The sequence below is a fragment of the Rattus norvegicus genome, chromosome 1 (assembly GCF_021556685.1).
Source record: "Rattus norvegicus strain SHRSP/BbbUtx chromosome 1, alternate assembly SHRSP_T2T, whole genome shotgun sequence".
Classification (NCBI taxonomy): domain Eukaryota; kingdom Metazoa; phylum Chordata; class Mammalia; order Rodentia; family Muridae; genus Rattus; species Rattus norvegicus.
The window spans coordinates 220,915,633-220,967,369 of NC_141534.1; the positions used below are offsets into that span (position 1 = coordinate 220,915,633).

At 39.2% G+C, this 51,737-nt stretch overlaps 1 protein-coding gene, 1 long non-coding RNA gene and 1 pseudogene across 5 annotated transcripts; 2 read left to right on the forward strand and 1 right to left on the reverse strand.

Annotated features, from left to right (window-relative positions):
• Window positions 1-224: 224 nt before the first annotated feature.
• Window positions 225-15,854, forward strand: LOC147997058 (uncharacterized). Of its 2 annotated transcripts, XR_015652995.1 has the most exons (3): window positions 294-433; window positions 6,984-7,156; window positions 14,111-15,854. It is a non-coding gene; the product is annotated as an uncharacterized LOC147997058 (long non-coding RNA). The 2 variants fall into 2 exon arrangements; XR_015652994.1 differs by lacking the exon at window positions 6,984-7,156 and having other exon boundaries at window positions 225-601.
• A 708-nt stretch (window positions 15,855-16,562) lies between these two features.
• Ms4a4a (membrane spanning 4-domains A4A) lies at window positions 16,563-39,016 on the forward strand. Of its 3 annotated transcripts, none has more exon segments than NR_197280.1 (7): window positions 16,563-16,677; window positions 24,177-24,335; window positions 26,514-26,690; window positions 32,063-32,119; window positions 33,895-34,053; window positions 35,784-35,885; window positions 38,164-39,016. NR_197280.1 is itself a non-coding variant. In NM_001432333.1 (7 exons), exons 2-7 carry the CDS (start codon window positions 24,192-24,194, stop codon window positions 38,281-38,283), a joined length of 711 nt encoding a protein of 236 aa, NP_001419262.1. In that variant the 5' UTR covers window positions 16,563-16,677; window positions 24,177-24,191; the 3' UTR covers window positions 38,284-39,016.
• A 3,433-nt stretch (window positions 39,017-42,449) lies between these two features.
• On the reverse strand, window positions 42,450-42,742 carry Hmgn1-ps2 (high mobility group nucleosome binding domain 1, pseudogene 2; annotated as a pseudogene).
• Between the last annotated feature and the right edge of the window lie 8,995 nt (window positions 42,743-51,737).

Below are 51,737 nucleotides of genomic sequence, written 5' to 3' on the forward strand. Positions count from 1 at the left end.
TTTCCTGCAGATTTTCAAGTTTTGTTGAATATAGGCTTTTATAGTAAGATCTGATGATTTTTTGAATTTCCTCTGAATCTGTAGTTATGTCTCACTTTTCATTTCTGATTTTATTAATTTGGACACACTCTCTGTGTCCTCTCGTTAGTCTGGCTAAGGGTTTATCTATCTTGTTGATTTTCTCAAAGAACCAACTTTTGGTTCTGTTGATTCTTTCTATGGTCCTTTTTGTTTCTACTTGGTTGATTTCCGCTCTGAGTTTGATTATTTCCTGCCTTCTACTCCTCCTGGGTGTATTTGCTTCTTTTTGTTCTAGAGCTTTTAGGTGTGCTGTCAAGCTGCTGACATATGCTCTTTCCTGTTTCTTTCTGCAGGCACTCAGCGCTATGAATTTTCCTCTTAGCACAGCTTTCATTGTGTCCCATAAGTTTGGGTATGTTGTACCTTCATTTTCATTAAATTCTAAAAAGTCTTTAATTTCTTTCTTTATTTCTTCCTTGACCACCCTGGCTGGTTTTTATTGTGTTTTTTTTTTTTTTTTTTTTTTTTGGTTCTTTTTTTTCGGAGCTGGGGACCGAACCCAGGGCCTTGCGCTTCCTAGGTAAGTGCTCTACCACTGAGCTAAATCCCCAGCCCCTGTGGTTTTTATGTTGGCATCTACACATCTGTGTTTTAGAGGATTGTAATTTAGGGTGCTGATGTTTTGTCTTTTCTTTGTTGGATGGGTGTTTTGTGTCTTGCTTTCTGTTGCCTGCTGTGGTTCTCAGGAGGGTGTAGCGGTTGCCTGGTAGGGAATTCTTCTGGATTCTGACATGTACAGACACAGGGCGTTCTAGGATCAATGTGTTTCTATGTATGGGAAACTGACATTTAGGAATGGGGATGGCCTAGGAGGGGTCTACATGACAGAGTCAAGCAGAGTGTTCTACCACACAGTGCTTAGTCTTCTTACTTCAAAGAAGTGAAAAGCAGCAGAGCAGGGCAGATGTATTGTTAGGGGGCTGGGGTTAAGACTTCGGAATTGGATTTGGAGCAGAGGAGAGGGTGTGAAGGTCTGAAGCTTGGCCGTCTGCTTTGATGGCCTACTTGTTTCTCTAGCAGGTTTGTCACAAAGTATATGCAACACCCTCCCCACCCTTCAACTACTCCAAAAGATTTGTCTTTGGTGTAGAAATAAAGGTGTAGGAACCAGCATTTGATCTTCTAGACTAATCTGATTATATCTCCTGAAATGAGAGACAGAATCATTCACTGCCATTTCCAAAATGGCTTCCTATTCTTATATCCCAGGTGTCTCAGGGAATGTATAAAGCAAAGACGCCACTGGCTTTACAAGAGAACTCCACTTTCCAGATGATTAAACTGGTGTGTCTACTATTGTACAAGCAGACACCAGGGACAGTGCTTTCGGAGTTACTGTCATAACTCATTTCTGCCTTCTCTCTTGTATTGCCCATTTCCATATCTTTGAAAAATTGGAAGGGACCAGAGAGATGTCAGAGACTGACAATGTGCGCATTTGATCTGAGTTTTCAAGTAGGAGGGGGAAAGGTCATTTATCCATTAGATTTTATGGGATTTCATTAGAACATACTTAGTAAATTGGCAGTACTTGTGAACAAATGAGTGCTAGAGGAACAGTGCAAGTTGATGCAGTTGTCAAAGGAAAAGGAATTTATTATATACACTGCAGAAGGTCTTGAGATCAGGATCTGCTCTTCTATTTTGGTAGAGATCATAGATGGGCAAGGTAGGCCTAGAATTTTTCTCAGCTTCAGTGAAACAATTTTATAAAACAAAAGAAGGATGCTGCATTTATTTATTGTTTGAGGGTGAGATGTAGTAGTGAGGGTAAGATTCTCACTTGGGTATACAAACCTAGCAAAAATCCTATATAGAAAGTATTAATGTTACTCTACATGAAGTGTCTAGGTAAAATTGGAGACTTGAAAGCCTTGAGGAACAGTTTGAGGTGACTGATACCTGATGCTTTGATGATGGTGATGTCTGAGCGTGTGCTGATGGCCATGTCTGGGTCCATGACCCTATCACAACACGGGTCTGGTTCAATGTCCATGGCCTGTGTTACCACCAAGGTTCAAGTGGGCATTCTTGGTTTGGGCTGTACCTCTGGCCGTGTCAATGATTGTGAGCCCTGCTGTACTGGCCCTCCTCTTCTCTGATCATCACACAGTGGAGCTAGTTGTGGCATGAGTGCAGGAGGGCTGGCCCCACCCTGTGTCAGATCTGGCACTCAGAATAGCTGGCTCTGACCCTTACCAGTGCACCTCAAGAGAGCTGGCACTAGTGGTGTGGGCACAGGAGAGTTGTTGATCTCATCAGCTCAGCTCTACTACCCTAGGCCCACATCCAGAGTTTAAGCTGCCCTAACCCAACGTCTATCCCACCAATGAACTGCTAGAGCATTTGAATAGGCTGGTCCTGCAGAACTAAAGCTTTAGCATTCCCACAACTCAGGGCAATAGCAGGGTATCAGGGGAGTCTTGGTCCAATATGGTTAGTGTAGAAAAAGCACATGATATAGAATCCGATCATTGCAATGGATCCTACATCTTTTGGCCTTTTAAACACCTTTTTTTTTTTGGTCAAGGAAATGTCCAAATGGACCCTTGGTTCCCTTCCTATGAGTATGTGATGTCCTAATGAACTTAGCACTGAGTGTATCTCCTCCTTTTCTATCAGTTGCAATGCTCAAGTCACCAGAAAGCTCCCTGAGAAGTTTAAATCACACACACACGCACACACGCACACACACACACACACAAAACACACACATACACACACACACACACACACACACACACACACACACACACCTTATACGTAAAGTTGCTGAGACTAGGCTGTACTTGAAAGAGGTGAAACAAATACTATAAATACAGAAGAGTAGATGGAAGGAGGGAGAGGAGTTAGAGATCTCCACAAGTAGTTTCTCACACTAAAATATGAGACATTATGATCTGAGGAAAGAAAGTGGCTTGTGAGCCAGGAACACAATGAATGCTTGTACCAATCAACTGTACCTGACTCTATTTCCAGCTTCCTTTCCTTGATACCCAACATCAATGTGATATATTCAATTGAGCCACAAGAGGGAAGTGGTGGGCAAGAATACATATTCAGAATTCTCTGTCAACTTCTGGTGCCCTTGAAGGTTATCCTGAGATGAAGACAGACATTCAACCATGGCTCTGGGCAGTGACATTCTCATATCTGGGGAAATAGGACAGATAAATTAATTTATTCTGGTGAAACATAGTTTTATTGCTCATGTTAAGAGGTGTTGGTAAAACAAAATAACCCAATTTAAAAATGGGGTATAGAGATACACAGAGAATTCTTGAGAGAAGGCTCTAAGGCTGAACAACACTTAAAGAAATATTTAATTTAGTCATCAGGGAAATGCAAATCAAAATGACTCAGAGATTCCATTTTACAGCCATCAGAATGGCTTAGAACAAAAACTCAAGGGACAGCATATGATGGCGAGGATGTGAATCAAGTGGAACTCCTTTATGTGGTGAGAGTGCAAACTTGTACAACCACTTTGGAAATCAATTTGGTGGTTTCTCAGAAAATTCAGAATATTTCTATCCTAAGATCCAGGTATACCACTTGTGGGCATATACCCAAAAGATGCATATACATATGAATCTATCAGTACCAACACAAGTAATAGCTTTTATTGAGCATGTGTTGTGCTCTTGACACTCTCCTGAGTGTTTTATTGCACAATTTCATGCTAAGCAATCACTACAAGCTACCATCACCATGTCTGTGAAGACTCTAGGTCTTCAAAATGTCAGATACTGAAGTCAGCTATGAGAAATAAACAATCTTCTCCAGAAGAGCATAGTCAAGAAACCTAACCACTTTGCTTTTCTGATCTAATTTTGAGTTCTCTTTCCTGACCACAGAATTGGGTGTTTCCAATCTGCCAGATCTACCCATGATAATAAATTCTTTCCTAGGAACTGAGAGGGCTCTGAAGGTTACCTGCTGTGCCACCTATGCTCTGACAGTGAGCCTTTGTTCAATGCTAACAAATATTTATTAATTTCCTTAATCATCTCTACACTTTCCTTTTAAAGATTTTGCTTTTATACATCATACAGATTCTTCAGTTACTTGATCTTCTAAGCTTTGACTTATATAATTTCTATGTTTTATAAGAAACCTGGAAAAATAACTTCACAAGAGGTTGTTTTTTGTGTGTTTTTTTGTTTTTCTTGTTTCTCCATGTTTACTTCAGGCATTTTTATTATATATACTTCACTTCTTTCCTAATGCTATACCACTGAGATGCTTTGTAAATATTTGGTATTGAAACAAGAGTTTCTATTCAACCCTTTTTTCCCATGAAGTCCAACAAGAATTTTTGTTATTTTAATCAATTCAAGAATGTGGGAGTGAAAACTGTGTTCAGAGATTTCAACATCACCACATCTGGCTAATTTTTTCTTTTTTATATTTTATTTATTTACATTTCAAATGTTATCCCCTTTCCAAGTTTCCCTTCTGCAAACCTTCATTCTATTTCCCTGCCTCCTGTTTCTATGAGGATGCTCCCCACCCCAACCACCCACCCACCCACTCCTGCCTCACCACCCTAGCATTGCCCTACACTGGGGCATTGAGCCTTCACAGGACCAAGGGCCTCTCCTCCCATTGATGCCAGATAAGGTCATGCTCTGCTACATCTGCAGCTGGAGCCATGAGTTCCTCTATGTGTACTCTTGGATTGGTAGTTTAACCCATGAGAGCTTTGGGGTGGGGTCTGGTTTGTTAATATTTTTGTTTTTTCTATGGGGTTACAGACCACTTCAGTTCCTTCAGTCCTTTCTCTAACTCCTCCATCGGGGTTCCTATGCACAGTCTGATGGTTGGTTGCTAGTATCCATAACTGTATTGGTCAGGCTCTGGCAGAACCTCTCAGGAGACAGCTATATCAGGCTCCTGTCAGCAAGCACTTCTTGGCATCAGCTATAGTGTTGGGTTTGGTGTCTGCATATGGGATGGATCCCCAGGTGGGGCAGTCTCTGGATGGCCTTTCCTTCAGTCTCTGCTACATTCTTTGTCACTGTATTTCCTTTAGACAGGAGCAATTCTAAGTTAACATTTTGGAGATGGGTGGGTGGTCCCATCTCTTAACGGTGAGTATGCCTAACCTCTCGATATGATCTCTACAGGTTCTCTTTCTCCTCCCAGTTGTTGGGTATTTCAGCTAATGTTATTCCTGTTGGGTGCTGGGAGCCTCTTACTTTCCTAGTGTCTTGGACTTGCTGGTGGCTACCCCCCAATTCCCCATCCCCTATTGCTACCCACCTCTGTTCAATTTCCTGATGTCCTTCAACAGAGGAATGGATACAGAAAATGTGGTACATTTACACAATGGTGTACTACTCAGCTCTTAAAAATAATGACTTCATGAAATTTGCAGGCAAATGGATGGAACTAGAAAATATCATCCTGAGTGAGGTAAATTAGACCCAAAAAGACACACAAGGTAGGTACTCACTGATAAGTGGATATTAGGCAAAAAGCTCAGAATACCCACATACAATTCACAGACCATATGAAGCTCAAGAAGAAGGAAGACTTAAGAGTGGATATTCAGTCCTACTTAGAAGGGGGAACCAAATAATCATGGGAGGTGGAAGGTAGGACGGACTTGGGAGGAAGAGAGGAGGGGAAGGGAAAAAAGGGCAGCAGGATCAGGTATGGGACGAGATAGGGAGATATACAGAGGGGTCAGGAAACTGAACAGAGTTGTCCATTCAATTCTTAAACAGTCAAATGCACATTTTAATTTAAATATACACTTAATTTCTTTATAAAATGTTTTACTAACTACCTTTCTGAACTTCTGATAGCTTTAATTAGTTTTTATTTAATAATTTTTAGATGTTTGCCATATGTTTTATTCATCTTTAAAGAATAATAATTTTTACCCCTTAGTTCAAATCTTTTCCTTAATGTTTGCAGCAAGATGTCAGGGATATCTCCATCCATATACAGATTTTAATTTTAATAAAGCAATCTAATATTTCCCTTTAATTATTTAACTATGATATAGGTTTTCAGATCAAGACGTATGCTAACACTGCATGATTAATAGTCTCCATCTATGTCTAAATGAAGAGCAATTTGAATAATTGTGAGAGTTTAATTGGCATTGTAAATAAGATTATTTAATTACTTGTAATTTTTTCTTAATTTCTTTTAAAATGATTCATCTTATTATTTTTCTTTGTGTGCTTGGGTGTGTCTGTGTATGTGTATACATGCATGTCTGCAGAAGCCAGAAGAAGGCAGACATGAGTCTACTGACATTGGTACTGGAAACTGAATTCTGGGCCTCTGCAAGTGCAGCAAACTCTCTCAACCACTGAGCCACCCTTTCAAGTCCCAGCCTTGGCATTATAAAGTTCAATCATATTTTCATGTTATAAGCATTTGTATGTTTGCAGTTGCCCATTTTTAATCAATATGGTAAATAGACGTGACAATTAACTTGTAAAGAGAGAATTTTGCAGTCATTCTCTTTTTCTAATTCTTTCAATTGTTCTGCTCCCTATTTCCCAGTGACCCCTGGATCTTGGGAGAAGGGGATGTGACATAGATATCCCAGTTAGAGCTTGGAAGCCTTCAATTCCTTATCATTTGCACACTGATCATCTGTGGGTCTCTGTGTTAACCACTATGTACTGCAAAAGGAAGCTTCTCTAGTAAGGGTTGAGAGATGAACCTTTTTCTCATTGATGTGTTAAATCTACAGATATAAGAGCAAGAGGATAAAGGTGGGTTGGTAAAGCAGAGGGAGTGGGTTTGGGAGAAGTGGGACTAGGAAGTGGATATGATTAAAGTACCTTATATGAAACTCTGAAAGAGCTAACAAAATGAAAAATAAAGTTTTGTGGGTTCGTTGTTTTTTTTCTTTTGTTTTGATTTTAAACTTACAGTTGGAGAGGCATCGGTTCATTATGAAATGATTCTTGTTGGGAGTGAGGAAGTCTGCGCTCTGACTGCACTTCATGGTGGAAGACCATGGTGAAACAAATTGGTGACTTCATGGTTGGGAGGACAGAGAAGTAGGTTGCTAGTTGCTGCTCTTCATTTGGAGGACAAGTTACCAGTAAGTCTCAGGTGCTCTCACTAAAGCCACTTCCTTAAGATTGCACACCCACCCAACAGCATCACGGCACGTACTAGACTGTTAACACAGGGTCCTAGTGGAACACCCAACTCCAAATCAGGGCCATTTGCAGGAAAAGTCCACATCTTCCTGATTTATTTCAGAAAGCAGGATGGATGGTCCCGTTTTCTGTAATTTCTCCCCCAGAGGTTATTGAATTCATTCACATGAATGATTTTTATCGGTTAATTAGAAATGTGCTGATGAAGATAGTAACTAAGCTGTTTAATTAAAGCCATTTGAGTATTAGGATATCACTTTTAAACCTTCTAAAATCAAGGTTAGTATACAAACAGCCAGGGCTATCCAGCTTCAGTGTACACACTTTGAAGTTCACTCTAAATTCGATGCTTATTTTTTGTGCCTTGAAATCATCTGAAAAACTCAACTTGGGACGAAACAGGAACACACTTTGGTAAGAGATTTGAGGTGACACTGAAGCCAGAAGCACATTAGGAGGCTGTAGAAAGAAGCCTGAGAAAGAAGAGTAGGGAGCTTCCAGTGATAGCAGAGACATTTCTGAGAATGTGGATTCCTTTTCAGGTCCAAGTCAGGTGAGAATGGAACATTACCTGCCCTGTTTCACACTTCTCTCACAGAGATCTTCAACATTGCTCTCAGCTTGGAGGTTTTCATTTGCCTTCCTTGATTACAGTAGAACCTGAGATCAGACACATGTTACACGAGTGTATTCATTCTAATGACCAGGGCTTCTTGTGTTCATGGATCATGATAGAAGAAATTCTGATGCTCATTGACTCCAACAACATTCTTTTTACCCCCATCCATCTTTATTAACTGAGAAGCTAGAAGTGATGGACACAGTGAGGGTCTTTTATTTAGATGTCAAGTCTATATTTCCCTTTACCTCCTGTTTTAGATAAGAATACAGAAGTTCAAAGCCATGGAATGCCCTCTTTTGAAAGCCTTGCATCAGTTATTATTAGTCTCCTAACAGACACCAGCACTTACTTCTAACCTCAAGAGCAGAGGTCAATATTGTCATTTCAGATTTTCTGATAAGTTATATGGTTCTTTAGTGTTTCTGAAAGGACTTAACAGGAATCACACCATTTAAAGCCTTATTCTTTTTGGTGTTTCTAATTATTTTTACATCAATAAAATTGACAACTCAGCTACTTTTTGTCAAATTTCATTAACTTGAAAAAATTTTGTATTCACACTTTTTTTTATATTATACTGACCCAAGATTCAACTGTATGAGGTGCCAAGTTCCAGATATCAGTTCTAGGCCTTTTCTCTTTCCTTTATCAATTAGTAGCAAGCATTTGGGACTGCATCCTCCACTCTTCATAATCCTCTGTCATGAATATATTGCCAGGGTCTACTGCTCATGTTAAGTGCTCTGGAATTCTGTATTGCTGTCTCTTGGTACGAACTGATCTGTTATAACCATGGTAGACTCAGTAGGGATCTTTACTTGACGATGTGTTTTAGTTTTTGTTGCACTGTAATCAATTCTACAAACAAAGGCTGAAAGAATGCATTTCAAAAGTCTGTTCCCAGAGGTCATGACTCTGATCTTAGCTTAGTTGTCTTGGCTTAGGATCTTACAAGGATATACCCATGGAGTTGGTACCATGGAGTTGTAGCCTCACTGGCTGCTTCAGATCCTCTTCCATGGGCACACTGTAAGATTCATTTCCTTTCTTATGTAGAAATTGTAACACTTTTCTTTGACATCAGGGAACAAAGGTATCAAATTCTTTTAGGATCCTTTCATTTGTTCTTGCTAATACAAAGTCACTGAACAGTGGCCCACTCATAGAGGTGGTACCCTCACTCCATCCAGAGGTCCCACCCACTCTTATTTCACATCAGAATGAATAAAGAACAAATGTTTTTCATCAGTTCTGTCCCAAAGGACAGCCTCTTTGAGTCCAGCCCAGGGAGGAGTTCGCTTCCTAGAAGTCCACAGAAAGTGCTCACCCTGATTCCTATTTGCCATAACTGTTTCTAGCTATTTAACAAATGTGAGTGATCAAAGTCCTCTATCCATTTATGCATACTAATCTGTCCCTGAGACATCTAGCAGTTTCTTATGGCTGTTGGAAACAAAGAATATTATACACAGAGCTAAAGAACTGGAAATGGGAAAAGAGAAGAGACCAAACGGTATTTCGTTCCAAGAACTGCTTGTCCTAGCATGAGGAAGTGACTGTTCTTTATTCTTGTTTTTCTCAGAACCAGGGAAACACATGCATTTGTGTAAAAAAAATGATAAGAGTATTCAGCACCAACTCACACCAATTTGTATTTCCTTGTTTCTTTAGGGTTCTCAGGCAATACCACCTCTTATACCCTAGCTGACCTGTCCTTTAGAGGAGGCTGATGAAATGGTTGTAATAATATTCTTTCTTCATTTCATGTTTGTTGGGACAATGTAAACAACACCACTTCCTAAAAACACACACAGCAGTTTTCTGTGATTGCACGGACAAGATTCATGTGAGTCTATTGGAAGTTGATGGCTTCTAGGGAGGGGGAGTCAGTTTTCTTTGAGGTTAAGGACTTTGAGAGGCTATTTATTCATGGTCCAGTAGATTGTTCTATACCCATGTACTTACAGGCAATACAAGGTGAACTCAGTAGGTTTAAAAAGGGAAGAGTGTAAGAAGTTTGGAGGGAAGTGTGATGGGGGTGTTAGGGAAGAATTGGAGGAGTGGGAAAAGGGTGGTGCATTTGGTCACAATACATGTGTGTTAAGAAATTCCCAAACAACAGAAAATTTGAAACTGATAGTTATTAAGCAGGGTGAAATATTGCTAAGGCTCAGAAAATGATTCCATGAACTCTAATGTCTTGACATTTTGAACTGAAGAAACAGTCTTGGAATTTGAGTCTCTACCCTGTTTCTTCTGCACCTAAGTCATATTTGAGATTTTTAGCCTTCCTTAGAAGCACAAAAAGTTTTCTTCCAGTATAGACATTGTGAAATCTTACTCGTCAACAAAAATGAATTGAAAAATCAAGCAATCACATCTGGACACAAATGGACATTTGTTTTGGGAACTGTCTTTTCTTTAATCCCAACTCTCCTGAACAGTACTACAAACCTCAAAGTTACTACTACCTCTGGGTTCTCTCACATTGTGATGGGTATATAAATTTCTTTTCTTTTTCAAATGTATGTATGTATGTAAGTATGTATGTATGTATGTATGTATGTATGTATGTATGTATGTATGTACATATTTATTTAATACCACAACCATGGTTTCCAGTTTTTTCTCTTTTCCCAGCCCATCTTCCCTAACCCCCATCTTCACTACTGTCCCATCCACTCCTCCATTTCTCTTCAGAAAAGGGGATGCCTCCCATGGATATCAACCAGCTTTGGCATATCCTGTTGCAGCAAGACTAGGCACATCCTCTCCTATTAAGGATAGAAAAGGCAGCTGAGTAGGAGGAATGGGTCCCTAAGGGAGGTAACAGACTCAAAGACAGCACCTACTCTCACATGAAGACCAAGCTACACAAATTATAACATATGTGCAGTTCAGTCCCATGCAGGCTCTCTGGTTAACAGTTCAGTCTCTGTGGAACCCTGTGGACACAGGCTAGTTAATTTTATGCATTTTCTTATAATGTCCTTGGCCCTTCTGGCTCCTACGATCCTTTTTCCTCCTCCTCTTCAGGATTCCTCAAGATCTGCCTCATGTTTGGCTGAGGGTCTCTGCACTTGTTTCCATCAGTTTCTGGGTGAAGCTTCACTGGTGACAACTATGCTAGGTTTCTGCCTGCAAATGTAGCAGAATAGCATTAGCAGTCTCAGGGTGGGCTCCCTCTTATGGTATGGGTCTCAAGCTGAAACAGTCCTTGTTTGCTTTTCCTTGATGGCTAAGGATTTTGAATATTTCTTTAAGTGCTTCTTGGCTACTAGAGATTCCTCTGTTGAGGATTCTCTGTTTAGATCTGTACCCTACTTTTAAAATGGATTATTTCTTAATCTCAACAGGTCACTGGGTAATCACTTCTCCAGTGGCATTCCTATGCTTATGAGTAAATTTCTGCTTTTCCCCCCCTTGTACAACAAAATGAAACAAATTGTGTAAATTCAAATTTTTCACCCATAATTTTCTTCTTTTACTAAAATCCCTCAATTCAAAACTTGACCACAATCGTATATATTTAATGTAATCCCTGAGAAGTTGTTTTGTTTTGTTTTAATTTAAGACGAGATAGTCCTATCTAGACCATATTGGCCTTGAACTCATAATTTTTCCTCACTCTACACCTGACAATGCTGGGATTTTAGGCATGAAGTGCTATATCCTTAAGTTTTTTTTTCTTGGTTGTATATTGTTCAATAGTTGTACAATAGTAACAAAGAAAAGATATGAAGAAGAATACATGTTAAAATGACTCTATTATTGAAATGACAAACAGGTGAAACATCACAGGTATTAGAAGCTAAGGCTCTGTGTTTTATAGGAAAGAACAAAAGGTAACTGTGTCTTTAGAGCATGAGATGTCTTCTAATTTATTTTTTCAGCCTGAGATGTAGACAAATAGTTGTGTTTATTTTGTGATAATTGAGTTACACATGTTTTCATCCAACTGCAGTATTAGCACTAAAACTCTGTCTCGAGCTTTGAGTTTGCTCACAGGGGGAACCCAAACTGATGTGAAAATGCCATTCTAAATGGTTTTCCACATTCTTATGACAATGGATTATATAGTAAAAATATTGAGGATTTTTTCCTTTTTTCCTGCTTTTCTTTTTTTTATTGGATTTTTTTATTTACATTTCAAATGTTATCCCCTTTTCACCACCCAACCCCCCACCCCTTCCCACCTCCCCACCCTGACATTCCACTATACTGGGAGGCCCAGCCTTAGTAGAACCGAGGGCTTTTCCTACCTTTGGTGTCCAACAAGGCCATCCTCTGCTACATATGCAGCTGGAGCCATGGGTCTGTCCATGTGTATTCTTTGGGTGGTGGTTCAGTCCCTGGGAGCTCTGGTTGTTGGCATTGTTGTTCTTATGGGGTTGCAAACCCCTTCAGCTCCTTCAATCCTTTCTCTAATTCCTCTAATGGGGACCCCATACATGAAGATTTTTAAAAGCATTAATCATGTCTATCATGTCTATCATGAGCATAGGAATACACTGAAATTTAGCTTTTACTCTTAGTTAAAACAGAGACAAATAAGGTATCATTTGATGCAGAACTGAAAAGATCTAAAGTTGAACATTACACATTTGTTTCTAACTTTGAAAACTTCAAGGACTCCAGATGCACCCACTCATGCCCAGCTGGTTTTGAAGTCTTTAGAATTGTGCTTTACTATAAGTCAGTTGAAGACCGCTATGTTTAAAGTTTACCAAAACTTTACCCATCTCTAAATCCTAAAATAAACTAGTTTCTTCCTTTGAATAGATACCTCTTAGGTATTCAGATATTTTCTGTTGTTGTGTAGCAAGACAAAAGACTAGCTAGAATATATATGGTATATATATGTTCTATATATATACCATATATAAATGGTAGCAGGATGGTAGCTATCAATTTATCAATTTCAACAGACCACATACTTCACACAAATTTACCCCTCCCCACACACACAACAACTGAAACATTTGTAAAGACTTTAGGAAAATGGTAGAAAAGAAGTTCTTAGAATTCATCCTTCTTACAAAAATACCAAAAAATATATAAACAAATATATTTTTGAGGAAACAACTGAAAGAGAATGTAGAGATATAGTACAAAAATGTTGTACATCATACAAAGCATCCAGGTGGCTTTATTTTTGGGTTGGGACTGGGGAGTGCCAATGAAACTAGGACCTTCATGATCTTTGTTGTTCTGCCTTCCCAGGAACTGGATCCCTCAGTGAATATACACAGCCTTATCTCTTAGTAGTTATTACAGCATTTCCCACCCAGGAAATGGAGTCTCAATGACCAAAATAGCCATTTTTTCCTCCCAGTACCTGAATAGTCATGGTGCCCTGTTTACTTGGGTAATAGTGCCATTGTTGAACCAAGCAGTTGCACCTCTAAGAGCCTTCTCTTCCTGGTGAACTGGCTGAGATGTATTCACTGCTCTAGTTACAGGCCTGAAAAATGGAATCCCTGATCTGGTTGGAGACAAAACATCCGAGTAGCATAGGTCAATTCCCTAGCTAAGGGACCGTTTTTCAGAAAAGTATGATTTTGTCTGCTCTTCTGTCTTTATTCCGGTTGCTGGTCAGAGCCTACGTACACTTTCCCTGGTGCTCTGTACTTCCTTATTCTCTCTGCAAATCCTTCAGCTGAACTTTTGCCACGCAGCTATTCATTTTCCATGTGCTTGTTGATCTCAGTGAGTAACTCAAATGACATGACTTGGTTTTCTCTCTTCCTCTTTTCTATCTCATTTCTTCAGGCAGCTGCTGAGATTTACAGCTTGGTTGTTTTGTAATGCTTCTTTTTAAATGCTAGTAAAATTGTTCTCAAGCTTTCTTCTCAGACTGTTCTTAAAAATCTCTCATTGTTTTCCCTTATAACATCAAATTCAAACAGCTAGCACTCCTTGCCGTGTAATATTTGAATCTGGGCTACAGTGGTCCTCTGCTCCCCAGGTAATAAGCAGACATTATCACTGAATCCCCCTATTTTCTTGAACAGAGCCATAACTGTGTCATATCTCTCTTAAAAATGGAATTCTTGTGCACCTAGTTTCACAGGTCTTGGATCCCTGCCTTGTCCAACATAGCAGGACCAAGAGTTACCATATTGTTATTGAGCCCTGATGGCTCCAGGATCAAGATTGCATTGCATCCTGATGCTCTGAGCCCAAACTTCTTCTTCTCCATGGTCACGTGAGTACTTTGTCCCTGCATTCAGAGCTTTAATCATGACTCAATGTTTTTCTGAACTTCCAGGATGCTCAGAGTCACAAATCCCGACTTTGTGTGTGGCGGTTCGTCATCACGATACAGAGAATGAACATATATCCCAGCTTCGGGTGAAGACTGACTCTCCTGGAATAAAGGGGGAATGTTCTAAAGAGAAACATGTCCTTTCCCCTTGGCTATCAGACCTTTCAAATGGTGATTCCCAAGTGATTGAAAGTCCTCATAAATTTTGGGCTAAACAGAAGAGCGAAGTCCTGGTGCCAACAGAAGAGGAATATGTCTCATGGAAAGAGTTTCTTGCAGTTCTGACAGTTTGTCAGGCCACCTTTCAGGAGAGAGTGGAGCCAAAACAATGATGAATCAGTGCTGGGTTAAACTGCACCTGTACCAGGACTGCTGAGATATGCATTTGTGTCCCCTTTTATTTAAACTTAAACCTCACGTGTAGACTCTCACAAAGCACTTGGGGGTCTGGGAGATCATTGGATCTCTTTGTTTTCTCAATGTAGCCACATGGAATAAATCTCCTTTCTCAATTCTTTGATATTAATTTTATCTTTAACTGGCCCATTGAGAATGAATGGTAGAGTCGAACTCATTAAGGCCACAAAGACTCTAACCCTAATGACTCGAGAATTAAATAGTTTTACCAGCTACAAAGCCCAAGGTCCCAGATCTACTCCAAAAATACATGCATTGTATGTATGTACTGCTGTGTCAGATCCAGCCCTTGTAAGGGCTAATTTCATTTCAGCTAATTCTCACCAGTATGGGGAAAACAAGAATAAAATAACCTCAAACCACTGCTACTAAGAAAATCTTTCTCCTCCATCCCCCAACCTTACTAATAACTTCTACAGCTTCAACCACCAAGGCACCTTCGGTCATTGATGAGATTCATTACAACTGAAGAAGCTACATAGAGCCTGTACCCCAGCATTCCCTGAAACAAAAGCACCACCACATCCCCCTCCAGTCCATCTGCTGTTGAAAGTTTTGCTTGGTTAAAATCGCTCTGTAAAAGTTTTAAAGAAATGACTACTGAATCAGTACAAAAGATCTCCATCCTTCCTCCACTCTCTTACATCTGGTTATCTCATTCATCACGTCTCCTTTTGGATGTCATCACCTTCAGAAAGTCTTCTCTTTAGTTTCAAGGCCGGGTTTACTAGGGACCGATGATGACCGACTCAGTTTGTTATATGTTACCTGGCAAAGCACTGGATAGCCAGGATTTTAGCATGTGTATTTGTGTGTTGGCTTGTCTGAATTTTCCAGAAGCAGATAAACTGCTGAGCAGCAGAGTCTATTTGTATTTTTCTATACCATTTTATCTATGACATATTGCTTGATATATGGAAATTTTTCTCTAAGAAATTATTGAATGACTAAAAATTGCTAACCACTTTCCTGTCCTGTTTGTTGTGGTTTGGATGTATCTATCCTTTGAGAATTCATAAGTTGTAGTTGTAATCTTTAGTGGGGAAATGTGAGGGAGGTGGAAGCTTTAAGATGTGTTGTCTAGAGACGAGACAAGGCATCTTCATCTTTTCACCTTCCCACGTGCTCTCAACCTCTTAGCCAGTTTCCCACCATTTTCCTATCTTTCATGTTGTGTTGAACCCAGAGATCACTAAGACCAGCAAGTGCCAAGGCTATGCTTTTGAGACCCTAAAATTGTGAATGAAATAAGGGTACTTTTATATGTAAATTATACAACACCAGGTATATGGTTTTATAGTAATAAAGACAAACTAATATTTATGTTAAACTGAGGATTATTTTATTTTATCAATGAACAATCTTATATTCTGGAAGATGACAAGATCGTGTAGTAAATCTTTACAATAGAATTTCTCTTTAATGTGTCTTTGGCTTTGAAAGGGGTTATTTACTTAAACATTGCAAAGCACTATCCTTTTGTAACCGATGTGCTGCCCCTTGATGGACCTTTGTTGTAAATCCCAAATGGTAGAATTTCACAAAAAACACACATGAAAAGCATGCATATATAGTTTTCTAGAAACGGTAACAGGAAAATGTGTAAAATTGTTACAAACAGGCATTTGTAAGTTTTTGCTGTTTAGAGAGAGGTTCTTTTTATGTAGCTCAAGTCAGCTACAAGTCACAATTCTCTCGCCTCAGAATCCTGGATAATGGGTAATGGGGTTCCAGGAATAAGTCACCAATCTTTCCTGAAATGGAGTTTTCATGGGGGTTTAAGGGCCACGATAATGACTTTGGTCTGTTAAATATGGAATTATACACTGATATGGTCAGTAAAACCTGAGCTGCTGCTTTTTGTAGGAAAGGTCGTGCCAGCTGCTGCTTTTCCAGTGGCTTTAAAGAAGCCACATGCCCACAACCAGGACGCAGAGTCAGTGCATACTTCAGCTAATTCAAAAGGGAACTAGATGTGTTTCTCAAGGTCCTCAGCAGTGTTCTTTAGGATTTAGGAAACATACTGGACTTAATTAAGCTTACTGACACCGGAGCTGTGGTTAAGTCACTGCATCTGAACAAAGAACCTGAGGTACATTCCTGGAGTCAGTTCCTCATCTGACACATAACAGGCTCTCCAGCTGAGAAGAAAGGTAGGCGCTGACTTGTCTTTCCTAGGCTTTTGTGATGATGTTTTTTCATCTCTTGTTCTAGGACACCTGGGGGTAGAATAAGGGGGAAGAAAAGAGACCATGTCCCATGGTATAAGTCACCAGTCTAGATGAAGGGTGGGAAGAGCTCATATGTACTTTGGGGCCTTTGGGGGAGCAGTCTCTGCTGCAATCCTGGGAGGCAAGAAAAAAATAATAAAGGCCTAGGAAGAACCAAAAGTGGCTTGTGAATATGATTTCAGCTGTTTTTGTTATTCAAAATGGAAGCCAGTACTTTCACCTTTGATCATTTCTGAATGTTTTTTCTTCCTCTATATTTGTTCTCAACTAATACTGTTACTTTTATAACTTGTTAGTTAAGAAATTATCTGCCACATGCAGAATATGGTGGGGTGATATATGTCAAGGTCGAGACACCAGACTAATGTACTCAGTCTGATCCAGAGAAAGATTGTGGCCTGACCTCAGTACCTACCAATCTTTGATACCATTCATGGGACTCTGAAGGCATAAACCTGAGCTCTTGTTTTTAGGAAATATATTAATGGAAGAGGCTTGAAGATTCTTAGTGTGGCCATTGTGTAAAGGGCAGAGAGAACTGTGTGAGTGTTTCTTCAGATGAGGTAGAATGTACACAGAAGAGGGAAATCACTAGAAACTTCTATGTTAAGAAAGAGCTTGAACTACAAAGCACACTTATGGGATCTTAGTCCAGGATTTTCCCATCCCAGGTCATTATTTTTTTTCATGTTAGCACCATAATCTTGTAAAAATTTATCAGGGTGGCTTCCACTGTATTTTATTACAGTTCTGGGAGAGATTGGTCCTATAGACCATCTCCTTTATGATTCCCTCTAGACCATTTTGATCCATGAGGTAGATGGTCATACAAAAGCAAGGAAACATATCTGGTGGTAGTGCTGATCCACTGGGAATTTGGTGCAACTAGAAGGCCTGGGGCTACCTGGGTTTTTTCATTTTTGTACTGGGAATAAAAAAATAAAGACACCATACTTGCCAATATTCTCCTAAATACCATAGATAATGTAAATCCATGGCAGATCTTTTCAGATCCTTTCATGGCAGTCTGGAGAACTATCCCTCATACCCATGTAATATTCTTTGGCTTATATGAAAGTTGGAACACTGAGATCTAGATCATAAATACATGTTTTCAAGCTTTTTATTTGCCCTGTGTCAAAAAGTATATTTCTGTAGTATGAATGTAGGGAACAGCTGCATGAATTTACTTCCAGAGTTCCTTAGAAATTAGTTACATCAGACTCAAATATCCAGAACATAACTCAGTCTCTGCTGATAAAAAGTCTGTTGTAGAAAAGCTTTCAGTCTAACTAGAAAAGAGGCCACACATATAGAAGATCCTCAGTATTGTTTTGCAGTATCCTTCCCAAGTTCGTTGCCAGCTACTTGAAAAGTTGGGTTGTTAGAGAAGAAACAAAGACTGATTTTGAAGTCTAGCAGCCCAAAGATGTTACACACTATTATCAACGAGGCCATCTTATGGGTTGTTTACCTAGGTGTATACAGAGGATCTTGTTTAGGAATATAAAATATGTGGGTGACAGAGTAGTTACCATTCCATGGAAGTTACAAACTTGGGATACTTTTTCTTACTAACAGGGCTGCTATTGCCTGAAGCTGTCAGATGTGCTGAGCATTGGAAATAAAAAGAAAATATACTGATGGGTAAATGTTATGATCATGCTGTTGTAGTTTTCCTGAATAACTAATAATGGATCCTATAACTAATTAATCATTAAGATACAAACAGTTTTTCTCATCAAAAAACTAGGGAGGTAGTAAAAGGTAACATTTCCCTTTCCAAAAACAAACAAAACAAAAACCAAATAGACAAAACCCCTAGAGAAGCATAGGACTGGCAATATTCACTGGAGAGCTGCTCTTAGCAGGACTCCACACAGAGGTCCTATGTACTAGCTCTTAGAAGATTAATACTGTACTGTCCAATTGCTTGGCTTCAAATACAGTGATTTCCAAAAGTCAATCTGAGGCAAGTGGGGCTAGAGTGTTGACATACTGTATGTGAATGAGTGTGCATGCATGTATGAATGGTGGTATTGTGTGAAGATGAATGTGTGTATGTGTATGTGGAGACCATCAGAAAACCTTGTGTGTCATTTCTCACATACATAGAATTATGGATAGTATCTTTTGGTACAGCATTTCTCTCTGGCCTGGAAGTTTCTAAGTAGGGTAGGCTAGTGGGTTGTCAAGCCCTGGAGATCCTCACACTTCTGTCTTCCCATAATAGAGATGACAAACTTGTGCCACTGGGTTGACCTTTGAATTTTTATGTGAGTGCTTATGATCAAAGGTTCTTCTGTTTGCAATGCCAGCACTTTAGGCCTTTCTTGGGAGTTTTCTCCCTAGACCTATTTAGGTTTTAGTGGTTTTAGTTAGACAAAGTCTTCATTTGCTTAATCTTCTGAATGTATGCCTGGAAAAATAAGGACAAAAATAATTACAGTAAACAAATAAACCAAAGTACTCCTTAAATCGGACTGAAAGAAACATCTGTTAATTCCACAACATCTTTGTCCTCTATTGCTTGTGAGGGAAGACACAAAGACTTCTCCAACACTTCCATACCATTGTTGGTTGAGTAACTCATGTGTGGTGGGGAGTTGTGTGTGAAGGAAGGCAGAACACATGTGATACTATCAGTGCCCAAGAAGAAATGAGAGTGGAATTTTTGTTGTGGTAGCAGAGCAGAAAGGGATGTGGTTGAAATTTTCTGCAATGTAGCTGAATGTGTCTAGAACTCCAGAACAGGAATAAAATTGTTGATTTATGAAAACTGAAGGGGTTGGGGATTTAGCTCAGTGGTAGAGCACTTGCCTAGCAAGAGCAAGGGCCTGGGTTTGGTCCCCAGCTCCGAAAAAAAAACAAAACAAAAAAACAAAAAACAAAAAAACAAAAAACAAAAAACAAAAAAAAAACAACAAAAAAACCCAACCAACCAACCAACCAACCAACCAAACAAACAAAAAAACGAAAACTGAAATATATCCAATATATTTGATACTCCAAAACTAAAAGGAGGCAAAATTCAAAATAATGTTAGAAATATAGATTGGGGTTGAAATATGAGTTTCTCTTAATAAGAAATTAAAACTGTTTTATATTTTTAAATGACCACCATGGATATTAAGCAGGGTAAGATTAAATATACAAGGATCAGATGGACACAAGAGGATGATTAAAGGTTGTCAGATACAATGAGGAATTTCTTTGATAAAGCAGAAGAAGTATAGATTTGAAAACGAAGATTGGACATGGAGTGCAGATAAGAACAATTATTGATTTTTAAAGAAATCGGTTTTCTAATATTGTCAGTGAGTTAATTGTTGGGTGTTCTGTGAAGGAAAGTCATGTAGTTGCCACAGCACTCTGAGGGTTCTTGTTATGACTTTCACTCTACATTGGGGGATACTTTAAATACCATGATTTCTAAATTCTATCTGAGGTGAGTGCAGTTAGAGCACTTATTTAGTGTGTGTAGGCACATTTGTGTACACGTGTATGAATGATTGTGTATATGGGGGTGAATGTGCGAGCCTCATTATGACTTAAATTAATGCCACAGAAGTAAAATTTTCACAAGTAAAAATGAAGTTGTGTTTTAGATTTAAGATTATCCTAACCTTTGCAAATTTAGACTTGATATTCTGCTCAGGGTATGATGAAGTCTATCCATGGGTTGAAATATACCTATTTAATAGTATATAAAATGTACCCCACTTCACAACCCTGCTCTCCCAACAACCTCCACAAGATATAGACACAAATGCAAGGATATAAGAACTTAAAATTAAGGAACTGTGAGTCCACAAAAGGCATACATCAACTCTTGAATAACAGACTCTACAGAAATGGAAATATATGAATTTCCTGACAATGAATTTATATTATATTATAATCCTGTGGAATTCAGTAAAATAAAAGAGAACATAGTTGGACAAGTTAATGCAATAAGAAAATATGCAATATTAATAAGAATTTTGACAAAGATTCATAGCACAAAAAGAATCAAAGTTTGAAGAAGAATAGAATAAAATACAATACTTTTAACAGCAGAGTTCATCAAGCAGAAATTTAAAAATCTGACAATTTAATTATGCTTATACCTAAGCCAACCAAGAAAGAAAACTTCAGACCAATTTCCTTTATGAATATTGATGCAAAAATACTCAATAAAATTCTCAGAAACAGAATCCAAGAACATATCAAAATGAACATCCATCAAGATCAAGTAGACTTCATCCCAGGGATGCAGGGATGCTTCAATACATGGAAATCCACCAATGTAATCTGCTATATAAACAAACTCAATAAAAAACACATGATCATCCCATTAGATTCAAGAAAGCATTTGACAAAATTCAACACCCCTTCATGTTAAAAGTCTTGGGAAGATCAGGAATTCAAGGCCCATACCTAAACATAATAAAAGCAATATACAGCAAACCAGTAGCCAACATCAAACTAAATAGAGAGAAACTTGAAGCAATCCCAGTAAAATCAGGGACTAGACAAGGCTGCCCACTCTCTCCCTACCCATTCAATATAGTACTCCAAGTTCTAGCAAGAATAATTAGACAACAAAAGGAGGTCAAAGGGATGCAAATTGGAAGGGAAGAAGTCAAAATATCACTATTTGCAGATGATATGATTGTATACTTAACTGACCCCAAAAATTTCACTAGAGAACACCTAAACCTGATAAACAACTTCAGCAAAGAGACAGGACATAAAATTTACTCAAACAAATCAGTAACCTTCCTCTACTCAAAGGATAAACAGGCTGAGAAAGAAATTAGGGAAATGACATCTTTCATGATAGTCACAAATAACATAAAATACCTCAGTGTGACTCTAACCAAGCATGTGATAGATCTGTATAACAAGAACTTCAAGTCTCTGAAGAAAGAAGTTGAAGATCTCATAAGATAGAAAGACCACATAGTAAAAATGGCCATTTTGCCAAAAGCAGTTTAGAGATTCAATGTAGTCCCCATTAAAATTTCAACTCAATTCTTTATAGAGTTAGAAAGAGCAATTTGCAAATTCATTAAAATAACAAAAAAAACCAGGATAATGAAAACTATGCTCAACAATAAAAGAAATGGGGGAATCACCATCCCTGACATCAAGCTGCATTACAGAGCAATAGTGATAAGAACTGCATGGTATTGGTACACAGACAGGCAGGTAGATCAGTGGAATAGAATTGAAGACCCAGAAATGAACCCACATATTCACTTGATCTTTGACAAAGGAGCTAAAGCCATCCAGTGGAAAAAAAGACAGCATTTTCAGCAAATGGTGCTGGTTCAACTGAAGGTCAGCATGTAGAAGAATGCAGATCGATCCATTCTTAACATCTGGTACAAAGCTCAAGCCCAAGTGGATCAAGGACCTCCACAAGAAACCAGATACACTCAAACTAATAAAAGAGAAAGTGGGGAAGGCCCTTGAATACATGCACAGGGGGAAATTTCCTGAACAGAACACCAATGGCTTATGCTCTAAGATCAAGAATTGACAAATGGAGCCTCATAAAGTTGCAAAGCATCTATAAGGCAAAGGACACTGTCAATAGGACAAAATGGAAAGAAACAGATTGGGAAATTTTTTTTTAACCAATCCTTTGTCCAATAGAAGGCTAATATCCAATATATATATATAAAGAATTCAAGAAGTTAGATTCCAGAGTATCAAATAACCCTATTAAAAACTTGGGTGTAGAGCTAAACAAAGAATTCTCAACTGAGGAATATCAAATGGCTGAGAGGCACCTAAAGAAATGTTCAACATCCTTAGTCATCAAGGAAATACAAATCAAAACAACCGTGAAATTCCACCTCACACAAGTCAGAATGGTTAAGATCAAAAACTCAGGTGACAACAGATGCTGGTGAGGATGTGGAGAAAAAGAAACATTCCTTCATTACTGGTGAGATTGCAAACTGGTACAATCACTGTGGAAATCAGGCTGGTGGTTCCTCAGAAAATTGGACATAGTACTACCTGAGGACCAAGCAATACCATTCCTGGGCATATACCCAAAAGATGCTCCAACATATAACAAGGACACATGTTCATTCACATGCCTTATTTGTCATAGACAGAAGCTAGAAAGAACCCAGGTGTCCTTCAACAGAGGGATGGGTACAGAAAATGTGGTACCTTTACACAATGGAGTACTATTCAGCTATTAAAAACAATGATTTCTTGAAATTTTTAGGCAAATGGATGGAACCACATCCCAAGTGACATAACCCAATAACAAAAGAACACAGATGATATGTACTCACTGATAAGTGGATTTTAGCACAAAAGCTTGGAATAAACAAGATACAATTTACAGACTATATGAAGCTCATGAATGCTTCAGTCCTTCTTAGGAGGGAGAACAAAATACTCATGGGAGGAAATTCAGGGACAAAGAGTAGAGCAGAAACTGAAGGAAAGGCCTTCCAGAAACTACCACACATGGGGATCCATCCCACATGCAGTAACTAATCCCAGTCACTATTGGGGATGCCAAGAAGTGCATGCTGATAGGAGACTGATGTAGCAGTCTTCTGAGAGGCTCTATAAAATTCTGACAAATACAGAGGTGGATACTCAAAGCCAACTATTGGATTGAGAAAAAGGTCCCCAATGGAGAAGTTAGAGAAAGAACTAAAGGGGCTAAAGGGGTTTGCAACCCCATAGGAAGAACAACAATATCAACTAACCAGACACCTCAGAGCTCCCAGGGACTAAACCACCAACCAAAGAGTACACATGGTGTAACCAATGGCTTCAGTCACATATGTAAGCGAGGATACCCTTGTCGGGTGGAGAGGCCCTTGGTCCTGTGAAGGCTTGATGCCCCAGTGTTGGAGAATGCCAGCGCAGGGTGGGGGGGTAGGTGGAGAAGCATCCTCATAGAAGCAGGAGGAGGAGGATGTGATAGAAGAAGAAGAAGAAGAAGAAGAGGAAGAGGAAGAGGAAGAGGAAGAGGAAGAGGAAGAGGAAGAGGAAGAGAAGAAGAAGAAGAAGAAGAAGAAGAAGAAGAAGAAGAAGAAGAAGAAGAAGAAGAAGAAGAAGAAGAAGAAGAAGAAGGAGAATCATTTATGATTTGGGACTAAGTTTACAGAAAATACTAAATGGAGATATGCAGGTATAAAGTAAATAATGATAATTATAAGTAATATGAATGTAAACAATCCACAGGTAGAGGTAAGTATATAGTCAAACTTGGAATACACAAGTGTTGTTTAATAAGACATCATTAACTAGAATGATGACATGAGATCTCCTTGATTTGTAGGTTCCAGCATATGTAACACATTGCTTCTCTTGACAATTTGTATTTTTATATTATATTGTACTTAGCCTCCTCAGTCCCTATTTCTAGGAATTCACCCTAAATTATATTTTTTTTCTAGTTTGTTTCTGCCACCATGATAACCATACAAGGAACAGGACAGACTGCTTTGGAAGCTGGTTATGGGGCACAGCAGAATGGACAACCTTTATATGTGGATTCACATTCATGGAAGAGAATGACAGAGAAGTTCTTGAAGGGAGAACCCAAAATCCTTGGGGTATGTTGGTTCTGAGAGAACAACCATGCTACAAAGTCACAGATGACCAGTGTAGTCTGTGTCCTGCTAGCCTCATTATACAACCGATGGTCTTGGTGTCATTGGTGTTTGATTTGTAGATTGCTTCTGAAAAAAATAATACATTCTATTAACTTATATTCATTCTCATTGTAAATCTGGCTAAAATTCAGCAAGCAATATCCATGACATACCCTGAATGTTATGCAAAAAAACATTTTGGAAACATAGGCAAGGGCAAAAAATTATATCTACCATTAGCCACTTGGACACACTCAGTGAGTGATCTACTTCTTCCAAAGAATCCTCCCCTGCAAATTTCCAGGACTTTCCATAATAGCACCCTTACCTAGGGAATGAGAGGTTCAACAATGAGTCTGTGTGAAACACTTCATATTCAATCCGTGATTCCAGAACTAATATCTCCTTTGATCTTTCTCAATCAGGGTTTCTAGTTGGGAGTTAAGAGTTTACATGTCTGCCTAGTAACCCATCATTGATGCAAGACAGGATAGAAACTCAAACAGAGCAGGAATCTACAGGCAGGAACTGATGCTGAGGCCAAGGAGGGGTGCTGCTTACTGGTTCGCTTAACATGGCTTGCTCAGCCTGCTTTTTTTCTAGAAGCTAGAACCAAAATTCCGGGGATGGAACTACTCGCAATAGTCTGGGCCTTTCCTCATTGGTCACTAATTTAAAAACTGTTTTACAGGCTTGCCTATAGCTTGACTTTATAGAGGCATTTTGTCAGTTAGGGTTTCTGCCTCTCAGATGACTAATGTCTGTGTCAAGTTGACATAAATCTAGCCAGCACACTTGCCTTTTAAGGTTTCCACTACCTCATTGCCACTTTAGGGACTAAGTTTCCTATGGCTGAACCTCTATGCAGCAATCCGAATTCTAGTATTTTACAAAACTGATCCCTGATTTGTGGGAATATGTCATCTTGAATATTTCAAATAGCAGTGATAAGTGTTCCTGTGACCTCACAACTTTTATGTACCCTGTTCTGGCTTGAAATTCATGATGTAGAAGCACATTGCCAAGTGCCAAGTTTTAGAGAACTCTAACATAAATTACTGGAATTATGAATTCTATTAAATTAGTTTATGATGGTGAGACGTTTTCACAACTTTCCATTTTTTGTATCTATCTAGTGTAGTTAGACTATTTGTTATATAATACTTGAATCCTGATACTCAAAACACAGATTTATTTGTGTGTGTGCATGAGTGTGTGAGTGTGTGTGTGTGTGTGTGTGTGTGTGTGTGTGTGTGTGTGTATGTTGTGCTGCTAATGGGATTCAGAAGAGAGCATCAGATTCTCAGAGTTACTGGTAGTTATGAGCCTTCAGATATGGGTAATGGGAACAGGACTCTGGGCTTCTGCAAGAGCAGTATGTACACTTAACTGCTGAGCTATGTCTCCAGTTGTAGATTCTCCCATTTCCCAGTATACTTTATTTACACTTCTTATTCTTCAGATCCCAGATTCCAAGACAATGCTCTATTTACTCTCCCTTTTCTTCACTCCATTTCTTTTTTTTTTCCTCCATCTTTGTTAACTTGGGTATTTCTTATTTACATTTCGATTGTTATTCCCTTTCCCGGTTTCCTGGCCAACATCCCCCTAACCCCTCCGCTTCTATATAAGTGTTCTCCTCCCCATTCTCCCCCCATTACCACCCTCCCCCCAACAATCACGTTAACTGGGGATTCATTCTGGGCAGGACCAAGGGCTTCCCCTTCCACTGGTGCTCTTACTAGGCTATTCATTGCTACCTATGAGGTTGGAGCCCAGGGTCAGTCCATGTATAGTCTTTGGGTAGTGGCTTAGTCCCTGGAAGCTCTGGTTGCTTGGCATTGTTGTTCATATGGGGTCTTGAGCCCCTTTAAGCTCTTCCAGTCCTTTCTCTGATTCCTTCAATGGGGGTCCCATTCTCAGTTCAGTGGTTTCCTTCAAGTTATGTAGAGTATGTATTTACTTCTAGGTCACTCTTGTCTGAACACTTGACTAAGGAGGGCAGCTGTAGAAGTAGCATCTTGAATATCAGAAAATCTATCTTCGGGAAGGTTTTGGAATATTCCTTCTACCTTTAAAATTATTAGCATAGTGATACACTTTCTCTAGGGCAATTTTGATAAATTATTATATCCACAGCTATATGGACAACAACAACAACAACAACAACAACAGCAGCAGCAGCAGCAGCAACAGCAACAACAACAAATCCCAAAGCAAGAGAAGATTATACAGAACTTCATCTTAATGTATTAAAGATGGAGAATGAGAGTTCATTTGTGGCCATATAAGTGATGACATGGCACACATATTTTGGTAAATGATCTGTTCTTATTTCTTTACTGTCACCTCTAGATTGTGCAGATTGTGATTGCCATCATGAACCTCAGTATAGGACTCATGATGATAGGTGCCACTGTGTCATCCGGTGAAATACTCCCTATTTCGGTGTACATAGGATACCCAATTTGGGGGTCCATAATGGTGAGTTGCATATCTTATGATACAATTGGGTCTAGCATAACATTATTAAGATTTTTAATCAATCAATTAATCTATCTATTAATTTATTTGGGATAGGCAATAGAATATTTGCATATAGTACATTGTGCTTTTATCTTCCCCCTTGTAAATATTGCTTTTATTTCTTCAGAGGAAGGCATGAGACGCAAATAGTACACAAGCTATATGAATACACAGCTTGGGCTGAGCTCAGAGCACTTCTCTGTTCTAGCTATCCCTAAGCCTAGGCTTGAAGTTTCTAGCCTCTGTACAATCTAATCTTCTGCAAGCCCTGATCTTGAAGGCTTCAGCTTCCAGCCTCCATCTGCTAACCTAGGCCTAAAATGTTTTCAGCCTTTGTGACTTACTGCTGAATAAACTCACTCTTTCTAGTTCTTTTTTGAACATTGGCTAGATGGTTCAGTTTAGCTGTTCCGGCTATAAACTCCTCTCCAAGCTGACTGATTCAAACTGGTTTCTCTCCACTTCTCACTGAATTGCTCTGCTTGGAAAATTGCTTTTAAACTCCACAAACTGAACTTCGTGAACTCAACTGCACTCAACTGAACTGCATTGAAATATACAGTATTTCCAAACTCTACTTACTGTCTCCAAAGCTCTACTGTATTCTTGAACTGTACTCTGCCCCACTGCACTTTTTGTGTATTCCTGTACTCTACTCCACTGTACCGTCTGTCCAATTCTCTGTGATTCTCTTGAGTAGCCTCTCTCTCTCTTGAATGTTGGGCATATCCTCACTCTGTCTCATTCAAGTCTATCCCTGATTCATCAATTTATCTGTTCCTCAGTTAGATGTAAAAACAACTTTTATTTTCCTATTGTAATTGTTGTCTGGGAGGCTTACTGCCTGTTTATTACCATAGGCCTAGTCCTGGAAACTTCTAGCCTCCATATAATCTAATCCAAGTCTAGAAATTCAGCCTTTGAGATTTATGCTGAATAAACTCACCCTTTCTAGTTCTTTCTGAACTAGTTCAACTCAGCTGTTCTGGCCCAAACTCCTCTCCCACCTGACTTAGTCAGTCTGGCTTTTCTCTTGGTATCAACAACAGGCTCTTACTATCTAATTTTGGTGTGAATCCAGGAACTATGACAGTAGGCTGCATTGTTTTTGGAAGCTTCTGTGGGCTCCCTGGTCAATATCCAATGGAGTCCTCTGTCAACTATTTCTACAACTTTGAGAAAAAAATCTTTCTTTTCTCCATCTTTATTAAATTGGGTATTTCTTATTTACATTTCAATTATTACCTTTCCCCGTTTCCAGGCAAACATCCCCCTAGCCCCTGCCCCCCCTTCTATATGGTTGGTCCCCTCTCCATCCTCCTCTCATTACCACCCTCCCCCCAACAATCACGTTAACTGGGGGTTCAGTCTTGGCAGGACCAAGGGCTTCACCTTCCACTGGTGCCCTTACTAGGCTATTCATTGCTACCTATGAGGTTGGAGCCCAGGGTCAGTCCATGTATAGTCTTTGGGTAGCGGCTTAGTCCCTGGAAGCTCTGGTTGGTTGGCATTGTTGTTCATATGGGGTCTCAAGCCCCTTCAAACTCTTCCAGTCCTTTCTCTGATACCTTCAATGGGGGTCCCATTCTCAATTCAGTGGTTGCTGCTGGCATTTACCTATGTATTTGCTATATTCTGGCTGTGTCTCTCAGGAGAGATCTACATCTGGTTCCTGTCAGCCTGCACTTCTTTGCTTCATCCATCTTATCTAGTTTGGTGGCTTGTATATGTATAGGCCACATGTGGGGCAGGCTCTGAATGGGTGTTCCTTCAGCCTCTGTTCTAAACTTTGCTTCCCTATACCCTCCTAAGGGTATTCTTGCTCTCCTTTTAAAGAAGGAGTGAAGCATTCACATTTTGGTCATCCTTCTTGAGTTTCACATGTTCTGTGCATCTAGGGTAATTCGAGTATTTGAGCTAATATCCACTTATCAATGAGTGCATACCATGTGAGTTTTTCTGTGATTGGGTTACCTCACTCAGGATGATATTTTCCAGTTCCATCCATTTGCCTATGAATTTCATAAAATCATTGTTTTTGATAGCTGAGTAGTATTCCATTGTGTAGATGTACCACATTTTCTGTATCCATTCATCTGCTGAAGGGCATCTGGGTTTTTCCAGCTTCTGGCTATTATAAATAAGGCTGCTATGAACATAGTGGAGCATGTGTCTTTGTTATATGTTGGAACATCTTTTGGGTATATGCCCAAGAGAGGTATAGCTGGATCCTCAGGTAGTGCAATGTCCAGTTTTGTAAGGAACCTCCAGACTGATTTCCAGAATGGTTGTACCAGTCTGCAATCCCAGCAACAATGGAGGAGTGTTCCTCTTTCTCCACATCCTTGCCAGCATCTGCTGTCACCTGAGTTTTTGATTTTAGCCATTCTGACTGGTGTGAGGTGGAATCTCAGGGTTGTTTTGATTTGCATTTCCCTTATGACTAAAGATGTTGAACATTTCTTTGGGTGCTTCTCAGCCATATGGCATTCCTCAGCTGTGAATTCTTTGTTTAGCTCTGAACCCCATTTTTTTCATAGGGTTATTTGTCTCCCTGCAGTCTAACTTCGTGAGTTCTTTGTATATTTTGGATATGAGCCCTCTATCAGTTGTAGGATTGGTAAAGATCTTTTTCCCAATCTGTTGGTTGCCATTTTGTCCTAACAACAGTGTCCTTTGCCTTACAGAAGCTTTGTAGTTTTATGAGATTCCATTTGTCGATTCTTGATCTTAGAGCATAAGCCATTGGATCAGGAACTTTTCTCAGTGCCCACGTGTTTGAGATTCTTCCCCACTTTTTCTTCTATTAGTTTGAGTGTATCTGGTTTGATGTGGAGGTCCTTGATCCACTTGGACTTAAGCATTGTACAGGGTGATAAGCATGGATCGATCTGCATTCTTCTACATGTTGCCCTCCAGTTGAACCAGCACCATTTGCTGAAAATGCTATCTTTTTTACATTGGATGGTTTTGGCTCCTTTGTCAAAAATCAAGTGACCATAGGTATGTGGGTTCATTTCTGGGTCTTCAATTCTGTTCCACTGGTCTATCTGCCTGTCCCTGTACCAATACCATGCAGTTTTTATCACTGTTGCTCTGTAATACTGCTTGGGTTCAGGGCTAGTGATTCCCCCTGAAGTCCTTTTATTGTTGAGGATAGTTTTAGCTATCCTGGGTTTTTTGTTATTCCAGATAAATTTGCAAATTGTTCTGTCTAACTCTCTGAAGAATTGGATTGGTATTTTGATCGGGATTGCATTGAATCTGTAGATCGCTTTTGGTAAAATGGCCATTTTTTCTATATTAATCCTGCCAATCCATGGGAAAATGTTTTAAAATGTCTTTGAGTCATATATAACACAGCAATGATAATATAAATACCATGGGTAGTTTACAATTTTAATATGTATCAATGAAGATATATTGTAGCACTATGTAACCATGAACTCAGATGAGCATAAATTGGACATTGTAAACATTAATTCCTTCACAAGGTGTAGGCTAGTGATTAATCATTTCCAGTGTTTAGTGTAGTGATGTAAACTACTCAATGGGTGTTCCTGGTAGAACAAGCTGGCTTGTTAACATACTCACTTCTCATACATTTTTTTCTCTATATATTTTCAAACCAATTATTAACAGGGGTGAAGCATTTACTATCATTAACTTGTACCAGTTGTGATTCACATCTGTGGTTTACTTTTTTTTTTTTTTTGAAGTCATAGGAGAATGAACAAAATGAGTTGAATATCCTGTTCCTTACTGAATTCTTAGTCACTTAGTCACTAGTTTGAAGTGTCGGTTTTATGTGTTGGTATTATAAATTATATAAATATCTAAATAATTGTTATTTTAACCGTTACATTCAAACATCTTTCCCAAATAATTATGTTGCTTGATAAATCCTCTAAAGTGTCCACTATCACATTTTTGTTTATTTTCATTTAATACTTAGCATACAAAAACTATCTTAGAAACATATACAGGAGACCTGTGAAAGTACGTGAGTCGAACTGTGCTGACATTAGCCATTTCAGGTAAAGCAAAACCCCTTCCTAGCTGAAGGAAGTCCATGAATCCCCAAATATACTTGTCATCATCCCCCAAGTTTTCCCTCTGCCATTGTTTGTATACCAGTTAGTAATTTTTTTATTTTTTTTAAGCTCAAGGACAATTTTATCAGGTTAGAAGTCAAACCCCAGGAAAGGCCCTTTGAGGATTTCAGTAGTTGCTGAGAGGAGAATGGAGGAGGAAATAAGAATCCTTATTACCTGAGTTAAGTTGGCATAGTTGGATGTGTAGTACAAGCAGCCATCAACGTGGTGGGAAAGATGTTTCAGAGAAAAAGCAAGGAAGCTCCTTGACTTTGGCCAGCATGCACAAAGGAGACAAAGAGGAAGGAAAAACAGAAGTTAAGTCTTTTCTAAGCAAGGACTTGGAAAAGTGGGCAGACCTAGTTGAACTACATGGTGGCCTCTTAGGAACTGCACCTGGAGGGCCAGAATTCTGGGAAGGAAAAGCACAGGATGTTATCAAAAGGATAATTACTTCTCCTATCTCTTTAGCATGGTTTAAAATAAGTCCAAATTCCTGAGGAGTTTTCCTTTGGACAGGTGACTGACCAGGCCAAGGGATTATAGAAGCTATTTTATAATAACATTAAATCTCTTTTACTGTTTTAATAAATCCTTGAATCTTGCTGCCACATAAATAGTAACTCACATTTAAAAATTTAAAAATGTATATCTAAGGGCTCTCAGTCTTGCTAGTATTACTGGTGTGTGTGTGTGTGTGTGTGTGTGTGTGTGTGTGTGTGTGTGTGTGTGTGTGTGTGTTTATATTTAAAATGATTGGAACAAAGAGCTTCAGTGGGAGAAGGAGAATGATAAACAGTCATGGAGTGGGAAGGTAAAATGACTTTCATTCAATATATATATATATATATGCATGAAATTATCAAGGAATTGAAAATAGCAATGAATTGTAGCAGAGAGTTGTCTGGTAGAATTCCATTTTCTAGGAAAGTAGAAAAACTTCTGTTCTGTGGTTCTTTTAGGATAGTCTATTTCACCTACATATCAAAGTTAGGAGCATGTTTCCATATGTTATCATTTCCAATGTATATATAATGTTTTAACCTGCATTTTCCCTCTTATTTCTAGTTTATTATTTCAGGATCATTTTCAATTGTAGCAGGAAGAAGAACTACAAAAGGTTTGGTGAGTTTTTTTATGCTATTTTGATAGCAAAAGAGGAGGACTATAATCAAAGTATCTGTTCTGCCAGGATGTGAAAAAAACAATGTTTCTTAGCATCTAAGAAACAAAGGATGACTTTGCCTTTCATTTAGAAGAATATTCCTGTTAAAACTTTTAGCCAAAAAAGTGGCTAAGTCCTGACATAAGGTTGGACATTATGTCACAGCGATTTTCAGAGAGAATCTTGGTACAGATGTGGGAGAATTCAGAAGAAAAATCAAGAACGGTGAATCAAATCTACGTTGACGTTTACTGTTCATGCCTATGACCATGATACTAAACATTTGATTGACATAACATTTATTGACTGATCGATCAGAGTATGTATTCTAACTGTATCCAGATTTTGAATATTCAATAAAAGAAGTTCACAGTGAGTTATTTCTCAGGAAGACACAAACTTAACATATAACATGCCAGGATATCAGTCACAAAGTCAAGAAAAAAGCCCCAAAGCAATATTTCCATAAACTTGACAGTAGTTAGGACCACATTTGCATTCTCCTAACTCAAAAGAGAAACACCAAACTCCAGAGTGCAGTTAGCACACCATTTCTGAGTCTTTGCCCCTAGCTTCTTCCCCACCTGTGACTTTTTGTCTGTATCTATCACACCACATCCTCTCCAAACCCCTCATACTTCGTTGCTAAGTTTTGCTTCTGATAAAAAACGGATGTACTTTCAATATTAGAAGAGAATTGAAGAAAGGAATAAACAGCAGAGAAGGCAATGTGCAAAATGTGGAGGGCCACAAGAGGACAAGACATTTATCCAAGCAGAAGAGGTCAGGAAATCTTATAGCAGAGACTGGTAAGAGACTGACACACAGAGATCTGCAGCAGATATATAATAGACAGCCAAGAAAGATGGCTCAGAGGTAAAGGGGATTGGCATGACAACCTGAGTAGAAGTCTCAGGACACATAGATGACTAGCGAGCTGTGCAGCTTCAGCAATAAAAAGTGGACATCCCACCTTCAACATGGTGGGAGCAGAGAGCTAACTCCAACAAACCTTTGAACTCTACAGGCACACAATCCACAATTAAATAAATAAACTTACTTTTAAAGTATAGTCATTTTGAAATCCCCTCTAGAAGAAATTTGGATTATGCTTCATGTAGGCTTGTTTTTAAATTCACAACAAACGATAATCAACAAAAGATAACTAGGCAAATCAATACAGCACAGCATCATCAGCAAAGACCAGCATCGACAAAGACCAACAAAGAATGACAAGACAAACCAAAACCACATAGCATTGTCCACTGTCTGTTGGGTTATATTTATACCCTTTTCAAACATTGTGTATTCTCTCAAGCATCTGCTCTAACCAAACATCATATGCCCCTCTCCCCTTTTAGACAGCTTTCAGAAAAACATCACGTGTCTGTTCTTAACAAAACATCTTCCCCTGTGTATGCTTCACCAAAAACATCCTCTCATATGACAGTTTAAAAAAAACACAAGACACAAGTGAATTTAAAAAGACCCAAAATTTTTACTTCAGCTTCATGTGTCTGTAGGGATAATCTGAAAGATTTAATTATAGAAATGACATTCACATTTTTATTTTAAGGAGAGATTTAAATCGGAAATAATGGTAGAGACAAATTAGGAAACCTTTGAACTAATCAAAATAATGAGCATGAAATATGAGGAAAGGATTGAAGGGTTTAAACTGATATGTAGAGATAGCCTTGTGGATATTGGATTAATCAATCTCATTCCTTTCTAGGTTCGAAGCAGCCTAGGCTTGAACATTACCAGCTCCGTGTTTGCCTTCGCAGGGATGATAATCAACTCACTGAGCCCAAGCATTTATTCTTTCCATGTATATTTCTGTACATATAGAAGTACATCAGAAGGCTGTCGCATGACCTTGTCCATTTTAATGGTGCGTAGTTTCTGTTTTCCTGGAGTTGTGGTTGAAGCACACTGGGCAAACCAGGAGTAATACTCCTCAATTCTAGAATCATCTTGAGAAGTGAGAAACCATCATGAAATAGATTAATCTTTTATTTAGGAATGAGAGTCACATATCACTCACAATCACACTCTCATGTACAATGAGACCAAAAGAGAGAAATCAGGTAAATATAGAGCATTAACATCTTCCTTCCTTATGCAGAATATGCTGCATTGTCTTTATTTTACTTTGAGTTAATATCTTGAACCCTATTTCTTTACACCAAAACAATTGCCTAAGGGACATTGATAACTAATTATCTCCTACAACATTTAAAATGTCTTTATAGGAAGCAATTCAATCTCTAGCCACTCAACTAAATTGAGATACAAATGTTTAGTGGATGGAAAAGTTTTCCATGGCTACTAAGAAACTGGCAATGATATGTTCTGGAATTGCTTGCCTATAACTCAACTATTCTGTGTATTTGTTCTAAAAATCTAGCTTGCTATTTCTGAAGGTTCGTTACCTTGTAGACATCCAGGGTGCAATGATAGATAGAGCACAGCTCTGGGATTGACAGCTGTGTAGGATGACTTCCTTGGTCATGGGGCCTGTGAACTCACACAATACTTCATGTTTAAAATAGCCCTGGTTTGCTGTAATCTCGGCAGATGTTTCCTTCATTCACCTCAACCAGTCACTTTCTTGTTAAGGTCATAAAGTCTTCTGAATTGTGAGTCAGTTTTTGTGTCTGTGTTGCTTCATTTTATGCCAGAGGACCTCCAAAAGGAAGGGCCTCATTGAGCTTGAAATGCCAAGTATATTCCTGCCTGGGTACCCATAGCAATATTCTACAATCTTGAAACACACACTCTTTTGTTGTATGTTTTGTTTGTGTGTGGCATGTTCTCTTGAGTGTCTGTGTCAATACACACACGCCTATGGGTATGTTTGTGTCTGTCTCTCTCGTGTGCGTGTGTGTGTGTGTGTGTGTGTGTGTATGTGTGTCTGTGTGTCTGCGTCTGTGTGTCTGTGTGTAGGCCAATGTCTTTCTTGATTGTTCTCTACTTTAAGGTAGGATCTTTCATTTTAACCCACAACTCTCATGATTCAGCTTGTCTTACTACTTTCCTTGTTCCAAGGATCACCTGTCTGCATCTGGGGATTGTATGCATGCCATCATGCCTACCTGACATTCATGTGGGTGCTACAGATCTGACCTCTGGTCCTAGTGCTTACACGGAAAGCCTTTTATCCGCTAAACCATCTCTCAAGTCTTTGAGATATGTAATTCACACAGGATCTCGGGGATAGTCCCGGGAGAGTTAAAAAGCAGCTGAAGAAACTTTCATCCTCTTGGGAGAAAAGGATACATTATGAAGTGTGTGTGTGATTATAAACAAAGAGGTCAGATAAAGCGGGTTCTTTGTAAGAAAGAGCAGGTAGAGATCTTACTGGGAAAACGACTGAACTGTACCACATGAAATTAGAAAGAATAAGCTACAAGTCACCTAGAAAGGTCAGTTTCATAGAGCTTAAACTAATAAATGTGCTTCAAGGAGTGACAGAATATAAGCCACTAAGAAAGCCAAGAACTGGCTAAGGACAAGGCTGTGCCAGGAACCACTGAAAGGGTGTAGAAATAAAAGGGTGTAGAAATGTTTAGGACACGTGATTCCCACTCCTCACATGCCTGTGTTATGAATTGTTGACAGGGTCTGGATATCGTGGTAGTCATTTTAAGTGTGCTGGAATTCTGCATAGGAATATCCCTCTCTGCCTATGGATGCAGGGTGATGTGTTGTAACCCTGGTGGGGTAAGTTCTCACTTTAATGTGAATATGTCTCTTCATGTTTTCTGTCACTCTGTAATAAATCACACAAACAAAGAAGCTTTCTTTGAAACTAATCACCTCTCAGTTCCAATGGGTGAAGTATGGGTGCAGCTTATTGTTTACCTGAGTTTTCTTTTCAGGGAGTCATAAGATTATGTCTACACAGTTGGGTGGTCTGTGGGATCCTCTGGAGCTTCAAATTCTCTTGTATAGTTATGTAGCAAAATTCATATCCTCTGTATAATAGAAATTATGACAGTGTACTTCTTTGAAGATACCAAAGGAACCAATGTCTTGAGCACTTTTAGTTTCACACAACTTGAGAAGGTTCATCTAGAATAATGCCATTGTTAGTTGATTCAAAGTCAACTGATCTATGGCCTACTCATAGGAATAATATTCAATTCTATTCACAGGTCTCATTCATGCTCAAGGGGGAGGATCACAAGAGGGTCACTTAGTGCCATGCAGTATTTTTGTTTTTATTATAATCAAAATAGTACAGTTTCCCATCCTATTTCTTGCAGGTGATGTCCCCTTAGAGTCCAGACCAGAGAACAGTTCACATCTTAGAGGTCCATAAAGGGTGCCAAATTTACCCTCCTTTTTTTTTAATCATAGCAGCCTTCCCTGGCTACTGAAGAAACATTGGGGATAAGACTGTCACTGGCTACCCACCTGGATATTGTATTACCCTAAGACACTTAGCAGATCTTTCTGGCTGTGGATGAAAAAGATGATCTCACAGAGTGGGGAATGGGAGAAGAGACAGAGAAGTAGACAAGAACAAGAGTATGACAATTGTGGTTTTAGTATTGAGGATGCTAGAATGAGTTACAGGCTAGCAAAACCTCATGGCAGTTCAATAGTCTTCACTGTCCACAAGCCCAGGAATGGACAGGACTGATAGCCAGTAATTAACTAAGAACAAAATGATGAGATCTATATTCTTTTATCCTTTTCTGGGTGCTTCCAGGAAACAACACATTTGTATGCCCACAGACTCAATCTGAAGAACCTTGGGCCAGATCACAACAAAACTTATAGGGGGTTTGGGATTTAAGCCCTAGAGTTTTCAGTTTCTTAGATATTTTTGAAGTTTTTGTGATTTCCTTGAGTGATGAAACATTTTGGGATAGGATAATTCCTTCACACCCTTCAGACCTTATTCTTTTAGTCTTTACTGAAAGGATATGTATTGTCTCTGGACACCCCAGGACAAAACTCTCAGCATGAAATGAGATTTACTTGTCCCAGAGAAACAAAAAGCAATGAATAATAGACAAAGACAGGCTATAGAGACAAGAGAGAAGGGGAAGGAAACCATGGAGTGAGGTAAGGAGTATTTGTCTTGAGGGGAGGAGGCAAAGGACTGCCTCTGGAGACAGATGTGGCCCATAGGAAAATGGCTGTTTATAAAGGTAAAGAGGGAAACCCGTGTTAGGATGAGGTGTTTAATTTAATTGGGCATGTAAATTGGGTGAGCCAAAGGGGGCTTTTGATTGCTGGGCTTCAATATTTTAATAGCTGGACATTAGTAGTAAGTCTCAGGAGGAGGAAGTGACCAAATAAGGGAATGGCCTATGGGGCTCATTTTAGGAATGTAATCTAACAGTTTTAACATGACAGAGAGAGTGGGGGAGGAGGGCAAGGCCTGCCAGAGCCATGTTTGTATGCTCCAGCTGGCTGAGTTCCTTCACTTATATAGAAGTCTGTGCTTCTTATGAACTCTATAATAGTAGTAAAGCTGATCTCCCCAGTCTCTCTGAGTCTAGACATATAGTGACATGTAACAATGAAAGTCTCATATTCTCTGGAATCTTCAACCATTCCTATCAAACTCCATGTTACATGGCTTTGTAGAACAAGGATGAGACTTCTCCATGCTCTCAGTGTGCTTCCTGCCACTCTGAGCCAGTCTGGTCATCATAGTGCTCTCTATATGGCAACCAAGTCATGATTTGTGTATGTTGCTGCCATATCATTTTAAGCAAACTCACTGGTATTCTCATTCATACCTTAGATTGTTATACTCTAAGACTCAACAACAGCCAGAAGCTTCTAAAGGGCAAAATTGTACAACTCATTGTGTGTCCTAGGTATAGCCTGATCAAAGGATGCCTGAGAAACACCTATGCTTGGTGTAAGATTCATATCTGTAGTGGCAGAGTGAACATTGGTAATGGTGATGATATGTGGATAAGAGAAGGAATCCTTTAGGATCTATGAATGATGCAACAACATCTGATTAACTTTACAGGTCGTGATAATTATGCCATCAAAGCCTCCCATGCCAGAAACAGCATATCCTGTATCACTTCAAAGTGGTTTGGGGCCACCAGAACACCAACAGAAAAATGTTCCAGGAAAAAGTCACTGATTATTTTTCAAGAACCACACATGAAAAAGCACAAGAATCCAACTCTGATGTCTGTGCATGTAGGCATGAGTGTACGCTTGCTTGTGCATGTACACACGTGCAGTGTGTGTGTGTGTGTGTGCGCGTATATGTGTGTGTGATTCAAATGACATTCTCATGTTTCACCAGGAAGTTGGCAGATCATTCCACCTGCTCTCTCTATAAGACTATCAGAATGTAATAAATAAACCATCAATTTACTGGGTAAATAACACTTGAACATGCTTTATTCATCCTTAGGAAAGACTGTAAGTCAGAGAGAGTGAGGAGGGACAGAAAGACGGGAGAGAGGGGACATGGAACAGGTTGGGGAGACTGTTGTAAATAAGCAAAGACGATTTTAAAGTAAACAGATGACATGGTTTAAATCACAAGATATTTTTCACACAGACTAAACCTACACATTTCTGCTGCATTGTCCATTTGCCCAAATTTAGTTTTTTTTAATAACAAATTTGGAGATGTATCTTTTCCTTCAAGAAGTACAGAAATATGAATTTTGCTTGTCCTTTTTGTCACACTTCTTTTGTATGCCAAAAAAAAAAAAGTAGCACAGAATAGCAAAGTCAGTGTTTGCCTCTGTCCACGTGAGCGTATTTCAGTACATGTAGATAAGATTCAACCTGTTTTTATTTCCTTTCTCACCTTTTTAATCAGAATGATAACCAATTAAACTCCTACCTTGTGTCCTGTATGTCCGTATAAGACTATGTATTTTTATTAGATATGTATTAAGTGTGGGGTTTTTTTGGTTGCAGAACAGAATTAAGTTAGAAGTATTGCATCCATGTGCTAACTCCTTTCCGTTCACCTGTAATGTTAGAGAAAATAATCTAAGTTATAAAGTTGGGAAGTATAGCAAAAATAGTAAAGAATGGGGGGTTTCTGGCACATCAAGCCATGAGCTTTCTTCTTGAGAACCTCATCTCTCTCATTTGTACATCTGAAAACCACAAAAATATAGCAAAATCCCTCTGTGCCTCATGCTTGTCTTCAGGGAGTGACTAGAATCTATCTGAGCTCACTGACCTGTAGTCATACTTGATAGTACACAGATAAAACAGCCAAAGCTCTGACTATAACAGATTGTCTCTTAAAAGTTTATTTATGCATTCTAAAAATTAGCATTCAAAGTACAGGACTTTGTTGTGGCACTTTCATATGTATTCTTATTTCTTTCTCTCCACTCTTTTCCCCTGTTCCCCAACCCCTCCCCCCCACCTAGCCCTCTTCTCCCCCCAGCAATAGCTCACATTCTGATTTCATATCACATGTATTCTGTCACCCTCTCTCCATCTTTGGTGGATGGTGATTAATAGGAAGATTCACAATTGGTCAAAGTGCTGAAAAGAAGAATGTCTCTGGGGCGTTCAGCCATAAATGGACCATCTAGATCACACTCCCTCCCATCAAGGCTCAGAAAAGACTGTGAAAGTAGTAGAAGGAGACTAAGGGGCCAGAAGTCTGGGAGACTGAGGCAAAAGAGAGGCTTCTAGACACGGCATGGCTGTTGTAGTCATGAGCGCACAGAAACTGTGATTTCCTGCCAAAAGCCTGCATGGATCCAAAAGGGGCACACAAGACACCACCCACAAGAAAGCTCTTGACAGCCACTGATGACTTCCAAGAAAGGGAGAATTAGTTTTCCCCAGGGATGAGCTCCTAATTGATTAGCCAATACTAAGTGGTCAGCCCTGAAAGCATATAAGGCAAACAGCACTAAATGGACTTGATACATTGTGTTTATATATTCATGGTATATTATTAGGGAAATGATAATCAAAGGAAAGACTAAGTCAGAAAGAGTGAGGAGGGGCAGAAAGATTGGAATGAGGGGACATGGGACAGGTTGGGGAGAGAAAAGGGAAGAGGAAAAATAATGTAATTATATTTTAATTATAATAAATATGTGAAGGAGTAAAGAGTATACTTGGATGTAGAAAATCAAATCAGGAATAAAAAGTATCATGCACAAAGAGTGTGCTGGTGAAAATCGAAGACATCTAACATTACTCTCCGTTGGGTTCAAGAAGACTTAAAACTACATTAGTACCTCACTTGCACTGCCAGATCTAAGTGCGTAACCCTCACTATGGACTCAGCAAAATCATATATGTATATAAATAAATATATACATTATATAGGTATGTGTGTGTATAATGTATGTGTGTGTACAAAAATTAAAAAAGAAGGGGTCATAATTTGAGAAGGTATGAAAGGGACATGAGAGGACTTGGAGTAGAGACAGGAGGGCTGAAAATAATTAGGTCTATCTACCGCAGGTGGACTCTTCAAGTGGCCTCTCTCCAATGTTGGGCATTTTGCTTAAGGTACCCCCCCCCCACATTGAATCCTGAGAGTCTCTCACCTCCTGGGTCTCTGGAACTTTCTAGAGGATCCTCCTATCTCTCCACAACAGGCTGCTTATCTCCATTCATTCTCTTGGCCCTCTGAGCTTCTCACCTGCCTCCCTCACCCCCAAGAAATACAAAAGATTTTGGTTTTGTAACACACCAGTGAGTCTTTGTGACCACTAATGGAAGATTTGGGTAGAGATACTCGCATACTGAAATAAAATCTTTTATTTTTATGTTAGAGCCCAAGAGGCTGACTGAGAGTTGGGAAGTTGGTCCCTGCAGCCTTCCTATCACAGGCAGTGTCTGTGTAGCTCTCTGTCCTTGTCAATCCATATGGGAGAGGAGGCAAGGAGTCCCCTGGCAGTATCTCCTCACGTTCCTCATACATTGCAGACTTCGTTACTATCCGGAATCTCTACCTAGCTTGTGTGTTTTGCTAGACAATGATCCGAAGACTGTTTTGCAGCTGAGGTTGCTTCTCTTTACCTTATGGAAAGAGAAGTCTTTATGCTATGGAAAAAGAAGTCTTTACGTTATGGAAAGTAACCATCCTGTTTTAGGCAGACAGAGGTTCACATACGAAAGCAGCAAAGCTTTATTGTTAACCTCAGGAAACCTGTTTGACATACCACAGCATAATGCCAAGGGTGTTGTCTCTGTAAAACCTTTATCTCATATCTTAACCCCTTCTGTACCTTTCTCATCTTCAGATTGTTGCCTGTCTTGAATCTTTGTCCAATAAAGCAGAGGCGTATTTGTATTCATTAAGTAGTAGTTAATCGACTTTATGCCAATAAATAATTTTTTTACTCTTCCACAACTGAGATTTTTACTGGTCGAGTAGCAGGGTACACAGACATTCCAATTCTTTTTTTCTTTTTTTTCCTTTTTTTTTCGGAGCTGGGGACCGAACCCAGGGCCTTGCGCTTGCTAGGCAAGCGCTCTACCGCTGAGCTAAATCCCCAACCCCATTCCAATTCTTATTACAGGTACCCAAATTCTGAAGAGTCCCACTGTGTTCATGTATACCAATGAAGAGCTATACATTGTTTTTCTTTGGACTTATTCCAGCCTCAAACTTGGCAAGTTTCCTTAAGATCTTTCATAACAACCAAATGCTCATAATGCTCAGTTTTACAATTTTATGCCACACACAGAACATACTCAAAATTTCCAGCTTTCACAGTACATTATCAGAACTGTTAGGAAAATGGACCACCATGACCACAGACATCGCAGTTCTGACAGGGCAAGGACCAAAGACTGGCTTTCTTACAAAATGGTTCTACTAGAAACTCGGGACCAGATATAACTGAAAATATTTCAGATATAAATGCATGACTGAGACCCCAAATTGCCGTTTAGTATGGTTTGTACCGTAGAATATAAAACTAGCCTCCTCTAGGGAATGTTATGGTGACCCCAGAGACAGTTACAGCCTCTCCTGCTCTTTTCAGTTGTTCAAAAAATAAACAACCAGCAAATGATTTAACCTCTTTTTTTTTCCCCCTCCGGAACTGAGGACTGAACCCAGGGCACTGAGCTTGCTAGGCAAGCGCTCTACCACTGAGCTAAATCCCCAACCCCATGATTTAACCTCTTAACAAAAACTATTTACACTTAAAAAATGGGATGAGGTGGGATTCCCTCACCTTTTAAAAATGTTTCTAGAGCTACTAAAAAACTCGCATTTACAAAATAGTTGATAAAAATATTCCTCTGGATTGTACAAGAAGGGAGGCAGGGACCACTGACAGACACGATGGATGCTTAGTTGGACATGGCTTCTTTCTTTTCTTCAGAGGCTTGCCTCTGGCTTTCTGTCTCTCCATTTTCTGCAGGCAGTTCTGTAGTTTGATGGTCAGCCGCTTGAGCCTGTTTGCCCTTCGCTTCCCTTTTCCCTTTTATCTGCACTTTTTTGTCTGGTGCTTTATCCTTTCCTGTGGCCTATTTTTTGGCTTCGAGTCCACCTTGGCAGGGACAGGCTTGGCCGACAGGCTCGCGGACCGGCCCTTGGACTCCGCCTTTGCCACTCCATCCGTGCTAACCTTCCTCTTGGACATCATGGCCGCACAGGATGAGAGAAGCATGCGACACTGGATCTGTCACAGAGATGAATTGCCTAGCCACCACCACAGGAACTGCTGCGTCCCGGCCCTTAATTTCTTCAAATAAAACAGTAACACCAAGTCACTGTCTCGTTTTCTTTTAAAGTGATCACAGTATGCATAACTAAATAACAGCAAAAACTTTAAAAAAGGTTTGTCCCATGTCTATGCAAACAGATTATATCTAAGAACAGGAATCTGCATGCAATATTTATGCACAGAACTTTTATTTCATGGAACATTCTTTCCTTACTGAGAACAAAAGGACAAAGGCATCATCCCAGAATTTAAACTTTTGTTCACAGTTCAAAAAGAAGGAAACTTATCTTGCCTCTGAAGTGGAAGCAACTGGGATAGGAGCCACCATCCATTATTTCTTCTTTAGTGTATTCTATTACCATATATAATTATGTGGTACATATTACTCTATATCCACATATAATTAGTACAAATTTCCATAGGAAGTTATGTTGCAGACTTCCTGGAACTAACAACAGTCTAAGCTAGATTAAAATTTCCCTTAATATTCTGAAAATTAAAAACACTTAAAAAATATTTTCTGTATGACAAGAACTTCAAGTCTCTGAAGAAAGAAATTGAGCGTTTTCTTTATTTTTTTAAAATTATTTTATCCCAAATGTTGACTCCCTCTTGATTCCCCTCCTACAGTTGTTCACCCCATTCTCCTATCCTGAGAGGGTGATCCCTGCCTCCTTGGGCATCTTCCTTCCCTGGGGGTATCAAGTCTTTACAGGATTAGGCACATCCTCCCCCACTGAGGCCTATAGACACCCATAAACATGTGTGTATATATGTATGTGTGTATGTATGTATGTGTGTGTGTTCACCTATACCATTTTCTTTCTTCCTAATAAGTCTCCATACACAATCAATTGAGATCCATCCATCTTCATTCTGAGAAAGCAATATATTTGGCACAGTGGATATGTGAGTGTGAGTTTCTAAAAAACTATTTATCTAAATGTTATACCGAAAGAACCCCGGAGCGGGGAGACCCTCACTCAAGTCTTGGGATGACGCGACCCCCCAAGAACTCACACAAGACCATCCTTGCTGTAATCACATGAGGTTTATTGATAGGAACCAGTGCACTGGGGTCAAGACTCATATCCCATGCAGGGGCAGTGGAGTTCGACCACCAGTAGATAAGAGAAGGGGAATTTAAAGGAAGAAACCACAACCCAAGGGGTAGGGAGGGCGTCACTGGAAAATGTCGAGAATACCAGTGAAAAATCACAAGGAGGAGCTTCCTGTTTCTCAAGATTGTTTAACTTTATGGTCTGCTAGTTCCTGGGAGAAGCTTCCTGCTTCTCAAGATTGTTCTCTAAGATTTTAATCTAACTTTATGGTCAGCTAGTTCCTGGGAGAGAGTTGTCGAACTGGCCGATGCAATTACCCATTCTATGGTCCTAGGAGAAGCTTCCTGGAACATACAATCCCAAGGCCTAACAGTTTTTTTTTTCTTCTACTCTGAACCTTTGTCTAGCGGGGGAGGCAACCTTAAAACTTCGACCTTTCAATACTTTGTATCAGACCTTATCATCAGTAATTCAAACTGAGTATTACTTTAGAATCTATCTTGGTTTTGACACGCTTATTCTGAATTAAGGGCCTATATACTGTATAAATATATACGTGTGTGTGTGTGTGTGTGTGTGTGTGTGTGTTTGTAAATAGTAGACAGACAGTAGGAATATAATTTAATACACTTTTACAAAATAATCATAATTTGTGTCTTTAAATAGAAAAATACATCTTAAAAGTAATCAGTACGTTATCAAAAAGAGACAGCATCTGGTTTTTAATGTCATAAGTGTATTTTGTCTGACTTCAAACTATATGTAAATCAAATTATACAACCTGCACTCATGTTTTTATGTTTAATCTACCTTATGCTACCTTTGTGAGATTGTTCTTATTATGTTTTGCTTACATATATTACTATTTACTATAAAATATTGATTTGAAGACATTATATTATAACTACGTGACTGTTAAAGTAATAGCATTTAAATCTTAACGAGGTGCTTTGACTCAAGTCTCAGGATATAAAGTAGACTGAGGGAACTAAACAAAGGTTAGCCTAAGCAGCTCTCGTGTTTCATTCACGTTATACCCTGCTCACTGCCCTCCTTCAGGTTACCCCCTTCCCACAGTAATTCCTCTCATCACCCACTTGTCTGAGCAGGTGGAATTCCCCTTGCTGCCCCCACCTCCTGCAAGGTAAGCACTTCCTCTCTCACTGAGGCCAGACAAGGAAGCCCAGCTAGAAAAATATGTCCCACATACAGGCAACAGCTTTTGGGATAGCTGCTCCAGTTGTTTGAGACCCACATGACAACTAAGTTGCCCATTTGCTATATATGTGTGGGGAACCTAGATCCAGCCCATGAATGTTCTTTGGTTGGTGGCTCAGTCTCTGAGAGCCCCAAAGTCCCAGGTTTGTTGACTGTTGGTCTTCCTGCAGAATTCCTATCCCCTTTAGGGCCAGAATCTTTCTCCCTATTCTTTGATAAGAGTCCCCGTCCTCAATCCACTGTTTGGCTGTGGGTGTCTGCATCTGTCTGAGTCAGCTACTGGGTGGAGCCTTTCAGAGACAGCCATGCTAGACTCCTGTCTGCAAACATAACAGAGTATCATTAATAGTGTTAGGGATTGGTGCTTGCCCATGGGATGGGTCTCAATTTAGGCCAGTTATTGGTTGGCGGTTCTGTTAGTTTCTGCTCTGGAGCCAAATTTTGTTTCAATATCAGAAGTTCATACCAATGAAAACCATAAATCTATCTATATCAAAATAAATTCTGTACCAAGGAAAGAAATTGTAACTTCTACTTTGCATCAATTGTAAGAATTTCTTTCAATGAAGATTATGACTACACAATCAATTCCACCTATGTCTTCCCTGTATGGATTGTGCTGGGTGCACCGATTAGTTAGGGATGAAATTCTGCTCTTTATTTGTGCAAGTGAAAAGTGGCTGTTTTTAATGAGTTAATTTTATTAATAACCAATTATAATAGGTCCTCAATCATGTCCTGGGAAGGATGGCACAAAGAATCTTTACCTGTCCTGCTTGATTCTTTTTAATTTTTCTAATTCTTCAGGGAGGCCTCCCCTGTCATATCTGACCCATATGACCCTGGAAGGGGTCCAGAGTCTCTTCCCCTTTCTCGTGAACAGAAATGCAGAGCCTTTCTCCCAAAATAGCATGGCCTTGAGCCAGTAAGTGGAAAAACTTTTAGCTTGACCTCTCTCCCAGAGGAATAATAACATAATAATATAACTACAAAACTCAAAATCACACCCATTTTGATAATGGAAATAATTCAAAACAAATAAAACAAACAAACATGTTGTATGAGCCTATTTCCAGACTCTCTCTTTATTCAAGGCCTAAATTCTCATTGTCTGAGACATGCTAGACACATACATTATCCCCTGGTTTTGGTCTAATTTTTAAAAGATCAAATGCATCAATATTTTAATATCCATAATTAAATTCCATTCTGCTTACTATATAAGCCTATTTTCAGGTTTCTTGTTCATCATGGCAGGAATATTGAACCCAGAATTCCTGTGGAACCCACATTCAAAGAATTTGAGTAATCCTGCAAGACTTCTTTAAATCTTTCCTAAAGCATTTTTTTCCATTCAATCTCCCTTATCACTCCTTGGAAACTGCAGCCTTCTCTCTGCCTTCCTTGAGTACACAGCAGGGGGTTCCAGCATCTGTAAACTGGGGCTCCCCTGAGTTTCTTTGTTTAAAGTCCATCCCCCCTCCCCCTCTGAAGCCACCATGGGACTCACTCCTTTCTCTGAGAAACCAATTTCCCCCTTTCTAGACTGTATCACTATGAGTGTGTGATCAATCCGAGAATTCCTAAAATGATAGTGGATTCTCGCCTTCCTCGTGGACACCATCTGTTGCATTTAGTTTTAAACAAAGATAGATGACCCTTGGCCAGAAGGCTAAAGACAGATGCTCCAAGGTTTTGAGAAATGAGGGATGAGGAGGGTGAGGGTTTTGCCACTGCCAGTTTTTGCAGCTGATGGAAGATCCCTGCCTTCCAGAAGTGACCGTATACTTTCATGCTGGATCTCTGTCATGAGCTTGAAGCTCATTTCCTCTATGGCCTTCAGGCTATGTTCTCATTGATGATACAAGGAAGCAAATGAAGTGTCCTCCAAAGCACATGTCAGTCCTAGGGGAAGGCTGGGCACCTCGCTGTCATTTGGCTTCTTCATACCATCTTCTGGTCACTCACAGGCCTCAGTGCTTTCTTCATTCAGCGTTTGCTTTGTTAATATCACACCCAGCCTCATTTGCCGTTTCCCCCCTTTTCTTCTTCTTTTAAATTTTTGGCTTTGAATCAGGAGACAGCATGGCTGATGATTCTCTGTTGGTTAAAGTGGTACGTTTTGGGGGGTGACTTTTTAACTTTGCATTTTCCACTGGCTCCTCAGGCATGTTTCCACTTGCTGCTGCTGAGCTCACAGTCACAGAGTGCTTCAGGGCCTTTTAGACTTTCCACCGTTGTGGTTGTGACAGGCACATGTCTCATGCTTCTGGCAGCTTCAGGTTCCACCGCCACAACTTGGCATTCCAAGTGAAAGATCCCCGAAGGGAGACCCTTACTCAAGTCTCGGGAAGTCGCGGACCCCAGACACAGAGAGACCATTTTGGATGTAATAAGCAAAGGCGAGGTTTATTACGGAGATCTCCGGGCCGACACATATCCCACACAGGAGACAGAGGTGTCGACCCCGAAAGGCTGGAGAAAGGGTATTTAAAGGGAGAAACCACAACCCAAGAGGGCAGGGGTGGTGTCATTGGAAAAATCACAAGAAGCTTCCTGTCTCTCAAGATTGCTTAACTTTATGGTCTGCTAGTTCCTAGGAGAAGCTTCCTGCTTCTCAAGGTTGTTCTCTAAGATTTCAATCTAACTTATGGTCAGCTAGTTCCTGGAAGAAGCTTCCTCTTATCTTTACTAGGTCGGGATCACCTATCTAAGGGCCTTATCTTAAACCCTTTTATCTGGATCCTGGGAGAGCAGGCTCAAGAAATGTGACCTTTTACTTACTTACAGGTAGAGGGCAGGGTCTGGCATTTGAGGCATTTAGGGCTTCTTAGGGGTGGGAGAGCATTCCTAAACTTCTGACTTTTTGGCTATATTTTTTATTCTTTCACTCCTATGAATATTTTTGTTCCCCCTTTTAAGAAGGACTGACGCATCTTCACTTTGGTTATCCTTCTTCTTGAACTTCTTGTGGTCTGTGGATTGTATCATGGGTAACTCAAACTTTTGGACTAATATCCACTTATCATTGAGTACATACCATGTGTTTTTTTTTTTTTTTGTAACTGGGTTACCTCACTCAGGATGATATTTTTCTAGTTCCATCGATTTGCCTATGAATTTCATGAAGTCATTGTTTTTAATAGCTGAGTAGTACTCCATTGTGTAGATTAACCACATTTTCTGTATCCATTCCTCTGTTGAAGGGCATCTGAGTTCTTTCCAGCTTCTGGTTATTATAAATAAGGCTGCTATGAACATAGTGGAGCATGTGTCTTTTTTATATGTTGGGGCATCTTTTGGGTATATGCCCAAGAGAGGTATAGCTGGGTCCTCAGGTAGTTCAATGTCCAATTTTCTGAGAAACCTCCAGACTGATTTCCAGAGTAGTTGTACCAGCTTGCAATCCCACCAACAATGGAGGAGAGTTCCTCTTTCTCCACATCCTCACAAGCATCTGCGGTCTCCTGAGTCTTTGATCATAGCCATTCTGACTGGTGTGAGGTAAAATCTCGGAGTTGTTTTGATTCGCATTTCCATGATGACTAAGGATGTTGAACATTTATTTAGGTACTTCTCTGCCATTTGATATCCCTCAGTTGAGAATTGTTTGTTTAGCTCTGTACCCCATTTTTAATAGGACTATTTGACTCTCTGGAGCTTAACTTCTTGAGTTCATTGTATATATTAGCTAATAGCCCTCTATGTGTTGTAGGATTGGTAAAGATTTTTTCCCAATTTGTTGGTTGCTGTTTTGTTCTAGTGGCAGTGTCCTTTGCCTTACAGAAAGTTTGAGTTTTATGAGGTCCCATTTGTCAAATCTTGATCTTAGAGCATAAGCCATTCGTGTTTTATTCAGGAAAATTTTCCCAGTGCCCATGTGTTCGCGGGTCTTTCCTACTTTTTCTTCTATTAGTTTGAGTGCATCTGGTTTTATGTAGAGGTCCTTGATCCACTTGGACTTAAGCTTTGTACAGGGCTTTAAGAATGGATCTATCTGCATTCTTTCTGCTGACCTCCAGTTGAATCAGCACCATTTCTTGAAAATGATACCTTTTTTTTCCGACTGAATGGTTTTAGCTCTTTTGTTAAAGACCAAGTGACCCTAGTGTGTGGGTTCATTTCTGGGTCTTCAATTCTATTCCACTGATCTACCTGCCTGTCTGTGTACCAATAACATACAGTTTTTATCACTATTGCTCTGTAATACTACTTGAGGTCAGGGATAGTGATTCTCACAGAAGTTCTTTTATTGTTGAGGATAAACATTATCCTGGTTTTTTCTTTTCTTTCTTTTTTTTTTTTTTTGTTATTTCAAATGAACTTGCCAATTGTTCTTTCCATGTCTATGAAGAATTGAGTTAGAATTTTGATGGGGATTGCATTGAATCTATAGATTGTTTTTGGTGAATTGGCTATTTTTACTGTATTAATCCTGACAATCCATGAGCATGGGATATTCTTCCATCTTCTGAGTTGTCCTTCAATTTCTTTCTTCAGAGACTTGAAGTTCTTGTCATACAGACCTTTCACTTGCTTGGTTAGAGTCACAGTGAGGTATTTTATATTATTTGTGACTATTGTGAAGGGTGTCATTTTCCTAATTTCTTTCTCAGCCTATTTATCCTTTGAGTAGAGGAAGGCTACTGATTTGTTTGAGTTGATTTTATACCCAGTCACTTTGCTGAAGTTGTTTATCAGGCTTAGTAGATTTCTGGTGGAACTTTTGGGGCCACTTAAGTATACTATCATATCATCTGCAAACAGTGATACTTTGACTTCTTTCTTTCCAATTTGTATCCCTTTGACCTCCTTTTGTTGTCTGATTGCTCTGGTCAGCACTTTAAGAACTACATTGAATAAGTAGGGAGAGAGTGGCAGCCTTGTCTAGTCCCTGATTTTAGTGGGATGTTTTCAGGTTTTTCTCCATTTGGCTTGACGTTGGCTACTGGTTTGCTGTATATTGCCTTTACTATGTTTAGGTATGGGCTTGAATTTCTGATCTTTCTAAGATATTTAACATGAAGGGGTGTTGAATTTAGTCAAATGATTTCTTGAATCGAATGAGATGATCATGTGGTTTTTTTCTTTGAGTTTGTTTATATAGTGGATCACATTGATGGATTCAGTATATTAAACCATCCATGCATCCCTGGGATGAAGCCTGGGATGATTGTTTTGATGTGTTCTTGGATTTGGTTTGTGGGAATTTTATTGAGTATTTTTATGTTGATATTCATAAGGGAAAGTTGTCTGACGTTCTCTCTCTTTGATGAGTCTTTGTGTGGTTTAAGTATAAGCATAATTGTGGGTTCATAGAAGGAATTGGGTAATGCTCCTTCTGTTTCTATTTTCTGGAATAGTTTGGACAGTATTGGTATTAGGTCTTCTATGAAAGTCTGATAGAATTCTACACTAAACCTATTTGGTCCTTGGCCTTTTTTCTTTCTTTCTTTTTTTTTTTTTTTTTTTTTTTTTTTTTTTTTTTTTTTTTTTTTTTTTGTTCAGAGACTTTTAATAACTGTTTCTATTTCTTTAGGCATTATGGGACTGTTAATTTTGGTAATTTGTATCTGTCTAGAAAGTTGTCCATTTCATTCAGATTTTCCAGTTTTGTTGAATATAGACTTCTGTAGTAAGATCTGATGATATTTTGAATTTCCTCAGATTCTGTAGTTATGTCTTTCATTTAATTTCTGATTTTGTTAATTTAGATATACTCTCTGTGCCCTCTGGTTAGTCTGGCTAAGGGTTTATCTATCTTGTTGATTTTCTCAAAGAACCAGCTCCTCATTTTGTTGATTCTTTGTATAGTTCTATTTGTTTCTATTTGGTTGGTTTTGCCCCTGAGTTTGATTATTTCCTGATGTCTACTCCTCTTGGGTGTATTTGCTCCTTTTGTTCTAGAGCTTTTAGGTATGGTGTTAGTATATGCTTTCTCTAATTTCTTTTTCGAGTCACTCAGAGGTATTAGTTTTCTTCTTAGCACTACTTTCTTTGTATACCATAAGTTTCGTTATGTTGTACCTTCATTTTCATTAAATTATATAAAGTCTTTAATTTCTTATTTTTTCCTTGACCAAGTTATTGAATAGAGCATTATTCACCTTCCATGTGTATGTGGGCTTTCTGTTGTTTTTGTTGTTATTGTAGATCAGCCTTTGTGCATGGTGATCTGATAGGATGCATGGGATTATTTCAATTTTCTTGTATGAGGCCTGTTTTGTAACCAATTATATGGTCAATTTTGGATAAGGTACCATAAGGTGCTGAGAAGATGATATATATATAAAGGTTTTATAAATATCTGTTAAGTCCATTTGACTCCTAACTTCTGTTAGTTTCTTTATGTCTCTGTTTAGTTTCTGTTTCCATGGTCTGTTCATTGATGAGACTGGGTTTTTGAATTCCACTATTACTGTGTTTGGTGCAATGTAATCTTTGAGGTTTAGTAAAGTTTCTTTTGTTTTTTACATTAAATATTTTACTTTCTTATGTGTTTATTTATTTTTACACTCCAGATTTTATTCTCCTCCTGGTACACCCCCCCCCACATTCTACATCCCATACCTTCCCCAACCCCCATATCTACACAAGGATGTCCCACCCTACCCACCCCTCTAGACCTCTAA

Coding starts and splice junctions, on each gene's coding strand:
- Ms4a4a (NM_001432333.1), top strand. CDS start 24,192: ATGATAACCATACAAGGAACAGGACAGACTGCTTTGGAAGCTGGTTAT. Junction 24,336..26,729: donor GAGAACCCAAAATCCTTGGG/GTATGTTGGTTC, acceptor TGTCACCTCTAG/ATTGTGCAGATTGTGATTGC. Junction 34,054..35,783: donor TGACCTTGTCCATTTTAATG/GTGCGTAGTTTC, acceptor AATTGTTGACAG/GGTCTGGATATCGTGGTAGT.